The 60,814-nt window shown below is 38.9% G+C and overlaps 2 protein-coding genes across 2 annotated transcripts; one reads left to right on the top strand and one right to left on the bottom strand.

Moving 5' to 3' along the window:
- Window positions 1–6,999: 6,999 nt before the first annotated feature.
- Cenpq (centromere protein Q) lies at window positions 7,000–20,700 on the bottom strand. Its single transcript, XM_051152947.1, has 11 exons — window positions 20,564–20,700; window positions 20,246–20,314; window positions 15,845–15,979; window positions 15,529–15,583; window positions 14,492–14,497; window positions 14,226–14,346; window positions 12,068–12,136; window positions 9,464–9,593; window positions 8,720–8,839; window positions 8,508–8,585; window positions 7,000–7,336 (listed from the first exon to the last, which is right to left on the bottom strand). Exons 3-11 carry the CDS (start codon window positions 15,941–15,943, stop codon window positions 7,205–7,207), a joined length of 810 nt encoding a protein of 269 aa, XP_051008904.1. The 5' UTR covers window positions 15,944–15,979; window positions 20,246–20,314; window positions 20,564–20,700; the 3' UTR covers window positions 7,000–7,204.
- Window positions 20,701–20,927: 227 nt separating this feature from the next.
- Window positions 20,928–51,654, top strand: Mmut (methylmalonyl-CoA mutase). The gene is made up of 13 exons (XM_051152946.1): window positions 20,928–20,967; window positions 24,105–24,523; window positions 26,879–27,246; window positions 31,412–31,569; window positions 33,046–33,217; window positions 36,265–36,513; window positions 39,499–39,610; window positions 40,591–40,706; window positions 42,771–42,886; window positions 44,097–44,228; window positions 45,481–45,628; window positions 46,162–46,329; window positions 50,668–51,654. The coding sequence occupies exons 2-13, from the start codon at window positions 24,145–24,147 to the stop codon at window positions 50,794–50,796; spliced, it is 2,247 nt and encodes a 748-aa protein (XP_051008903.1). The 5' UTR covers window positions 20,928–20,967; window positions 24,105–24,144; the 3' UTR covers window positions 50,797–51,654.
- The last annotated feature ends 9,160 nt before the right edge of the window (window positions 51,655–60,814 follow it).

Raw genomic sequence — 60,814 nt, 5'->3', positions numbered from 1 at the left:
CGGGGGTAGGGGAGGGGAGAGGGAGAGGAATGGAAGGCAGCAGGAGTGAAAGGAAATATAGTTCTTGACGTAAATATATGAAAGTGCAAAGGACAAACATGTAAGGTAAGTATTGTTCAAGGATGAGTTTCTGTGCTACTGACCAGTTCAGTGAGAGCCCATGAATAATACATACTGAATATGAATGTCTTTAAACAAGAACATACTAAGTGATAAAAACCACCTTGTAGGAACCTAACTCAGTATTAATTAAATACATGTTCCACATGACTTACAGACTGACGCCCCCCCCCCCCCCGAGAAGTGGCAGAGAGCTCACATTTGACACTAAACTACGCCATTAGGCACTGCTCCAGCTGCCTGTAAAATTACCCCATGCTCTTTCCTGTCAGTTGTTTGTGTTGTCATGTCTGCCATCGCTGCACCACAGTGCAGTTTCCTATAGTCAAAGCTTAGTGGATCAGGTATCAGTCTACCCTCTAGGCTAAGCTCTTGGAACTGACAAATCACTCAGGTGAAAAGTGAAAACCAGACATTTCCCACGGTCTTAAACACATAATACTAATAACACACAGTATGTGAAAATGCCTGTTCCATAAAGTGATGAATTTCATAGGCAGTCTTCATTAAACGGGAAGATTTGGTTAATGCTACAAAATAGAATATGGAAAATTTTTCCATAGATGAAGAAAACATTTTTACACACACATACTATATATATATACACACACATACATATATGTATGTATATGTCATATGTATATATGTGCATATATATATATATATATTTTTTTTTTGTCACAAAAAAGCATAAAAAACAAAAACAAGAAACTCGAGTTTCTTCAGGGACATTGTGTTTATCAACACAGAGAAGGACTTGGGAAATTTTATTAATTATACAATGAAAGCATGACTTTCTCTTGGAAAATGATTTTTATAAAAAAGATAACTATTATTAGTTTTCATGGTGGTACACTATTTATAACACAATGAACGGCCAGCATTTTTATTTTTTATTTTCAGGAGAGAGCTCATACGAACATAGACTCCCATTACCATAATTTATGCAATCTAGTTTTCTAAATCTTCAGAAACTGCAGAGGTCAATACATCCCAGAAGCACTGGATGGACCTTGCCCTGGGAAGGCTTACCTTCTCTATTACGGTATCTCTGCTGCCATGAAGCTTTTCAGTCTTATTTAAATTGCAATTATACAGTCAAAAACATTCTTTACATTTCTAGGACTACTCTCACAAGTTACTACAACCCGAGTCATAGACCACAACCCAAGTTTCCTCTTGGTAGCCTTTCAGTCTGGCTGAAAGCAGACTCCAGTTTGCAGAACTGTGACCAGCGAGGCTCCTTGCTGAAGAGAACAGCAGTGACAGCCTCCCACGGAACATCATTTTAAGGCTGCTACTTAGGAACTCCTCTAGTTGTTTTCTGGGGCAGAACATGTGCACGTGAGAAAACCATTTTTCTTCAGCTGTGAATCTTTGGATTCAGCTCTGATTTCTGACTGTAATAGGACTACCATATAACAGGAAAATGGCAACAACAAGAAACTAAAAAATAAACCAATCAAAAAAAAAAAAAAAAAAAACCCAACAACAAAACCCTTATCAATTAGATTCACAACTCTTGTGTTTTCCTTCTATGTGACACTTCAGACTTCGGGGGAAAGGAACCATAATTAGGGTTAAAAATATGACTTTTCTGTATTTCTCATTCTTTCCTAATGATAGACGAATGATTTGGAGTGTGTCGTTTTCATCACATACCTTACTGTTGAGAGTTCAGTCGGGAACAGGTTTTCTAGCTGTGTGTCCATGCAGAGTTCCTTCTGCATAAGCAGTGCAATCACAGGTCAGGGCTACCTTTCTTTAAGCCTTAGGGAAAAGGGGGAGGGACAGTGGCCACACCTAGAGAAGGGGAGGGATTTATGCAGGGCCTTAAAAAAACCTCAAATAGAGCACTATTTGCAATTCTTTTCTTTTCAACCCCATCTAGTCTTGTAGAGTGAAATCCAATGAATAAGGAATCTTGAGTACACAGCTATCCAGATACATGTTAGAAGCGCAGCCTACCTATTTAACTACTCTTATGGAGGGAAGGACAGTAGGAACGGAGGCCAGGCACAGGAGGTACAAGAGGGAAGTGATATTTGCACTGACTTCCCAGATGTTTTTAAATTATTTTCAAGAAACTGACTGATTTTGTTGCCCTAAGCTTCCAAGGCTAAAAGTCTCAGAAAAGGATATTAGTGAATCTGAGAGTTGTTTTTCAGAATTTTACTTCCTCCACAATATTCTTTTAAATGAAAAGTCAGCTTCGAATTTCAACCAAGCGGGGCTGAATGAGCGTCTCGCCACATAACATGCTATACTCATCTTTGGAAAACAAACTGCAGAAATGTGTCTGTAGCATTTGGAGAGTGCCTGCTTGAAGAGATCACAGGGGAGGATGCTGTTTACCATCCTAGCTGCTGACTAGGTAAGTTAGGAAGGACGTTTTTACTAAAGACACTGGTCTAAGGAATAAAATGAGTAACAAGCAGTTGAAAACCAGTGAATTCAGAAACTGTTATGTCAACTACATTGTGCTAAAATTAAGGGTGTTAGATACTGGTATATTGATAACCAAGAATTGAAGACATGTAAGAGAAATATATAGCTTTTTTTTGTGGTCTGAAGACTTTTATAAGTAGTTTTTAAAATAAGCACAAAGAAATATAGACTTAAAAAATGAACTGAAACTACTATTGTGGAATTAAATGTGTGTGTAGAGCATCCTAGAGAATTATTTAAAGTTAGACAACAGGCTATTTACAGCCTTTGAGAGATTGGAGTGTCTGCCTCAATGTAGATAATATCCTGTATAAATATATTCAAACAAGCTTCAACTCCCTTTCAAGGCACTTCATTTTGAATGACATTAGAACTACTCTGCAGGGTTGCTACTGGCCTAAGGAAAAATAACAGAGGGAAAAGTGCACACAGAGCCCAGGAAAACTGTCTTGGGTGAAAGTGATTGCAGGATGCTTTTTAGAGTAAGCTGAGCCCTCAACTCCAGACTTAAAGAAGAAAGTGTGTGAGTGAGTGAATGTAAACTCAATTTAAGGTTGTTTTCCTCAGTCGACACAAGCGATAAGTATGTACTTTAATTACTATTTCTAGAGAAAAACATGGATCCATGCCACTGTAAAATGATTCACTGATATTTAGTAGTTCCTAAGTTGTAGTTTAGGAAGTTTCTAAGAAGTCCAGGTCTCAACTAAGTTGAATGTGATCAAATTCTATCACTATTTGTGATTTTAAGACAGTTAACTTACTGGTTCTTCAGCTTATCTGCTGGTGGATAAATAGTATTATGAAATTTAATCTCTTCTGGGTTGTTATGAGATTAAATATTGCTTTAGGACAGGAATGTGATTGCATGCACATGTCCACACCACACTTCACACACACACACACACACACACACACACACACACACTGACATGTCAGCCTTCTAGCACTATCAGAAAAACCCCTTTGTCCTATTTGTCTCACTTGAAAACTTACATGAATTTTAAGAACTTCCTTGGGAATGAAAAATATTGAAATTGGCTGAGACATACTTTTTTTTCTAATAGTCCATAAATATACAATTTCATCTAAAAATGAATTCTAACCAAGGACCACGCATAGACTTGAAATAGGTCCCCTACAGACATAGCTGATGGGCAGCTTGATTTTCACGTGGGTCACCTCGAAAGGGGAGAGGGAGCTGGCTCTGACATGGACTATGTTGCCTGCTTTTCAATCACTTCCCCTTGGCAGGGCTGCTTCACCAGGCCGCAGGGGAAGATGTGCTTAGTCCTGATGTGACTTCATATGCTGGTCTGGACAGGTATGTGTGTGTGGGGGTGGGGGGGCTCCCTTATCTGAGGAATAGGGGAGTAGAGAGGGAAGGAACGTGGGACTGGGAGGGTAGGAGGGAAGGGACTACAATCAGGATGTAAACAAAGAAAGGAAGAAACAAATAAAATGAATTGTAAAATCATTTCATTGAATTTGGAAGCCATCTTTTTGAATGGACTTGAATTGTGACACCTTCATATTACTGCTACAGTAATTCACAGGCCTGCCTGAGGCTATCTCAAAGAGGGAAGCAAACTGGGCATGGTGGTGCAAGCCCAGAATCCCAGCAGGATTGACACAAGTTTCATGCCAGCCTGGGCTGCAAAGTGAGGGCCTTTCTCAACGAACAAATGGGCAAACACTTAAGCCTGGAAAAAGTGGCTGTGTGGTGACTTAGTACTAAAGATGTGTTCGTAAGAAGGGCAGCTTTGTAAGAAAAGTTCCTTTAAACATAAACAGAGCTCACACCAGTAGACATGCTATCACTAAGCTGGAATATTTTAATTTCTCTCTGCTTTGCTCTCCTTCTTTCTTTCCCCTTTCTCTTTCCCAAAGCCTAATATTTCCTGACAATGAATGAAACATGAGAGGCTTTAGACATGTTGAGAAAAAAAAAAAAAGCCAATGTGAATAATCCAAATGCTAATTTTGGCAGGTGCAAACTGCATATTTTTGGTAAACAGAGCATGCAAAGAAATGATATCCAACCAAATAAAGTAAATCCTTTAATCGTAGGTTCGACTGCAGGTGTTCCACATTGAACAGAGCCTAATTGTTGAAGATAATGCAAACAAAGTTGGGAGGTAATAGAGAGGCTTATATAAAGAATCAAGACATGGAGGCTGCAACTTACCCTGTACAGCATGTTTCCCAAAGCAGATATAGCAATTTATTACCCTGTGGCAGGTTCCTGAACACTTAGCTCCCTGTTAATTTAATTCAGCAATTTTCATTCTTTGTTCAAAATAATTAATGAATAAACACTTGCCAACCTCATTGGTGAAAGCACTTAGTTTGTACATCTAAGTGATTATTACAAGGCTAAATAGTATTCAAACACTTCTTAACTTTTAAAGCTTTCCTTGAAGAATTCATCCACTTTCTCTTGGAATTTAACTTATAATACCTATTTTGCAGTTCTTTATTTATGAGGACTTTGTTTAATAAATGTTGCGTTTTCCAGTCTGAGTGTACTCAGTATGTGGCTTGGCTCTTTTTCAACAGAATCAGGGCTTCATACAGCTGTTTTTTATTACAGCATTATCTTTGCTTTCTGGGACATGTGGGCTTTTGCTACACTGCTACCTGCCGTTCCTTCAGACCTTATTTATTTACTTAGCATCTATTTGGCCATAAAGAGTATTAGCCATATATTTACCTCAAATCTTTCACAAAAGTTATGTCAAAATAAAGGATTTAAAGAAACTCTGTAAGCTTTCGTTGGCCTGTTATGTTCTGGACAACAGCACAGATCTAAATTAAAGGCTACACTTCCAAGGCTAGGAGGGCAGCATGCAGTTCAGCCAGAACAGTAAGGTGACTCTCACTCAGTGGTAAGGATAAGCCAATATTCTAGTTGACTTGAAATTGTATATCAAGTAGACATCCTGATGAAAACAGCCTGCTGGCATATATGCCCTAGGTAATGACTTGCGGTTCTATTGGCCTAAAAGCACCACGTTTTCAGTTGTTGAGTGCAAGGCTTTAAGGCATCCTGTGGAACCTAGTATTTTCCTGAAGTCCTCCTGCCCTTCACTTCCTAAGATGACTCTGCTTCTGATTCTTTGAAATTAAGCAGCTCCAGGATCCCTGAGACATGATTTCTCATTATAATACGCATCAATACCAACATATTTAACTGCAGGTCAATTCTTGGGGACAATTAGCAATATTATGGCCTTTCCTAAATAAACTAACACAAATCCTCTAGTATGATAGAAAATTCAATGGCAGTTCCTTGTAGATTAAAAAAAAAAATCCAAGCCAATGTACAACTGTTGTTTAGAGATGATTTTAGACCTGCTTCCCAAATTATTTCTTCCCATGGATAAACTTATTAGCATCAAGAATTATGCAAAAATGCTTTGGTGGGATACAACATGATATAACTAATGCTGTCTTGACAAAAACTGCCACCTCACCTATCAGCTGCCCTGGCTTACTCTGGAGGACAGCTGTGGAGATGTAAGCTCAAGACTGGTGGTGGGCACTAACACCCAGGCTGTCTCATAACTGACCTGGCATGTCAACAGTTCCACAGAAAGCCTCAGTTCCTTTTTGGTTAGCTGTGGGCCACTTCTGTGTAGGTTACCATAGCAACCCTCTGTCTACTGCAGGGTGCCAGGCTCCTCCTGTCTAGCCACCAACTATACTTCTGCCTGCAAGTCTCACACATTACCATTTGTCACTCTAGACTGTAGGCCTCCCCATTTCATCTCTTAGTCCCTTCTACCGTTGGTGGTCAGTTCTCCAATGCTGGGTTTTCCCAAAAAAGTTTTCAGGCTGTTTTGTTCTTGTTTGATTGTTTTGTTCTTCTGAAAGGGAATAATATATGCACTCAGGTTCCCTTTAAACGATCTCAGAGTATGCTTTGATGACAGCAGAAACTATCAGGCATCAAACAATTCACTAACCAAAGGACTAAAATGTTTTTATGTTCAATGCAAAAACATCTGAAACAAAACAAAACAAAACAAAAACAGCAGTAATGCCAGAAAGACCAGGGAGTTAAGAAAACATTTGGGATGTTCCAAGTTCCACATGACCAGGCAGAAAATGCAGGCTATGAGTAAAGAGAGACAGAAACAGTCAGGTTTCTACGAAGTAGGCACTACATGCCAACTCTCCAAATTCACAAAATCACTTGCAAATAAAGCAGCTCCATTCAGACATGCCTTTTTATTTAATTTTAAAAAATCATTCTTAGTACATGGTAACTATACATGTATATTTCCTAGATTTAGCAACGGCTATAAAATGTGTAGGACATTAGACACTAATGATGGATTTAAAGTAGATAACAGGGTTAGTTGTCTGGTGAGCACGTCAGCTCTGTAGTATTATGGAGCTATGCTGTACATCTTTGGACGGGATGTGCGGCTCATCCCTGTAACTCCAGCACCCAGGATGCTAGGCAGGGCTTCTCTGTGCTCAAGGCCAGTATGGGTGACACAGTATGTTCTGAGGCAGCCTAGGCGACAAACAGAGTGAGACTCTGTCTTAAAAAGGAAAAAAGTTGTACAATTCATGAACAATACATTAATATGGAACAATGCTTAGAAACAACACCAAAACCAACTCTTCAGGAGCTGTCAAGTCTCTGATAGGCTTCTTGAATGAATGCTGACATGTTTTTCACTGGGGCTGAACTGTGAAGAACATCCAAGTCCTTCAGAAGAGCATTCTGGTTGGGAATTAGTGCCAAAATTTTTTTCTGTGGGCAAGACAATACAATTAATTTTCACATTTTGTGACAAAAGATGTCAAATGTCTGTTGTTTGGAGATGTATATTATAATCTTAAGTACACACCACCAACTTCACTAATCAGCAGCCAGGGCCAATTTTTTTCAAATAAGCCTCTCCTTCTCCCCCATTCCTTCTCTACAGGAGCACTACAGATAATAAAAAGGGCATTTACAGGACAGTATCAATGAACTCTTTGGAAGAAAGACAAATTACCAGAGTACAGATTAGTGACATACTGCCGAGCTAGTGTATAAAGAGCTGTACGTCACTGTTAAGAGTCAAAACTTAGAAAGGCCCCGCCTCTTGTACACTAGGCAGTGGTACAGACACCCTCCTCCCCTCTCATCCTTTGCCATCTATGCTGTCACGAGACTCGGAGAACTGGCCATGTCCTTCACTGGTTGCAACACTTGGGAGCGTGGACCCTGTACCTAATCTGGGCAGCAGGGCATAGCTGGCCCTCGGTGTAGGGTTGCTCGTGAGTGAGTCAGTGCCAAGGGCAGGAGAGTGGGACAGCTGGCAGCTAACTAAATCATATAACTCTCAGGCCCAGATCCAGGGCTTTGAACTGCCCCACCCCAAGATCTACCCCATCAATGAACTGCTGGAGTACATGAAGAGAGCACTCCTGCAGATCCAAAGCTGCAGGATCTCCATGACACAGGGCAACAACAGGATACCCGAGAGGGCTTCCAGTGAGGTTCCAGTACTGACAGAGTAGCAGAAGCCAGAGGTCTCGTATCAGACCAAACCAACGAGTCATTGCAATGAACATTTGCAAACAAAGAAGTGTGGACAAAATGGTATGCTGTGGGACACACTGTGACACACCACAGCTTCCACAATGAGGTTTTTTTTCCCCCTCTGTTGGAGGAGGCTGCAACAGTGGAGGACAGTACAAGGGGAGGAAGAAATGAGTGGGATTGGGGTGCATGATAGGAAATTCAAAACGAATCAGTAAAAAGTTAAAAAAAAAAGTAAGAAATTTGTCAAAATTTTTATAACAGGATTAGTTTGTTTAAAGAAATGGGATATGGTTTTATGAGAGAGTGTGTGTGTGTGTGTGTGTGTGTGTGTGTGTGTGTGTGTGTGTGAGATATAATTTGGTAATAGTTAGTATGGTAAATAGATACTTACATGAAGTATGGGTGCTTTAAGACTTTTCTCCGAAAGTTCAGGAAGAGTCAGTGCCTTATTATTATCCATGAGAAATACCTAAATAGAAACAGAAAGCTAGGGATTATTTCAGAAAGCTGGCTTTGTTCACCTTGCCATACTCAAGCTATCTTGAAAACATTTAGGATTAAAATTTTTATTTAAATACTAGCAATACGGCTTTAAACCATTACCTCTTTCACCTTCTGTTCCTCTTCTGCTACTTCATTTGTCAGAATTTGAATTTTGTTTTTTAGGCTCTGAATACTTTCAGTCATTGACTCTGTGGTCTCGACGATTTTGTCTATTTCTTCCTAAGGCAAAAAGAAAAGCTAATATTTTATAGTAAATGTATTAAAAATGAAAAATCTAGGAATATACTGACTCCAGGCAAAGTACAGTGGAAAGCAACTCCTGGGTCATTAGAGCTGCACTATTTTAAAGCATATCTTAGACATTGTACCACGCTTCATCTGTAACTATTTCAATGCACGGGTCTAAAAGACTTAACAACAAATATGTAAAATTAATATACCACTTTAGTTAAAGTCCTAATAAAATCCATAATATTGAACATATATTATTCCTATTTTTGATTTTGCTGTACATAGGCTCTCTACAGTTGGACTGGCTTAACAAATTAAAGGCTGAATCAGGACACGTTACACAAGAGTTCTGGACCAATCAGCTATCCTGTCTTTCTTCAAACTGACTAACCATTAAACTTGGTGAGGAAAAGTCTTGACCACAGATAAACCATAAACATTTCAATTTTAGAGGCCTAAAGTTCAAGTGAATGCTTTGATTTTATTAAGAAAACCAACAAAAATCCTAATCCAAAATTTGAATTCATTACTAGTCCAATAATACTATGATGTTTAAATTTGCCCTTGTTCCCATCCCCAGCTCTCAAATGGAGACCTTTCTGAATGTCATACTTGCAGTAAAGCTAGGCTCTCTTCATTTTTTTTTTCCTGTGCCTTTTCCATTTTCAGCAGACTTGACATATCAGTTAAATAGTTCAGCTTTCTGGGAGGGACTTTCAATGTTCCACACTGTTGTAGTAATCTTAAAAACAGAATACAACATGTTTATTTTTGGGAGGATTACTATTTTTATTTTTTGGAAGAGCTTCATTTTTTTCCTATTCCCACACCTGAAAGGTTTGTAACATTCTTTTCTCCCCTCCCCCCAATAGTTAATGGTGCTCCTCCCCAAAACATCCCTGGTCATCTAACTTTTCAAAGTATTAGCAATAATCTCAAATCATGGAATGCTAAGGCTACTTTACTAGAACATTTTTAAGTTAATACATTTTTGTAATATATTTCAAAAATCAGAATTTTCTACTATTGTTTAAATACTTTCTAAATTACTATAGTATGTGAGTCTGTTAGTTTAGTATAGATTGTTGGGCAAGAGAAAGAACTAGTTTTAAGTCTGACCCAAACCACACCTCTCACTTTATAGAATGCAACCAATAAGAGGTTAATCTCAATGTTTTCAAGATCACTGAGTTTTATAGCTTTAGTCAAAGAAGATGATGCTCTCTACATGCTTTGCTGTGGAGTACTGTGACACGGTTCCTATTCTAGATTCTTACTAAATTCTTAACTGATCTGTGTGATTCCCCACTTCCAGCAGACAGTGGAATAAGGTTCTCACCCCTGACTGTTCAGTTTTATTAGAAAGAAATTAAGGAGAATAAAATCAGGGTAGTTGATTCTGTCACAGGAGCTGTTATTTCTTTTTCCCAAAAAGTATACTATAAGTTGAATACTTTCAAAGCTAAAACCTAAAATGTTATAAAAATCTGAACCATTTTTGGTGCCACACTGATACCATTAGTGAAACACTCACTATCAAAACACTGACTCACAAGTGTTAAAAATATTGTATAAGGGCTGGTAAAATGGCTCATCAGGAAAAGACTTTTAGCAAGCATGCCTGATGACCTGAGTTCAATCCCTGGAACACAAAGTAGGAGAGAACCAACTCCTCAAAGTTATGTTGGACCTCCAATGTGTGCTATAGCATATGTGCTCATGTGCACATACACAAATAAACCTAAACTTTTAAAGTAATACTGCATAAAACCAGTTCAAGAGAACTGACAAAAAATGAATAAATTTTATGTTCAGATTTGGCTCCTATCCCTATGACTCATTGTTGTTTATACATAAATATCTCCAAGTCTAAAAATAACCCAACACCTGAAATTACTTCTGGTCCAAAGTATTTCAGAGAATGGATACCTGTATTTAAGATCTAAAAGAAAAAGGGGGAAAAAAAATCTAAAAGTAGCTACATAGAATGGAACCCAGATTTATCTTTTAGGGAGCACGTTCAAAATTTTAGTTTTTCAAAAGAAAAAACATTGGTGGCATACACCTTACAGTTAATCAGTCTTACTAAACTGTTAAGACAAATGTCAGTTAACCACAAAGTCATCCCTAGACTACAATAAACAGCCTTTCTGCAAACTCTAAGCAGCAGCATATTTTTAGTTTTGAATTAACATAAAGACTGTTTCATCATGGGTCACTTTTAGTCATTAAGAATCTTTTAAAATAAGTGTTTCAGCATATTAGAGAAGTGCAGTTAAATTTACTCAGTGGTCCAGTTGGGGTTTGATATTATCCTCTGATTATCAGTAGAAGTAAGATTAATCTGTGTATGATTAGTTTACGAACAACATGTTTGCCAGTTTACATACGTGCAAAAGCCAGAGTTTAAACCTAGGTGTTGCTGCCCAGGAACTATCTATGTTGTTTTGTGAGGCACAGTGTCTCCCTCGCTTGGGGCTTGCTGGTGAGGGTTCCTTCATGGCCTCTGCTCTAATCCCTGCCTCCAGGTTTCTGCTTCCCTCAGTGATCAACTAAGCTGTACGGTGAAATAACCATTTCCTTCCCAGGTTGCTTTTGGTCCTAATGTCTTACAAAACAAAAGAAAACGTAACTAAGTCAGAGACGAAGGAAAAGAATAGGATGTAACAATAAGCAACAGCAATGGAAGACATAAGACAATTCAGAGTTGTGAACTCTTACTTGAAATGTATAATCCACAAAGATCTATTTTTAGAATAGGGTCTGACCATTGGCTAGATCTGGGTAGGGGTTTAAAGTTTACGGCCTGTATTGTCCTTGGCCGGTGCCTTAGTTTGAGCGGGAACCCTGGGCCCAAATCTGCCTATCATAATGTTCTACTTGTAGGTTTCTAGGACCCTCTGGATCCTTCTACTTTGCTATTCTCCCATGCTTCTCTCATCTAGAGTCCCAATAGGATGTCCTCCCATCTGTACCAGTTTCTTGGTAAGTGAAGGCTTTCGTGGGACACGCCCCTTGGGCTAGTATGCATATATAAGTGAGTATATACCATTTGATTCTTTCTGCTTCTGGGTTAACTCACTCATTATGATCATTTCTAGCTCAATCCATTTATCCACAAATTTCGGGAATTCCTTGTTTTTAATAGCTGAGTAGTATTCCACCAAATCACACTTTAAAATAATTATAATCTAATCATTTCCAATTGTGTATTACCTTCTCTTCAAGAGGTTAAGATGATACTGAATTTGTTCCTTTCTTTTACTGTTTTTGTTTAAAATTTCTCTGGGGGAAAAAAGAGATTGACAAAATATTACTTTGAAACAACACAATTTCAAAAATCTTTCAGGTGTTCATCCTCACTAGCTAGGCAGAATCATTCACCTTCTCTTTTGCATTAGATATCTTATTATTTATTTTTACATCCCAACTGTAGTCCCCCTCCCCTCGTCCCAGTCTTTTCCTACCATCTTCCCCCACCATCCACTCCTCTATTTCTCTTCAGAAAAGGGCAGGCCTCCTATGGATATCACCAGCCATGGCATATCAAGTTACAGTAAGACTAGGCACCTCCTTTGCGATTAAGGCTGGGCAAGGCAACCCAGTAGTAGGAAAGGGGCCCCAAAGCAAGCAACAGAGTCAGAGACAGCCCCTGCTCCCACTGTTAGGAGTCCTACATGAAGACCAAGTTACCAATTGTAACATATGTGGTGAGGGCCTAGGTTAGTCCCATGAAGGCTCTCTGGGACTCTGTGAAGTCTCTGTGAGCCCTTACAAGTCCAGGCTAGTTGATTCTGTGGGTTTACGAGATACATTTTAAAGCAACATAACTTACCTATAATTGAAGAAATTCATGATACTAAGAATTTTAGTTTTGTGTATCTATGTTTCTATTGTTATTGGTGTATATTAATACAAAATACTGGTTTCATTTACACACACACACACACACACACACACACACACACACGGTAATTTCATAGTATTTCTCTTCTATTACCCACAAAACACTTTAAGCAGAAAGATCACATTTTCTTTGAATCATATTGTAATAATTCATATGCCCAACTTTTCTGATGAGGTTACATTCTTTCAGGGAGCAGTTTTCTCTCAGTTTATTTGTATTTTATATAACATGGTAGCTTTCACTGAAAGTTTTATCATAAACACAACTTCTGAAAGGTCAATATTGACAATACAATTGAAAAGTTTACAGACTACAAATCAATCCATACAGACTGATTTTTTTTACTTCACTGATAGAATCTCAAGTTTCTACAATTAAGGAAAGCTCTTTTGTTAGGCTAATGGCAATCATAAATCAATGAATATCTTTTTCTGAAATAGAAAAACATGGTTTAAATTTGATATGTCTGCCATGGTCTTCTGTTACAGGATCTTTGATCCCACTGTGATCCTTGAGACTGTGAATGATAAAACTTGTCTTTGATTCCATTGTGATCCCTGAGATGAACTGAAAATCCCTGTTTCTCGGGTTGAGCCCTAAAACACACCTTTAATCCAAGAACTTTCTGTTTATCGTAAACAGGTGATTTGTAAGGTGTACCAGTCCTAGCATACACCTTTAACCTAAGAGCTTTCTGTGCACAGGATTTAATAAAGTTAACTGTAGGTCAAGAGGTGGAGCAAGAATCCAGCTGACAGGGATTGAAGACTAGGAGGAACTTTGAGTTGAGGGGTGTTTAAGGCAGCCTGCAGAAGGGGGCTTGGGTTTTTGGTGGTTCTTTAGCTTGGGATTTTAGCTTGGCTCTCAGCTCTCTAGCTCTTAAGCACCTCAGCTGCTTAGCCTTTGGCTTTTTGGGCTTTGAGCTAACAAGCCTTTGGTCTTGGGTTTTTGACATTTTCCTCCTGGGCTGCCAGTTGATCTTGTGAGCCTTTCTGGGCCTTCTCCATTGGGATGTGAGCTGAGTAGGAACTTTAGTTGGGTGCTTTCTCTGCCTCTCTGAGCTAGCAGGTTTTTTATGAGTCTTTATTGGTAAAATAGAACAATCAGGGATTTTCAATTAATACAACAGTCTTCAACTCATGGAAGTTTTAGTTGGTGGTGACTAGCTGGAGGATATGTAGGGCACTGATTTTATGTGACACCTGGTGCCTTGTGCCAGTCTTGTGCTCTGTTCCCACTGTCATGTTTTGCCTTCCAAAGTCTCAAAATTACCAGAGCTACAGACTGTGCAACAGATTGTCTGAAACTGTGAGCCTATAATCTTTCTGCTATTTACGATGTTTATGTTAGACATTCTGTTACTCCCATGAAAAAAGTAACTAAAATATGTAATAATATTTAGAGAAAATTGTAAATAGTAAATACCTACATGGGAGTCAAAAGTTGAAAAAAAAATTTTAAACTCACAGAATTACTGATTCCATCATACTTCTCAAATATTCTTCAGTATTCTTTGGAAGAGGTTGCCAGTTTATTTTCTTGTTGGATGATATTTTTACCTGTTTCAGATTAATACGTTTTGCTTGTCCTGTTAGTGATAATAAAAGAGAGTATAATCAATTTAGAAGTTTGCAGTTTTACCTAAAAATAATTTTGATATAAAGAACTGTAATAGCACTATGAGACTAAAATGTTTTATTCTTTAACCCACATCTTGTGCAGCTGTGGCACACCAGTTACTGAAGACAAACTTGCCTGTTGTAACGATGCCTGATATACTATCAACTGACACTGCAATACAAACACTTTTAAGTGAAGATAATCAAGTTAATATTATTAAAAATTGCTTCTGAAAAATGACTTGAATTCCTAAACTGGGCATGGTGGTGCACGCCTTTAATCCTAGCACTCGGGAGGCAGAAGCAGGAGGATCTCTGTAAATTTGAGACCAGCCTGGTCTACAAAGGAAGTCCAGGACAGCCAAGATTACACAGAGAAACCCTGTCTCAAAAGACCAAAACAAACAAACAAACAAACAAAACAAAAACAAAAAAAGAACAAAAACCAACCAAACAAACAAAAAACAGTAAAAATACTGGAAGACTATTTCTATCAGACACTGGAAAAGCTAGAACAAGGACTCACTTCCTAGTGCTTATCAAACAGCAGATAAACCTCAACAGTGTTTGCTCAACAGTGTTTGCTCCTTGAATTAAATAAGGAACTTCTACTTACAAAGGATCAGCAACAAGATACAATACTGGATTCACAAAGATTAGGTAAGGAAAAGGAGATATTGTTATGCAAATTACAGGAGTACAGAAATTACAAAAGCAAAAAGCTGGGCACCCTAGAAATAGAAAATCAGAACACTATCTGCACTGTTAAGTAGAGTGTTTTTGCAAAGAAGTGATGTTTAAGAAAACACGAGTATGTCAAACTTACTAACTTTGAAGAGCTCGAGCTAGTGATTATAAATGATCTGCAGGCACCGCGCTGCCAGGACCGAAAGCACAGGTGTGTTGAAGAGAATGAAGTTGTTTGTCTTTATACAGAGGTTAGTAATTCAGAGTGGGGGATAATGATTTGTCTTCTAGTTTCTTTCAATGAGGCAGATGAACCTCTAATATCGTTGCTACAAGATTTAAATACAGGGAACGTGGCTGCCGATAACCACTTTTACTATCGCTGAACTCATAACCAGGATGCTGAAAAGGTTTTCTTGACAATCAGTAGAAGCCACTTTAAACAAGACACATAAGAACAGCACCTTTAGAGGACGGATGTTCTGCATGACTCTTGTTTCTTTTTGCTGTGTTTCCAACCTAGAGATATACAAACAACAGATAGAGATGTCTCTGCAATGCATTTTCCATGTATCCTAAAGAGTAGTACTATCCCTTCCAGGAAAAACAAAAAATGCATAGTGTTGTTTCTATAGATAGCATATATATTATATTACAAAGAATGCACTAATGTATCATATGAATTATAATTTGTAGTAAGACCGACTTTTAGCCTTTTTAAGGGAATAGATGATATTTCTAATCAAAGAGATCTAAATGATATGCTTGATATCTTATTACCTCATGCTCTGGCAAATCCACTTCTTCATCAGCTCTTTGTTTTGCATTTCTTTTTAACTGTTGGGATTTTTTCTTTGAAGCATTTGCTTTACCGGACATTTTGATCTAAACGGTACAATTACAATGATACACAGTCTGCAAAGGTGAAAAAAAAAAAGAGAAAAGTTATAAAGGTTTATACATTAAAAAGCTTTATTTATTCTTTTCTCATACAATACATCCGGACGACAGTTTCTTCTCTCACTCCTCCAAGTTGCCATCTCCATCCTGCCCCCATCTACTGCTCCTGTTTCCCTTCAGAGAAGAGCAGGCCTCCCAGGGATATCACCTGAACATAGTCTAACAAGATGTGATATGACTAGGCACAAACCCTCATATCAAGGCTGCCTGAAGCAACCCAGTAGGAGAAAAAGGTCCCAAGAGCAAGCAAAGGAGCCAGAGATACCCCTACTCCCACTTTTAGGAGTTCCACAAAAACACTAAGCTAAACAAAGATAATACATATGTAGAAAATCTAGACTCCTGAAGGCTCAGGGATTGCTGCTTCAGACTTTGTTAGCCCCTAAGCCCCGCCTTGTTCTTGTGGGGTTCTTGAGGCCTCTGGTTCCTACAACCCTTCTGAGGGTTCCCTAAGCACCACCTAATATCTGGCTGCAGGTCTCTGAATCTGCTCCTATCAGCTTCCAAAGGAAGCCAAGAAGACTACATTTTAATTGTTCTAAATGATGTCTTCAGAATTTTGGAAAAGCATCTTCTGTTTTTAAAATATTCGATTATGTTAAAAAATAACTTTGGGGCTGAAGATGTTAGCTCAATTGGTTGAAGGCTTATCCGAAATGTAAAAAAATCCCCCGTGACAGCATAAAATCTAGTTTGGTGTATGTGTGTGTAATCTCAGCACTCAGGAGTAGAGCCAGAGATTGTAATTTTAAGGCTAGCTTCAGTTACAGAGTGAGTTTGAGGCAGGCCTCTGACAAGATAAATGAAACCCTCTTTCAAAATCAATGACAAAGCAAACAGACAAAAACCTTTGGCTCTCATTAGTAAAATAATACTAATTTAATCTTGCTCCTTAAAATGGCTATAATTTGCATGGTTTCAGAAAAATCGCTTTCAAGATGCTTTTGAATGTTTGTACTCTCACATGCAATATTATCTCTAGTTTTAAATTAAAAAGGGGGACATATAAAATAGATACAGGCAATGTCAGTTCAAAGAGCATTACTGGATTTTAAGTACTAGGTTCACTATAACTCAATTTCTGGCAAAGGTGAAAGGAGATAAACTATAGGCTTGTACTATCAATCCACACTGTAATTAAGCTGCACAAGTACAACACTCAGTGCTCTCATGGGTTACAAATAGATATGGAAGTGGTGATGGAGGGACCAAATGGTGACATTTACACTAACTTCGGTTTCTGGTAGACCTTTGTAAGTAAATTTATTTCTGATAATGAGTGGATAGGTTATAAATTATGCATAATGTAAAAAAGTATATATACAAATATGTTTTAATTCTTAGCATAAATTTGTCACCATTCTCTTTCTAAACTCTACAAATTTATTGCTTATAAATTTTACTTATTTTTATGGCTAAGTGCTTGCACGTACGTCTGTGAACAACAAGCATTCCTGGTGGCCACAGAGGCCAGAGGAGAACATAGATCCTCTGAAACCACTTAGCATTGTGTGTGCTGGGAGTTGAGCCAGGCCATCTGAAGAATAGCCAGGACTAAGCCTCTTAAAAAAGAACTTTATTTTTTAAAAACTAAAGTCTCCTCTCACAGGCTTACGTTTTAGAAATAATTTATTTATTTTTATTTTATGTGCATTGGTGTTTTGACTGTATGTATTTCTGTATAGGGTGTCATATCCTCTGGAACAGGAATTATAAACAGTTGTGAGCTGCCATGTAGGTGCCGGGAATTGAACCTGGGTCCTCTAGAAGAGCAGCCAGTGTTCTTAACTGCTGAGCCATCTCTCCACACCCTCACCTGATTAAAATATGATGGGAAGAAGCTATGGGGAAAAAACAGTTCAAAGATCACAAACGACATTTAGCAAACATATCAAATCAGGCACAAATATTGGTAAAACTCCCAAATCACTTTCCCTGCTATTGAGCAGCGTGGCAGATTATTCAACACCAGACCTATTCCCTTGCTTCAGTTCTAAAGTACCGAATTCCCACAACTCATTGTCGTCTAATAAAACACCAACCCACATTCAGTCAGGTTTACATGTGGGCCTATCCTAGAAGAAAGGCCATTAAAGCAGTTCATGTTCACTAAACATGAGAGGAAAAGAGGGGGCTGAGCTCTTTAGATGAAAATCATATGAATTCCTTCTCACTACCTAAAGGGATGCAGGGGCAATGGCCGCTCTATGTTATATCATAGCAGAATCTGCAGCTGTTTGCTAAGTACAAATGGCAGAAGAGATTCTGTTCTAGTATACTGCCTACACAGGAAGAGATTGGCAGCATCAACTTCCCTGTGCTCGGAAACACCTGCGCTTGGAACCCAGCCAGTCACCAGGTGATGGAAAGGCCACCATGAAGAGGAACTGAAACTCTTGGCAAACGCCTCAGCTAAGCTCCTAGATCCACTTTCACAGTTAGGCGCATATGCCTGAGCCAATCAATATACCTTCAATCATACAGAAAATATACAAGTCAGGCCTACGAAGTCATTCATAATCCTAAACTTCAGAACAAAATATGTGGCGAAATATTCACTTAATCTGTGTAACACCTACACTCTTTACCTTGACATTTCCAGTCCTTAAGACTCTAAACCCTAGCAACTTCTCATCCTTCTCCCCTGTTACTCTCACATTAAGTTTTCCTCTCTAGCCACATTTGCTTTCTTAACCCACTGAGTCTGACTGTCATGCACATGTTGCATATTCTAGCTGTTTTCTAGCCTATCTCTGCTCACTCAGACTAGGAGCCAACATCTTTCCAGATCCTTCCTAATCATTCTTTATTTTTGTATACACGTCTAGGGCCCTTATGATTCTTATCATTTGATGAAGTTTGCTTCTGTCAATCATTTTTTTCTAGATATTGCATATTCCATAAATACTCAATAACATTTAACTCAGCACTACTCCAGATGTGATTTACAAAGCATTTTGTACAACTATATTAAATACAGAAACTGAGAATAAACTTTCTTTGTGTGTGTTTATGTGTATGGTTTTTTTTTGTTTGTTTGTTTTGTTTTTCTTTTTTGAAACAGGGTTTCTCTGTGTTGCTCTGTCTGTCCTAGACTCAACTTTGTAGATCAGGCTGGCCGCAAACAGCGATCTGCCTGCCTCTGCCTCTCTGAGTGCTGGGATTAAAGGTGTCTGCCACCAAACCTGGCTTGAGAATAAAATCTCTATAGAAATTTAACAGAATTTCATGTGTGTCAAGTTCAGTCACAAAATAATCGGTTATGTCTTTAGAATTTCATTCTGTCTAATAGCCAATACTTAAAAAATAGTTTAGTTTTCAGACCACTTTTAGATTCCAATAAACTGTAAAGAAAGTAAAAGGTATTTTCATATGCTACCTAACCATTTCTACTCATTCTTACCTCACCAATCATTAACACCCCACATCAATGTGGTGCAATGGCTCCAAGTTGAGCGCACCCACACTGACACATACGATCCCCAATGCATAAATACAGCAGCGTCACTGCTGGTGTTGAATGGATCATTCACTGATCAGAAGTACAAAAGCAAGACAAAACAAAACTGGTCCTTTGCCAGTGGTGATTTTATGCTCTCTGAGGTAATAGATCGTAATGGCAAGGCTTCTCAACCTCAGCCTCATTAACATTCAGATATTTTGATTTTTTTTGAAAGGCTGACTTGCACACTCTTAAGATGATTAGCAGCATTTTCCTTCCTATTTACATATGCCACAATCACTCCACTCCCAAACAGTGGCAACCCAAACTGGTTCTGGTTCCTATCAAATATCCTGTGAGTCAAAAATGGCTCAGGTTGACAGCCACTGGCATGTGGTTAAGAACAAGCTATAAATGGGGACAAGTAGGGGGGTCAAATGGAAGGGAGAGAGGGAGGGAGGGAGGTAAAGAAGGAAGAGAATTTTTTTTTTTTTTTTTTTACCGTTCCCAGATCCATAGGAAATCATAGCTTAATAGTGGTTGGTAGAAACATGATTATGTATGAGATATACTAAATGCAATCAAATTGATTTGTTGGCAGGTGGGGGGATATTTTTGGAGTATTAGCTAGGAGGAAGCGAAAGTGCTTAAATGAAATCAGCGTAAGCCTGATGGTATGACAGCTCAAAGGTCAATGGTTTGTTTTGCTTCGTGAACCAGCCGGTTTAGACTTGAATGTTCAGGTGAGGAGTGAGAAAAAGGACACCCAGGCACCCTACCTTGGCTTGTTTTCTTTGCCGGTTTGCTGAAACTGGTTTAAACGGACTTATCTCAATCTAGACGTTCATCTGTGAACCACAAACAAGAGTAAGCTTTGGCTAGCCAGTCGGTCGCTCCAGGACGGGGTATACAGAACTTCGAGAACGAGAACTGGGACGGTCAGGGGGAACTAGGACGCGGGGGATGAATGTTTTGACTCTTCCCTGGAGAATCCATTATCTCAAGCCGCTGTCCCGGGTGGAAGAGACCTCTTCGGACACTAGACATTTCCCCTTAAATAAATAAACCAACAAATAAATAAACCTAACGGAGTTTACCACAAACGCGTGAGGCTCAAAATTCATCCCTTTTGGATCGGTCAGCCGCTTAACCGCTTTCTCGGACTCCTCGCTGTTTCTTTAAAAATCGCGCCTAAGTCTTTTGGCGCACGAATAACCGGAAGAGAAAGAAAAAACCAACCCAAACGACCTGGGAAACGGAAGTGCCTATAGAGAAAGTTGATATACTTGTAGTAGAAAGCTGGCTTGCGGGCCACTCCTTTACGTCATCAGAAACGCGCGCGCGACGGCGCGATTTGATTGGCTGGTCCGAGGGCGGTATCGGCTACGCCCCCTGATAGGACAGGCTCGCGCGCTGGGGCTGCCAGCGCCTGTGACCCGCAGGGATCCGGGTTCGGCTCTGGGATCTGGGCTCAGCCCTGTCGCTCCCCACCTCGCGGCCTGTGAGTAGGCCCCTGTGCTGTGGAGCACGTCACGCTTGCAGGGCTCTCTCCCTTATTGGGTCCGTTCATCTACCTGCTCCACCTCTCTGTCCTTTGCTTTCTCCTTCCTCCTTCCTAAGGTGACAGGAAGGCACCTGCTTGCTTCTGAAGCTAAGATGTTCACTTCGGCCCTATTCTCATTTTCGGCTAGGCCATTGGAATTCGGAGGTCAGCGCTGCAAAGTGCTTTTCAACAGCGCTGCAGTCATGTTGCAAAAATCTCTACCCTCCCACGCACGCGCAAGGCGGAGGTCGCTTGTAGTTAGGTAGAGGCGCGCTGGATCCACACTTAGGTGAAGCTCGGGCTGTTTCTAGGGTTATTTTACTAGAGGTAGCGGGACCAGGAAAAAAAAAAAAAAGTAGATGACAGGAGGAAGAGCTGAAAAAAGGAAAGGCAGGTCTAATTTGATACAAAAGTCCAAATTTCTAACTTCTCAGTTTTGCCATTCGGAGCGTGACACATGCGTGTGATTTTCTTCCAAGTTGCTGGTTCTTGTCCAACATAATTTTGTGTTTAATGATTCCTTTAGGGCTTTAGTTCTCAACCTTGCTAGTGCTGCGACTCTTTAATATAGTTCCTTAAGTTGTGGTGACCCTTAACCATAACCTTATTTATTTATTTATTTTTTGCTACTTCATAACAGTAATGTTGCCACTTTCATGAATCATAAAGTGAATACTTTCGGAGATGAAGGGTTGCCAAAGGGTCCCGACCCACAGGTTGAGAACTATTGCTTTAGGCTAATTGGTCCTTTATCTTAATAACTTTCATGCTTTGTGTAGTCACCACATATGCATATTGAACCGTGGGAGCAGCTAGCTCTTCCGGGGGTGTTATGGCGCCACCTGGAAACAGTTACAGTTGAGAGCTATTTTTGTCCTTAAAAAAAAATTTTTTTTTTTTTGAAATAGGGTTTTTGGAAAGGTTTTTCCTGTGTAATTCTGGTTGTCCTGGAACTCTTTCTGAAGAACAGGCTTGGCTAGAACTTTGAGATCATTATGCCTTTGCCTCCCAAGAGCAACGGGGTTTAAGGTTCCCAGGCTTTGTCTAAATTATTATTATTTTTTTTTTCTGGAGGAATGAGGATGACCTTCATTATTTCACTTTAATACAGTCTAATCCCCATTAGCACATTTACATATTGCTTCGTTGAATGCCTGAAGCTTTTTTTTTTAATGACTGTTCAAAGAAAATTTAGAAGTCCTGTTACCTGTACTCTTATATTTGTGTGCGTGTAGGTATGTATATATTTGAGACAGGGTTTTACTCTGTAGCTTCGACTGGCCAGAAACTCCCCATGTAGACCAGGTTGGCATGACCCACCCGTTTCTGCCTCCTACGTGCTTGGATTAAAGGCATTATGTCTGTATAGTAGTGTTATTTCAAAGAACTGTTTTCAACTTTCACTAATATGGCCTTTGATTTTCCAGGAATTGTGTCTTGGATGGGACCCTGTTTTATTATTTGACCAATTTGAAGGAAGGTTCATTAAATTTTTTTGTTAGAAATGGGTATGCTTCTCTCTTCAATCTAGTTTTAGACATTTCCCAAATTCCTTTTAATGTTATGCATCCCAGCAGAAGGAGTAAAGTTGTAAGCTCATTGTGTATGGCTCAGTTTTTAGGCTTGCCAAAATCTAAGTGGCTTGAAATAAAAATGGATGGCAAAACTTTCTTGAGTTTAATAGGTTAAAAATTACAAAAGCTTTTAAAAATTAATATTGTTTTTGTTGTATTTATGTTTATATTCTGGTCTGCTGACTTAAAAACATCTATTTTAATGTATCAAGTTTACAGGGATGTATTCTGATTCTTCCAGCTTTTCTGAGCCTGTTTTCATTAATAGAAACCATGCTCAACATAACTTTTAAAATAATTGAAAATACTTAGAGAAAGCGCACACAATGGTAGTTGCACAGAGAAATATTCTCCACAAACGTAATACATTAATATACCAGATCACACAGTCACCTCAAAGGCTTCCTTTTTTTCTATGTTCACTGTCATAAATGAATACTCCTGTAAATTCTGATATGAAATATAATAGCTCCATTAAATTCTATCATTTGCCCATGTTGTAATGCCCGTAGTCTAACTGTGGATGTTTGTAATGTTTCTGTTTCTCTAGTGTAGATAAAACAGCAGAGAATGTCTGTTTTTATCTTTCATTATAGAAGCTCTCCCGGGATGGATGTTACCCAGCGTAAGGGGGTAGCATTTTTGAGTTTTTATGTATTGGAAGTTTACATTGTAAAGTAATTAAAAACACTAAGTATTAGGCTTATGTTTCTTGTTTTGTAAACCATAATAAGTATTTGACAGTCTTCAAGGCTTTATTAAGTTGCTAGGTCAGAAGTTATATGAAAAATAGAATTTTATTCTCACTTTGCCCAATTAGTGTAAAGCACCTGGTGAGACAACTATGTTAGAAAAATTTGTGTCTGATTTTCTTTTTAAAACTATAGGCTCTTTAAGTTGATTCTGTGTGGTAATTAAGTGTTAAGTAACTGAGGCAGATTGCTACTTTCCTTTGTGGGTAAATATGTGGCAAATGCAGTAAACTATGAGTACTTAAGTATTACTAGTACATAAAACGTATACGTGACAAACACAGAAGTAAGTTTGACAAATACAGAGAGGTCATGGATGCCTTGGGTGCATGCTAGTCCTATGTACTGCACTTTTCTCCACACACCAATGTAAGGTCTGTCATAAACTAAATGATCTGTAATTAGGCTTTGAATGAAAATTAATTGAAATACTACTTTACATCTACCACATGATATAACCTTTGAAAAATTTTGTGGGGAGTATGATATAGTCAGATTAGCATTTTATCAGTACAGAATGAGTTGAGGGGGCTAAGACTAAGACTATTCAGTAAGACTGTTGGGGTAAGAGGACTTTCTCTAGAGCAACCGTAATTATGAAGAACACTTAGTATTAGGCTTATGTTATAGAATATCAAGTACAGGAGCAGAAAAGGGAAGAAAGATGAAACAGGACCAGGACTCCATCTTTTTTTCCCCTACTACTGAAAGCTCCAAATTTGCTTCACAATTCTAAATGTATGTATATTGTCTTTCTAAATTTTCCTAGGTCAGTTCTCATTTTCTTTTGGGAGTATCCATGCTTCACCATGTTGAGAGCTAAGAATCAGCTTTTTTTGTTGTCACCCCATTACCTGAAGCAGCTAAAAGATCCATCAGCCTCCACATGGAAACGGCTCCTGCATCAGCAGAAACCCCTTCACCCAGAATGGGCCGTGCTGGCCAAAAAGCAGTTGAAAGGCAAAGATCCAGAGGACCTCATATGGCGCACCCCAGAAGGGATCTCTATAAAGCCCTTGTATTCCAGGGCAGATACTATTGACTTACCTGAAGAACTTCCGGGAGTGAAGCCATTCACACGTGGACCGTATCCCACCATGTATACCTATAGGCCCTGGACCATCCGTCAGTATGCAGGCTTTAGTACTGTGGAAGAAAGCAATAAATTCTATAAGGACAATATCAAGGGTAAGATTTAAAAAAAAAAAATTAATTACCTTACTTTATATCCCTGCCTCTCTTCACGGTTCCACCTTCTTCCCTCTCGCCCCCTTCTTCCCTCTTCCCCCCATGCCCCTGCTTCTCTACCCCTCAGAAGAGGGGACACCCCTGTCCCCCATTGCAGCACATCAAGTTGCATCTGGACTGAGTGCATCCTAGCATCCTCTTCCACTTCTTCGCAAGGTAGTCCGCCAGGGGAAAGTGATTAAAAAGCATGCAGGAGAGTCCCAGTCAGAGACAGCTCCAGTTCCCCTTACTTGAGGATCCTCATGAAGACCAAGATACCCATCGGGTACATATATGTAGGGGGCCTAGGTCCAGTCGATACACTGTCTTTTGTTGGTGCTTTGGTACCCACCAGCCCCCCTGGGCCCAGGTTAGTTGGAGATGTTGGTCTTGTAGAGCTCCTGTCCCTTCTGGGTCCCCTATCTTTCCTCCAACTCGTCCACAAGGCTCCCTGTGCTCTGCCCAGTGTTAGGCTGTGACTCTCAGCATTTATTTCTAGCCATTGCTGGGCGGAGCCTCTCAGGAGACAACTGTGTTAGGCTCCCATCTGCAAGCATAGCAGAGTGTTGTTAATAGTGTCAGGGGTTGGCTCTCTCTCACAGTGTGGCCAGGGATTGGTCTGGCATTCCGTCAATCTCTGCTCTATCTTTAGCTCTGCACCTCTTGTAGGCGGGGTAGATTTTGGGTCGAAGTTTTTGTGTGTGGGTTGGTATTTCCCTCCCTCTGCTAGGAATCTTGTCTGGTTAGAGGGTGACTCTTTAGTCTCCATGTCCTTGCTACTAGGGATCTGAGCTAGAATCACCCCCATATCCTTTTTGGAGCCTACCCTGTTGTAGGTCTCCAGCTTGTCTCACAGATGCCCAGGCACATAATTTCTTTTCTCTCTGTAAGCCCTCTCTCCTCTCCCACCACGCTCTCCCCACATCTGGTCCCCACTCTCATTTCTCTCAGCTCTCCCTCTCCTATCCTGTTCCCTCTCTCCAAGCATCTCCTCTGTCTGTTGTTTTTCCCCCTTTCAGTGACATTCAATATAGGTAAGATTTTAATGTGAGACGTGATGCTTATGGTGACATGATACACTTAATTCATTTCTGTAAATATGACATTAGCTTTGTGCTTAAATTTACTGTGGAACAGATGGATGCTTTTCAACTTTTGTGGTCAAAGAGATATTAGTCAAAGAGGGTAAAATTCTTGGAGATAAATCACATTTCTACATACATAGGTAGAAAAGAAATGAGATGAAGATGCGTGAAGAAAAGAAAGATGGAGTTTGTCTTTGGAAAGCTTTTACCATAATGAGCTTGGGTGAGATAGGACTTGGGAGTTTAAGTTATGTCAAACTCAGTAGTAGGAAATGAAGGGATAACTATACCTTCAATGAAACCTGCCCTTCATTAGAACACTATATAATTTCCTTTCTAGTGTAGAATACAGTCTGACTGTATGAATGCTAAATTTTAGAATTTCTAGGTTGATGTTGCTAAGGGAGGTGTTGGATTCATATTTAGTGTAGACTATTTTAGTTATTTGAAAAGTTTGCACAGGAACTGAGCAATAATGCACTTGTCTGCTGTACAGAAGGCCGTGGATTTCATTCCTACTTCCATTAAATTCTTATGGAGGATGATGAGAATAATTTCTAAAATTCTATTCCAACAATATTTGATTATGTTACGACCACTGTAAAGAATAAAACAAGCAAAAATATGCATGCTAAGTTTTATTAAGAATATGTGATCAGCTAGATGAGACATGATAGATACTGATTTTCATTCAGAAATTCAGGCCCAACAAGATAGGAAAGATGCTTTCTTCAGGTTTGATAAATACAAATAGCCAAATCACTATGAATGTAACATTTATATAATTCCTGACTGTCTCATGGTTCTTCCTGCTGTATATAGTTTATTTTATTCATATGTAGTAATATAAATATATATGTTAACATTTTAAAAAAGATACGAAAAATATGTGATCAACTAGATGTTTTCATGAATTTTGAAAACATCTGAATAAAAACCTGAAAAACAACCACAAAGATTTTTTGATGCATGAACTCAAGCAACACACCCTTGGTCAGGCATGAGAAAATTGGTACTCTGTTGCTGCTATTTTTTTCTTGTAGATCTAGCAGCTCAGTTTGTGTGACTTAGCCTCCTGGGAGCAGCTGATTCTTAGGAAGTCAAATGTTTTAAACATTTGTTTCACGTGAGCACGGATATGTGCTAACAGTATACTGTGAGGAGACACATCTGCATCCACTTACTTCCATCTGAGACTATAACGTGTCCATGTTTTTCTTCACGTACTTAGCTGGTCAGCAGGGCTTGTCCGTTGCCTTTGACCTGGCAACACATCGAGGCTATGATTCTGACAACCCTCGAGTTCGTGGAGATGTTGGAATGGCCGGAGTTGCTATTGACACTGTGGAAGACACCAAAATCCTCTTTGATGGAATTCCTTTAGAAAAAATGTCTGTTTCCATGACCATGAATGGAGCGGTCATTCCAGTCCTTGCTACGTTTATAGTAACAGGGGAAGAACAAGGCGTGCCGAAGGAGAAGCTCACTGGCACAATTCAGAATGATATCCTAAAGGAGTTCATGGTCAGAAATACGTACATCTTCCCCCCAGAACCATCCATGAAAATTATCGCTGACATTTTCCAATACACAGCACAGGTATGCTTACTTTCTGCACACGTTGCCGTAGTTGTGATTTTCATAAAGTGCCAAAAATTACCTTGAATTTGATAACTGAGTCTGAGTAAGTTATACTGTCAGCCTGTCTTCTTGTTGTCTTTTGTGGTAATTTTTTGCTTTTTTTCCCCCCACTGATACTTATTTGTCTGATAATTGTTAGGGTCAGGGGATCCTCCCTCCTTAGTTCCTATCAGAGTTCAGATGGAGTCATGATGCATACGGGTATCGAGACAGATGGGCATCAGAGTGTCAGGTTTATTTCTGCTACAGACTGGCTTGGAGCAGACCACTCATGTGTCTGCCACCTGGATGACATCCTAATTCACCCTGAGTTAGGCACAGCTGCCCAACCAGATTTGTGGGCGAAGAAGGCTGCCTGGGTGCTGCTGCAGAAGCAGCATTTCCTCCGCAGTTTCCTCTGAGCAGGGAGTAGTGTCCCTGGGGCTCACACCTCACTTCTTGCTAGCAGTGCTTTTCTCCTCGCATTCCTTAAAACTGCTTAGTGCCAAAGAGACAGCCTCTTCCGCACCATACCCTTTTAACCTGGTCACCCTCTGTATCAAGTTATAGCAGAGATCCTGCAAGCATTTTCTGCCTTCTTCGTTTGATATTTGGCCTTTGTACTTTGCAAACTGTTTTCATGTTTTATATCAGTCCAAATGCATTGTATGACATAGAACTGTATATGTGTAATTGTACTGGATGTAGCTGTGTATTTATTTTGAGTTTTCTATGACTTGCAAAGATTCTGATTAGTGACATGTAACAAGCATAAAAAAAGCAGAGGCTTAAGCTAAATAGGAGTCATTTCCATTTCATTTAAGGAAGTTACATGATGGGCTGTGAGGGATTTGTCTGTGCAGTTCTTGTAGTAATCAGGGCTCCAGGTTCCTTTCCCTTGTTTCTGTTTTGGTAACTGCATCAGCTGTGGTTAAGGAAGAAAGAAAGGAAGGCTAGCCAGATCGTGAGAGAGGGAGAGGGATCTTCCAGAGGAATGTAGCAAGGTCTTCTTTGTGTCTCAGTAGGAAGAGAAGACTGGAGTGTAGGGCTTGTACCATGGAACTCTAAACGTAGGACTTGCTGTCAGGGGAGGAAGGGCAAGGCTGGTTCCAGGAGTGCGTGGTGTCATCCAGGAGGGCGGGGGGGGGGGGGGGTGTCGTCCAGTGCTTCTATACCCTGCATATCTCACCTTGTAAAGGATTGTTGTGTTAACCAGATGTTCAGAATTGCTCTACCTAGTCCTTCCTGTAAGTGACAGCATGCCAGTTCAGGTTCTAATCATATGGTGTTTTTTGAAGGATTTTTATAAACTGATAACTTTGTATCTTATGGAAAATATACATATCATGATATCACTGTGTTAACCACTTACAAGTGTACAGTGGCTTTAAGTGTGTTTCCACTGTTCTGTAACTGTCACCTTTACTCTTAATTTTGGAGAACTGAAACTATCTGTTCAACAGACAACCCCATTCTCCCAGCCATTCCTGCTCCAGGGTACCACCATTGTATTGCTGTAAACATTTGCAGGTTTGAGTACTGCCGATAGCTCATATGAGAAGGGCCATTCAGTAGTTCCTTTTTGAGTAGACTGTTTCATTTAATATAATATCCCCAGTGCTTGTCCATTTTATCCCATACCAGAATTTCCTTCCTTTTAAAAGATGGGTAATATTTCTTTGTGCTTATATTTCTATTACTTCAAAAGGCTATCAGTATCCTCCTTTACACAACAAAGCACCTGTTTCCCGGATTTGTGTATGAATTCCAAAATATGGTCATTTTTTTCAATTCCATGTCATTCTGTCCCCTTTCTGATTTTGTCATAGAGCATTTGCAAAGAGTTTTGGGTTATAAATACTTGAGAATATAAAATACAGAACCATGTTTGTATATTATATGAATGTATATATGCATGATATATATAAATGTGGTATATTTATTTTATACCAGCTATAAATAGTGCCAGCTATTGTTTTTTTGTTTTGTTTTGTTTTTTTTTTTTTTGAGTTCTTAACATCTGCTGGGATAATCCCAAGTGACTTATGTCAAACATTTAGTCTTAAATAATTTCCATGGGAACAATACAGTTATTACCTCTGTTTTGTAGGAAACCAAAGACTAACAAAGTTGAAAAATTTAGTAGTAGTTCAAGGTCATGGCTAAAATTTGAGCCCTCTGACAACAGAGCCCATGTTTCTAATTTATTTGTGTTTAGTTGACTCGAGTAGAGTGACAGCTCTTTGACTCTGTAGAATATATTCAATCAGGTACTTGACCCAACATAAAATGTTGGGAAATAATGGTATGTGGTATTCTTAGTGGTCATGGTAGAAGAACCTGAGTTATGCTTAGCATTAACTATCCCAGTAAGTCAAAATAAAATCTTTGATTTTTTAAAAAAAAATTATTTTTATTTATAAGTATACAGTGTTTTGTTTACATGTGCACCTGCATGCCAGAAGAGGGCACCAGATCTCGTTATAGGTGGTTGTGAGCCACCATGAGTTTGCTGGGAATTGAACTCATAAAGCTATTGTACAGCTTGAGATCCGGGATATAGCTTTCTCCAGAGGATCTTTTATTATACAGCACCGTTTTAGCGGTTGTTGGCCTTATACAGAGCGAAAACTAGGGTGGACTCAGGGATGTCTCTCTTGTCCTTTATCTTTCATCTGTAAACAAGGAGATAGGAGCCGAAAAGAAAGAAAGGGGGATGTAGAAATATAGAGGGAGGATAGAACAAAAGATAGATGATTGAACCTACTCCTTAACTCAAGGCTTTAATGTCACTCACAGAAAGTTATCTCTAAGTCATTGGTATAGAATTTTATGTATTGATGCAAATCATGGTCATGTCAGATACTAGTCTCATTTAGCACAAGAATATATATCCTAGGTCTAACAGATAGATATGACTCTATAGATACATAAGGTAAGATAGTTAGATAAGGTCTTCAAACGCCTCAGAGACCCACAGAATATGGCATTCAAAGATGTTTTTATTATTCTAAAGATTCTTTGACAAGAAGACAAGTTAACTCCTGACAACACCCAGCTGACTTCAAAGAAGATGATGAGCATCAAAGAACCTCCTTATGGAGGTTTGCCACTGGGCAAAATGTCCTCGTTTCTGCCACAGACAGAATTCTGCCTAAAAATGGGCAAGCTTAGATGCAGGCAGAGTCGACAGCCGAACTCTGCCAAGACAGGGTAAGCAAGTCCTCAAAAGTTCCTGCCTCATGAATAAGTTAGGCTAGAAGGCCAAAGATGAGGCTCCAACATTATAGACAGTGTTGGGTGACTGTTCAGGTATTAAATTGTCTCAGTCATTTTTTCATTTTGGAAGCTGCTAACCTGCACTGCTGGCTCACCCAGGCATTTAAGTTTTAGTCCTTCTGAAGTCTCTGAGGGGTGTTGAAGACCAGATAGTTTAGTTTTACAGTCAAGTTTAGTTGGTTAGGGGGATAAGATCTTTTTAGATCAAGATAAAGGATTTAAGTTAATAGAGATGAGATATGATAGATATTGTATTTCATTCAGAAATTTAGACCCAACAAAATAGGAAACATGTTTATTTAAAGTTTGACAAATACAAATAGCCAAATGCCTATGAATGTAACATTTATTTAACTCATGATCATCTCATGGTTCTCCCTGCTGTATGTAGTTTGTTTTACTCACAGGTAGTAAAACAAATATATATGTTAATAAAAAGAAATCAAGGCTTTCATTTTATCCTGTTTTGCTTCAGAATATGACACTAATATCAAACCACTATTATTCACTGTATACTTGTTTTATATTTACCTTATTCAAATAAAATAATGTAAATAATGTCAAGTTTATGCATCTTTAACATATCAGACAAAATTATAAAGCCTTTGTGAAGTCTTAGCTAGCCTAAAAGATAACTGGTGTAACTATTTTTTAGTAGAAAACTAAACATAACATCTTAAAGATGCTTTATAGATCAAACATTTAAATTTAATGTAACAAATACTAGTTTTTTTTTTCAGTTAAGATTATAAACTACCAAGTATGTCTGAAATTGAACATCATTTAAAGATAATTTCTTTTATAAAATAAGTTTAAAAGAACCTTTTCATATTTTATTCATTGTTGTTTTTATTATTTTATCTAGCACATGCCAAAGTTTAATTCCATTTCCATTAGTGGGTACCATATGCAGGAAGCAGGAGCTGATGCCCTTCTAGAACTGGCCTATACCATCGCAGATGGCTTGGAGTACTGTAGAACGGGACTTCAGGCTGGACTCACAATTGATGAATTTGCACCAAGGTCAGTAGATTAAACTTAGGTATCTTTTCTCCAATTAAAAACATAGATAGGACCATTTGCTATCTGTTCAGAAAAATATGCTAACAAAATAAACTTGTAGGAATAAATGCCATGCTAATTTAGATTCTTATATTTTTCCAAGTGAGAAGAGAAAATAAGCCAGTATTATTTATAGGGAAAAAAATCAGATTTTAATTTAACTATCCCACTTTTTTAATTGGAGTAATGCCATCTTTACAGAAGATAAACTAAAGCATACATGGAAGGCATGTTAGAATTTAAACATAAAATTAACTTACTTTTAGTTTTTTTCCATTTGAAAACATGGAAATCACCTATTCCTTTTTTTTTTTTCCTGTAATACTGATGTAAATATTTGGGCGTGCACAGTATTATAAACTAAACTATATTATCTCAAAATGAATTGCTAGTAAAGTTGTATGAAAAATATAGAAACATTTAAATGAAGTTTGTGAAATATTTAAATTGGTCAGAAATCAGTCCAGGTTTCATTCAGATCAGCAGTGCCTTGGTGAGCTTGTCGCTGAAGCTATACTCACCTATGTGCTGGCAATTCAAATAGGCAAAAGATGGCTAGTGACGGTTTATTTATTCTAAGATATTGTATGATTATTCCAATGCAGGAGAATATGACTAAACACAATGCTCAGTCATTTTCTTAAAGCACACAAAAAAGCAACCCTGTGTTTGTGTACAAACCAAGCAAACATGTGATCGTATTCTTTCTGTCACAACCCCAAGTTGGTATTCCTGTATTTTGTTTTGTTTTGTTTTTGTTTATTTGTTTTTTTTTTTTTTTAAAGAAATGGACCTTGAACTGGACATGTAGCTGAATGGTGGAAGCATTTGCCTAGCAAGTGTAAGGTCCTACGTTCAATCCCAGCACTGGGAAAATAAAAGTGTTTGTTTCTGTGATGCTGTGTGGAGTTCAGGGTCCAGAACCACAAAGCCACGCCCCCTGGCTTAGAATCTGTCTTTAAGTCAGCACACAAGAGGAAAGCCTTTCCAAAAGGAAATTACTTGTGAAGTGAAATAGTCTTTCCAGAAGTAGAGATCCACAGCCATTTCTGTGTTTAAGCTTACAGTTACTTAGAAACATGTGTGTTGAGTTGGGTGTGGTGGCGCATGCCTTTAATCTCAGCACTCGGGAGGCAGAGTCAGGGATCGCTGTGAGTTCAAGGCCAGCCTGGTCTACAAAGTGAGTCCAGGACAGCCAAGGCTATACAGTGAGACACTGTCTAAAAAAAAAAAAAAACCAAACCCAAAAAACAAACAAACAAACAAACAAACAAACAAAAAAAAAAAACCAAAAACGAAACGTGTGTTGCTTTTAATTCAAATTTCACTGCTTGATATTCAAATCAGGACATAGGTTTTTCTAGTGTGTGGTGCAACTAGTTTATTTTCTGACTTATATTTTTAAATTTCAGTGAGCTCTGGGCTTTGTCGTTTTAGGTTGTCTTTCTTTTGGGGAATTGGGATGAACTTCTACATGGAAATCGCAAAGATGCGAGCTGGGAGAAGACTGTGGGCTCACTTAATAGAAAAAATGTTCCAGCCTAAAAACTCCAAATCGCTTCTCCTGCGAGCACATTGCCAGACGTCAGGCTGGTCGCTTACTGAGCAGGTATGTATCCAGCTGAAGAGAGAGAACTTGGATAAAGAAAACGAACATTTTCTTCTAGGCAAGAGGCACAACCAGGAATCATATTCAGCAGCCTGTTTGTTAAAATCTGAAAGTCAAATATCTTTTTTTTTTTTTTTAATTAATTTATTCAGGAATGCCTTCAAGCAGAATGCATGCCTTGGTTTTGAGTTCACACAGATTGGATAGAGTTAGCTCCCTCTAGTGGCTAACGCTAAAATCATTTCTATGTTGGCCTGTGCACAAGTGCTTTAGGTTAGCATACAGAGTGAAGGGTCTGTTTGGTGGTGCCGTCTTCGTACTTTGTTTCTTCATTCCCCTCCCTATCACCACGCCCTTCTCCCACTGGTTCCCTTTCTTTTCCCTGACAGTCCCCCATTCAACTTTTATATCCCATGTATTCTGTTTTATCCTGTGTATTCTATGCCTTACTCACGTAGCATAAGAGATCTTCCTCTCCTTTCATGCAAGGGCCTCTTTTAGTTCTGTGTCTACAAACATATTTGTAAACACACACACACACACACTTAATTTTAAATCTAGGTTTTGTGGATAAGAGGGAAACACAAGGTGTTCATCGTGAGTCTGGCTTATTTTGCTTATTTTATTACACTCATTTCCTTGCAAGGCATGATTCCGTTTTCTTTATAGCTGTGTAAGATTTCACCGTCCTTATGCATCGCATTCTGTCTTCATCTGTTGATAGAGACCTAGGCTGATTTCATTTTCTAACGCTTGTGACTAGAGAATCAATAAACGTGGATGTGCCAGAGTCTCTGTGCTGTGTTGATTTAGAGTCCTTTGGGTGTGTATACTCAGGAGCCGTACAGCTGGACCATATGGCAGTGCTACTTTCAGGACTCTTAGGAATGTGACACTGATTTCCATAATGGTCACACAACAGTTCACACTTTCATCAGCAGTGACTCGAGCTCCTCTTCACAACTTTGCCAACATTTGTCTTCTTTTCTTGTTTTTGCTCCTTCCTTTTTTTCCCCCCTCTATCTTTTGTTTATTTATATTTTCCTTCTGATCCAAGGACTTACTGTACAGCCCTCGCTGCTCTGGAACTCATTATGCAGACGAGGCTGGCTACTGCTCTCATCTTTCTGCCTCCTGAGTGCTAGGATTAAAGGCATGTACTACCACAGCTTGTATCCTTTATGTTCATGATGGTAGCCATTCTGACTTGGATGAAATGGAATCTGCTTTTTGAAAATTTATTATTCTCTCGTATGTTACATCTGGACTGCAGTTTCCTCCCTTTCCTCTCCTCCCGGTCCATTACCCTCACCTCCTCTACTCTCCAGATCTACCTCCCATCCCCCACCCGTTTCCCTTTAGAAAAGAGCAGGCCTCCCAAGGATATCAACCAAACATGGCATATGAAGCTGCAATAAGACTCAGCACCTACCCTCATATCAAGGCTGGAAAAGGCAACCCAGTATGAGGAAAAGGGTCCCCAAAGCAGGCAGAGCAGTCAGAGGCAGCCCTCATTCCCACTGTTAGGAGTCCCATGAGAACACCAAGCTACACAACCATAACATATATGCACAGGACCTAGGTCAGACCTGCGCAGGCTTCCTGATTGTCACTTTGGTCTCTGGGACCCATATGAGCTTTGGTTAGTTGAGTCTGTGGGTTTTCTTGTGGGGTCCTTGACCCCTGTGTCTCCTACAATCCTTCTTCTCCTTTTCCTGCAGGATCCCCAAGCTCTGCCTAATGTTTGGTTTCATTTTTTATTTTATTGGCTGGTTCAGGCTCCATATGCTAAACAATTTTTAAGTTCTTTTAATATGCACGTCGCTGATGGCTAAAATTGTGACCGCTTTGTGTTTATCTGCTATTTGTATTCCTTCTTTTGAGAACTACGCAGTTCATTAGCCCATTTGTTGATTCAATGGTTTGGGCGTGGGGGCCTAATTTTTCTAATTCTTTATTTCTCTTAGATATTAATCTCCTTTTGGTGTGTAGTTGGCATATTTTTAAATTTACCTATTGTGTAGCCAGCCTCTTTACTCTGGTGAATGTTTCCTTTGTTATACAGAGCTTTTTAATTTCATAAAATCTCATTTGTCAGTACTTGGGATTATTTACTGTTCTAACATAGTATCAAACTATTTTTTGAAAAAGAAATAAAAAGCATATTATAATTAATACTTTTAAATACTTTAAAGAGATACATCTTAGCACAAAACTAACACACACACACACACACACACACACACACACACACACGTTTTAGCAAGAAAACACACAGGTATTTAAAGACTCTTATCATTTGGATAGTGTAATTTGTTTCCACTTAAATTGTGTGGTGGTGGTCTTGTTTCCATACCCATTCATTTTTATAAGTTCACTTGGTGTGATTTTAAGTTGTATGTCTTTTCTACATTTAATATTGAATAGCAATAAGCATGTTTTTGATGATTAAAGAAGTAGAGATTCTCAGGTTAGAAGGAACTTTTATAATTATATTTTAATATTCTGATTTTTACAGTTAAAACTGAAATCTATACAAATTCAGTAAGTGGCCAACTAACAGTTAGGAATATAATAAAGTGGAATTCAGTTTCCTGCCTCTGAGTTTACACTTAACTAGTTTAATTAGTCATTTATTAAGTACACACTTTGTATACATCCATTTCAGGAGATACTCTGTGGTATGCAAAATATAGGAGATGGTAAATTGAGGAAAAATCTTTATGAAAAATTGTACCTGATGATATGCTTATGGAATAGTACTGAAATGGTGTAAATGTGTTTGAAATGTCTATGGAGTATATAAGACAGTGTTTTTATGCCTAACCCTGAACTAGAAGCCTCGGCTCTGAATTCTTTTCTAGCTGGCTAGTTAATTTGTCTGATTTTATTTGCTACTCTGATGTCTAATAGTCAGTGCATTCCCAAACTGCTTTTGACATTGGTGGGGGCTGTACAGTTGTTGCTTAATTATAATGTGTCTTACAGCTCTGTTGTCTGTGAACCTTTTTCTTGTTTTGATTTGGCTTTCTGGTCAAATGTTCTAGGATCCTTACAATAACATTGTCCGCACTGCAATCGAAGCGATGGCAGCTGTGTTTGGAGGAACACAGTCTTTGCACACGAACTCTTTTGATGAAGCTCTAGGCTTGCCCACTGTGAAAAGTGCTCGAATTGCCCGAAACACACAAATCATCATTCAAGAAGAATCTGGGATTCCAAAAGTGGCTGATCCTTGGGGAGGATCGTACATGATGGAGTCTCTCACAAATGATGTGTATGAAGCTGCTCTGAAGGTCAGTGTCTCTTCATTCCAACTTTTTAAAAATATATTTTTATCTATAAATAACTATTTTTACATGCATACTAAAATTATAAAATGTATGTGAGAAAAGGAAAATTTATCTTTGACTTCATAGTTTCACTACTAAAACAAACTTTAAAAATACATTTCTATTTCTATGATTATATTTTATGCACGATTAAAACATAGCTACTATTAAAAAGCACATATGCTTACACAGATGCACAGACATAAACAGACACATACATACAGGCACACGCACTTACATACACACACACACACACATACACACATACACACACACTCAACACTCTTTTGTTTTCCAGTTCTTATTTCTGTTTACTAGAGTAATCTATGCAGTTTTTTAAAAAATCATTTTGTATTTTAAGTTACACATGTCCAGTTTCTTCTGATTTTGTTGGCTTTAGGTATTAGACACAAAGTTTTAGACATTGTCTAAATACCCTTTTCCCCTTTCCTAGCAATATACGCATACCTCAGCTTATTTCTTCCTGGAATATTCTCATGTTCTTGTTTGATTTGAATTGCCTTATCTCTAGGACTGCTGACTTTTGTGGAATAGAAAGCCTGAATCTCATACCTGTTATTTTAAAGCATATCTTTAAAAATTATTTAATATTCATACATGCATGTAATGTGTTTGGGTCAAATCTAACCCCTGTTCTTTCTTCTTGGATTTTTCCCATAGAGGAATTTTAGTTCAGCAACATGGCTACTCTGGCAAGGGATAATATCCAAAGGCCTAGGTCCCTGTTAATCAGCTAGATCACAGACACACGCTTTGTTTACATCGTTAATCCCTCTGGCTGGAATACACATCTTTAATCCATCCAGCTGGAATATGGACATGCCACACCTTTAGTCCCTCTGGCTGGATTTTCGTAAACATCTTTAATCCCAAACAGTGACCTCAAATTGAGAGACAAAGTGAGGAATCAGAGAAAGATTTGACAGAATGAGTCAGAGCTAGGATATGCCCAACTCTCACTGGACAGACAGTACAGTACAGTAACAGACTACAGTACAGGAATACAGTAGAGTTCATGGACACAGTCCAGTCCAGTCTGTGCAGTTCAGTTTGTGGAGTTCAGAGGCAGTTTTTCCAAGCAGAACAATTCAGTGAGAAGTGGAGAGAAGCCAGTTTGAGTCAGTCCTCATGGAGAGGAGTTTTGAGCCAGAACAGCTGAGTTGAACCAGCCAGCTAGAGTTCAGAAAGAACTAGAAAGGGTGAGCTTATACAAAAAAAAAAAAAAAAAAAAACCAAGATCTACACATCCCCTAGCTACTGTCCCTCCTAACTTTATGTGCATTCCCTTAAAAAAAAAACACACACACACACACACTAAGTCCATTTTGTGTTGCCTCTGTATGGCTGTGAGACCATCTGCTCTTAGACCCTTCTTTGCTACAGAAATGGTTTATTCCCCCTAGTAGACATCAGTTGCCAAGAGCTCCTGAGATGGTCATGGAACTTCGTGAACTCCTGCCCTATCCATCCTGAGAGTTTGACTGGCTTAACCTCGTGCAGGCCTTTTGCATGTAGTCCCAGTCAGCTACTGAGAGTCCATGGGTGCAGTTGGACCATCCTGGCCGGCAAAACTGTTTACCCCAAGACATCTGCCTTCTTTAGCTCTTACAGTCTCTCCATCTCCCCTTCCACAATGATCACTTGAACCTGGAGGGGAGGGGTGTGATATAAATACCCCATGTGGTGTGGAGCACTCCAGTCTCTCAACCTCCAAGCGGTTGACCATCTACCTCTGTGTTTGTATATCTCTATGTTAACTTTGAAGCACTTGTCACAGAAGCTTCCTAGGAGATAAATCGTTTATAACTTCACGTGTTTAAAAGTTTTTCCATTCTGTTTTTTATCCTTGACTAGCATGGGGAGCAGAGGAAGCCCAGAGTGAATGTGTAAAGAGTAGATGAAATCCTGATCTCAGCCATGTCAAGGACCTCAGTGCCTCAGACCAGGGAATTAAAAGTCTTCCTTTGGTCCCTGGGCAGATGTTGACAGTGTATGCAAAACAGCATCCTCCTCCTGGATGACTGCAGCCTGAGGCTGCTGCCTTATACAGGCCTCTCATGGAGACTAGCTAACCCCTCCTTCTGTGCTGCTCATAAGGAAAGTCCCAAGTTTCTTGGCCATTGCTCATAGCTGGTGCATCTGTCCAGCAGAGAGCTGAGGGTCTGTCCTATCCTAGCTTATGTTCTCTTTCTGTCTGTCGTTCTTAATCTCCTGTCATCATTCCTTACCCCTCACTCCAGTCAAGTTTACAAACCCGTGCACATGAGCTGCAGCGGGCTTCATTTGAAATTATTTCTATTCATAATTCTGTGAATAACTTTCTTAATATTAGTCTGCTTCTCATTCTGAGTTCTCACTCTTGCCTCTAATATTTGTGATCAGAAACTTAATGCTCTTTTATTCCAGATCATTTTTTCTGAAAGCATCAAGATCTCTTTTGAGTTTTGTGTTGACACATATCTTGTATGCCCATTTATTCTGTTATACTGGGTTTTTGAGCACTCTCTTCCATCTCATATACACACTTGTGTGATAGTCTTATTTTTTAACTGAAATTAGAATTGCATTTTGACATAAATTTTTCTCAAAGAGTCATAGAACCTTGAAAACCTTATTTCTATAACTAAAAATAAAGGCTAGAGAATTGGAAGTATTATTGTCTTTTTCCTACAAAATTTGACTGAGAACTTTCAGGTTTTCAAGAATATGCTTTAAAGTTTTTCCTTTGTTTTTTAGATAGTTTTAAGCACATAAATTCTAAATATTTCTCTTGAATTAATTTATTATAAAATATTAATGTTTAGCTTGTAATTTCAGTGCTATTAGGGGATATATAACATACAGGGCTAGTTTGAATGCTTTTATATCTTTGTTTTACTAACCTTTTCTTTTTGTCCTTTTTTTCCCTTTTGTTCACTTTTTTTGTAGCTGATACATGAGGTTGAAGAAATGGGTGGAATGGCCAAAGCTGTAGCTGAAGGAATACCCAAACTTCGCATCGAAGAATGTGCTGCCCGAAGACAAGCTAGAATAGACTCTGGTAGGAGAGAATGGAAAAGTTTATATATGACATTCAATAATTAAGGAGTACTGCTAGTTTCTGCCTATGGATACCATGCATAATTTATACAAATACATTTTAAAATACAATAATAGTGGGAAAATAGAGCTTCCGTAAAATGTCTCTCATATGTGTATATCCAAATACATCTTTATGCCTGTATCTTATGGCTTTGCATTTTTGCAAGCACACAGGCAAGCCTACATGTGTTTATAACACATACGTGCATATATGAATGGATGTTGCCAGTGACCATATTAAGGATGGCGTGCTTGACAGTCCTTATGCTCAGCATTGGGGAATTCACGCATTCACTCCGGGGATACTCTTTGGTATGCTCTGCTTGACGTGCTTGCTGTGGCTGGGCAGGCAGCTGTTACTAGGACACACATGAACTCTTGGGAGTATAGAGGTTTCATTGCAGTCAAAGAGGAAATGAACAAGTAAGGAAACCAAGTAATTACTGATGAAGGTAAGTGCTGAGAAGGAAGCAGGGAGTACAACCTGGGCTGCAAGTGCTGAGTTACCTTTAGATGAAGGAAGTGTGTCGTAATGCTGATTTATTATTGACAGATTTTAAAAGTATTTGTCTTCTCATAGAACAACTGGCTGTAAAAGAATTGTAGAAAATACTAGAAAGACAGTGGGCTCTGCTGCCTGCCTTGCTCTCTAAATCAGCCCCGATAGCTGACTGTCCTTGGTTTCTTGTGTTAGGAACTGAGAAAGTGGGTAGCTCAGGAGAACAGCAAAGCAGAGGACCTGTCATGTAACTGTGTAACTCTTCTTCCCTGCCTACCTGTATCACAGAATGGAGTTTCTGAGTTATTCTCAAATTCATTATGAGTTAAGAATGCTACTTAAAAATATTAAAGTTACAGACAGTGTGATGATCAGAGCGCTCTTAATACGGAACTGTTCATGAGGAAGTCCACATGTTATGTTCTTTGGGAAATCAATAGGTTCTGAAGTGATTGTTGGTGTAAATAAATATCAGTTGGAAAAAGAAGACTCTGTGGAAGTTCTGGCCATCGACAATACTTCCGTGCGCAAGAAGCAGATTGAGAAACTTAAGAAGGTATTACTGGCTATTGTTCCTCAAGGATGTCCTGGGCTCTGTGTTCTGAACTTATTCTGTGTCATGTCTGTAACATCCACATGGGGTCAGTATTACTGCTCATGATAGTCTTCTTGAGATTAATTGGGAAACTTGTTCTGAATAAGTAACTGGACATCCATAACTCAGTCTAGGTCTCTTAAGACGTTAGAGCTGAAGTCACAAAGAAAGAGACAGTGTGGCTTAGGGTCAGTGTGTGCGTCAGGGCTCTCATTGTTATGTTTTCTCCACGGGACCATGGTTCGTTTGCTGTTTGATTCTTCAGGTTATCTGTCTTTGTTAGCACCTTTGTACGTTTCAGTGTCTAGGGAGCTTTCTACATTTGCTGGAGTGTGCTCTGTATGTTCATCTCGGTGAGCACTGTGCTTCTGCTTCATTTCAATTTCTTTCTGAAATGTTATAATTATATGAAAGCATACAAACATTTACTTTTACTGTTTTTAGATCATAAAATACATGTTAAGCATCGAATCGTTAAGCACCGATCATACTTGCAGAAGTTCTTATTTCCTACAAGAATGGCTCTTTCTTGTTATTACAGCTACTTGTTTGATACTAAAAGTTACTGAGCATCTGTTAGGTCAGCAACATACACTTTTCTCATTTAATTCTGAGTTACTAATATGACTCTTAATTTAAAGTTATTAATATAAAAGGACAATTTCTTTCTTTTAGTCAATCCAACCATACAGGAAGTTGATTTGGAGAGATGTCTGTATTTTCTTAAGATCTGTCACATAGTGAATATCAGGTGGAAGTTTTAAGTTGAACCCAGTATGAGTAGATTTTGTGCCTATTCTCTTCATTTGAATACTAGTCTATTTCCAACTTTATTTAGCCATAACTCTAAGTAAAAGGTGCACTTTTCCTACATGCCTAGCTATGTGTTATGTATGAGTGCACCTGCTACAAAGAGAAGGTTCAACAAGCAATGCTTTTGTAAACTATACTGCATGCTTCTATGTGTTTTCTCTTTAAATTTTATAAGTTGTTCAAAATTATTAATTCTTCACCATCACACTACAGTCATTAGAAATCATAATTGAGAGGCACCATACTCTAACATATTCTCCTTAACATTCGGAGTTAAAACATGAAGCCATAAAATAAAGAAAAAAAAAATAGGCCTTTTCTCTTTTTTTTTGTGAGGAGTTTGAATTGAGCTTTTCCTTACTGTAATATACTTCCTCCATTCTATCTGCGATAACAGATGCTGTCATCTATGTGGCATCTTGGGAAGTGTAATAGATTGGACTTTTGGCAGGGGTGCAGCTTGTGAACTTTGCTCTTGAGTAACAATTGTACAAGCTGTTGACAGCATACAGTAAAACTAGGACATGAGGGGACATGGTTTGAGCCATGCTTTCTATTCTCTCTCTCTCTCTCTCTCTCTCTCTCTCTCAACAGGGTTTCTCTGTGGACCCTTGGCTGTCCTTCCTGAACTTACTTTGTAGACCTGGCAGGTCTTGAACTCACAGAGATCCTCCTGCCTCTGTCTCACAGAGTGCTGGGATTACAGTAGTGTGCACCTGTACAGTAGTGTACAGTACAGTAGCACCTGGCTTTGGACTTATTTTTAAATAAAAAGAATAGCAATATATATTATGGCCAGCATGTTGTCAGTCATCTAAAGCACACTTCTGCATAGTTAAACTCTCCTGTAAGCCCTGCTCTGGTCTTCCCAGTCTTCCCACTGTTAATTGTGAGTGTTCCTTGGCATTCTCCTGCACAAGGCCCATCTATTTTCATTGTTTTGTCACTACAGAAAAACCTGGGTAACTATGGAAGTTACCACTCTGCTTGCTTCTGATTTGTTGGCTTTGCACTGAATCAGAATCATTTTACTGATTGAGCTGAACAAATGCACATACTTCTTAGGTTAATGTTATCGTTTTCCACCCCTCCTCCCCGCTCCCCTTTTTTAGATTATGGAACATGGTCCATAGAGCATGTGTCATAGTTTAACCTCTGGGTTCCTGTTTTATTTTCCTTTCACATAAAACTGTCCCTTCTCTTCTTTCTAAGGTCAAATCCAGCAGGGATCAAGCTCTCGCTGAGCGGTCTCTCGAGGCACTTACCCAGTGTGCTGCCAGCGGAGACGGCAATATTTTGGCTCTCGCAGTGGATGCAGCTCGTGCAAGGTGAGGGGTTTGGAGATTTCCAAATAATGAAAATTTGACCAGTTTAGCTGTTCAGAGTGTACTCAGATAAGACATCATTTTATATATTCTGTGAGCCCCAAAGAAAGTAATAGAAACTTTATATTAGTTTTTCTCAAGTTTCTGTACTTTTAAAATATTAATATACTTTGAGAGGTATTAGCAATTGTGCAATTCACTCTAGCTCAGGGCATGCAGCGCTATTATAATGCACCAATTTCTTTGATTTGTAGGTTGATATCTGATGAACTCTCAATTATATAATCAAGGTTGTGTGTTCAACCTCAACATCAATAGTGTTTGTAGGAGAGAGGAAACTCTTATCTGATAACTGTTAGGAAAAAGTTATAGTCATGTCATGGCTTTGGAGTCAGTAGTTAGGAAGCAGCCGGAAGAATACACAACCCAATCCTAATCCTTTCCCCTCTGTTGCTAAAAATGTCTAATGTTATAAGATGAAAATAGCAGGGAGGGTGAAAAGGCAGAGGGATGGAATGGCAAGAGAACACTTGTGAAAGTGGGTGTAATTCTCTTGTTTTCTGTTGATGTTTTGACCTATTTCACATTGTTCTCCTGTGTAACCTACTGTTCTTCTTAAATTCACCACTCTCCTTGGGAGAAACACGCTGAAAGGTTTATTTCTCATCAGGAAATGCCAATGATCCTTTTGCTCGCCTGTTTGTATTGTTGAATGGGATGTTGATGACTTGCCCTTAGATACTTACCTACTTGAAACTTTCAGGTCATTTACTCTTTATTTTAGTTGATATATTATAAAGGCACTACAGTGCAGAATGGCACCAAGACTTACTTTTATATAAGTATTCTCAGGAAATAAGCTTTCATAGTATCTTAAAACATCCTTGAGCTTTTACAGCCTATTTTTTTTGACATTTTATTTTTTTTATTTATTAATTTATTCTTGTTACATCTCAATGTTTATCCCATCCCTTGTATTCTCCCATTCCTCCCCCCCCCATTTTTCCATTATTCCCCTCCCCTATGACTGTTCCTGAGGGGGATTACGTCCCCCTGTATATTCTCATAGGGTATCAAGTCTCTTCTTGGCAACCTGTTACAGTCTATTTTTACTTATTAACAAAATCTTCTAATTGTATTGATGATTGAAGTAAACATGCATCTATTTGTTATAATTTAATGCTCTTACTGGTACCTCCTATGTATTCTGCAGGTGTACAGTTGGGGAAATCACAGATGCTTTGAAAAAGGTATTTGGTGAGCACAAAGCTAGTGATCGCATGGTGAGTGGAGCATATCGACAGGAGTTTGGAGAAAGTAAAGAGATAACATCTGCCATCAAGAGGTACTTTGTAAGCTTTAATGAGTTCAGGTTTTGAGCCTGCTGATGGATTAATGTCCTTGTTACTTGGGAAATACATTAATTGACTTTTCTACTAGTCTGTTATTCTTATAAAACTAATAAATTTTAAATTAAATATGTGTTATACAACTAATATATAATATATGATTAACCTTTAACTTTTAAATTTTATTGCATAATTTGTTATTTATAACTAAATTATAAATACACAGTCCCGTGCAGGTGTGTGAAACTTTGATATTTTGACCAACAATGGATTGCATGCACACTGGAGATCCCATGAGATTATAATGGTGCTAATTCCTGTCTCCAGTGGAATTGCACCTAGTGCTGCTGTAGCTATGGTCAGCCATGTGTTTATGATGCTGCAAGACCCCTGTGCTCTGCCGGTTATTCAGAGGCGTCCACTCCATAGGAAGTACCGATAACAAACAGTGCTGTTACTTGTTTGCTGTACTTTAATTTTTATTTCACAGTGTATCTTCCTACTGGTAAAAAGGTGTACTGCAAAATAGTGTGAGGACGGTAAGCAGCTTCACATGCTTTCTGCTTAGCTGCATCTCATTTGCACCATGTTCTCCTGAATTTGATGTGGTTTTGTGGTATTATTTTTCAACACTTGTAGGAGCAAAAAGTTATATCATACATACACACACACACACACACACACACACACACACACACGCACGCACACACCCATGCACTTAGGCTCTACTACACACATCACAGAGTGCAAATGTGTAGCAGGTTGTACCACTAAGCTTATGTATATTGTATTCTTGCAAATTGACAAAACAGCCTCATGCTGTGAAGATATCTTGGTCATTTAATAATTTATGACTGTAATGAATTATATATAATTATATGAAATATAGTATATACTGACTAATGAGAATTAAATATTAAGTGAGTATTTATAATTATTAAGTAAAATACTAACTAAACTTAAATAAAACAAAATAATAAATGATTATTAAGTAAAAATGAAATTAAATACTAAAACTAACGTTCATTTGGCAGTTTGAGGAACATTGATGCTAACTTTTTTTTGAAAGTCTGGTAGAACTTGATGATGAACTCCCTGGTCCACAGCTTTTCCTTTTTGGGAGACTTTCTCTTTGAGATGCATATAAGTAGATGTTCTTTAGGGATTTATGTGGATAAATTGCAGTTTTTATATCTTACATTAGGACGGTTAATATTTAACTGTTATTGCCTTTTAAACTGTTCCCAGAGTTAATAAATTCATGGAACGTGAAGGTCGCAGACCTCGTCTTCTTGTGGCAAAAATGGGACAAGATGGCCATGACAGAGGAGCCAAAGTCATTGCTACAGGCTTTGCTGACCTTGGTTTCGATGTGGACATAGGCCCTCTTTTTCAGGTATGTGCCACATTTAGAAAAGGTAAATGATAATAACCAAGATGACGTTTTTAAAGTTATTTTTAAAAAGTCCAACAAATTCTGCATTTTCTAATATGTATAACCCATTTAATTTATGATAAAAAATAAAACAAAATTCATGTTAACTCAGTTTTTAGTAAAAATAAATGCAAGTTCAGAATGAAGTTTTCATGAGGCTTTGCAAAGTCATGATTGCTTTAAGAGGTTTTCTTATTGCATTCTTTGAGAATTGATTAGTATTTTGTGGTCTGTGAAAATTACCTTGAAGATTCCTTGGGGAAATTTTTTTGTTCTAACTTAAACCTAATTGGTAAATTCCAGTCCCAGAAGCAAATACAGGCTTGGCATTCATTTTATCAGTAGCATCACTATTATTCAAAATCTGAAGGTGAGGAAACAGGAAGTGACAGAAAAAAATCCTGGCATGTTGACAGAAGTAGCCCCTGCTTTGCAGCAGCTCTTACATTACTCTTACCTGGGAGTAACCAGTGATCCGTTTTCTGTGTGCTCAGACTCCCCGCGAAGTGGCGCAGCAGGCTGTGGATGCAGATGTGCATGCGGTGGGCGTCAGCACACTTGCTGCTGGTCACAAAACGCTTGTTCCTGAGCTTATCAAAGAACTTACTGCCCTGGGACGGCCAGATATCCTTGTCATGTGTGGGGGCGTGATTCCACCACAGGTAGTTTCTTCTCCATACTTTTCTGTACATACATGTGTATGTGTACATGTGCACACACATACATGTGAATTTTTATTGGGGTTACTTACAGGAGCATAGATGAGAGCTTACATATAGGAGCAGGGATGACTCAAAAGCAGCTGCATTACCCAGAAGCCCCACCTATGCTGGGGAAGACTGCTCTCTACAGGACTCAGGCAGCGCAGTAGGTCAGAAAATCCCCCTTCACAGCTCTGTTGGTCAGGCTACAGCAGCCTTGCACTGCTTCTGTAACCTTGGGTGGGTTCATGTGAATCTTGCAAGCTTCAACTATCTCAGATGTGTGAATTTTGTTTTCTTCTTCAGTCTTAGGAATCTTCCTCCCTCTTCTTTGAAGGAAAGTTTCAGTAGTTCAGAGGAAATTGCTGTGTAAAAACTACACAAACCCCACCATGAACCCCATATATATGTATCAGGTTATGAAATTGTATATAATATGGGACCAACAATGCACATAGAGAGATAGGGGATAGATAGATAGATAGATAGATAGATAGATAGATAGATAGATATGTAGATGTATAGATAGATAGACAGACAGACAGACAAATGTGTTGCTTAGGATGAATTTCTTTTAGATGCATAGGCAAATTATAGCCCAGTGATCTCACTAGGTAAATTCTGCAGCCAGTGGGCACTATTATTCTGTTTTAAGGTTATATTTTAATTCACTATATAATATTTAACTCTTTACAAAAGTTTTATGAGTTTTGTGAGAAAACTTTATTATAGCTGTCTACCATGTTCATATTCAGTGACTAGGATAAGAACATTAGCTTTATAAATAAAGGAAGGTGGTACAAACACAGCGCACCCTGGATAGCGATATAGTGGCTTTAGAATGGGTCTTTAGGTAGCTTGCATCTGTGAGAACGTCACACATACATTTCCTCCATAACCCTGTCCTTGAGGGTTGCTCTACCTCAAAAAGTTATGTCAGTTACATAGCTTGGCAAAACTCTTTCACTATTGAAGCTACTGTTATTGGAATACAGTTTTTCTCTAGTGAAACATACCCTACTGCTAGCACATGGAATCAGCTTGTCCTCAATATTTCAGGGTCTAGGGAGAGGAAGTAGATATTTTAACAAAAATGTGAGTTTGCTTAGGAAAGGAGAAATGGATGGTAAGTAGCAACAATGATGTCAATCAACTATTAATAAGATGAAGGAACACCATCCTGTGTTATACTACAGTTGCTTTAGAACAGCTCCTCAAGATGCAAAAAAGGCCTGCCCCTGCCTGGCTTCCAATGGTAACCACTTTTTCTTTTTAATTAAGATTAGGGAAAAATTAGTTATGCGTATATAGACAGCTATTGAAAGTAAATGTTTACAAAGTGAGTCTAGGACAGCCAAGACTACACAGAGAAATCCTGTCTTGAAAAAACAAACAAATACACAAACAAACAAATAAAATAAAAAAAAGAGAAGAAGGAAGAAAGCAAATGTCTGTAGGTGCTGCAAAGACCACACCAAACATCCATCAGTAAACTACAATTTTTCATCTAGAAGTACAATTTTTGTTCCTGGTACCACTCAGAAAATAGAATAGTGAGTTTATGTATTATTAGGAAATAAGAACATATGTATGAGGCTGACAGATTGGTGATGATATACTGAGTGTCTTCACTTTTATTTTCTTCCTACATCAGGAAGGCTTTAATGTTATATAATCAACATTATTAAAATTTTCCTGTTTTCATAAGTGTAGTTTATGTTTGGGAAAAGAAAGGCCAATCTATCTGTTTTTTTTTTTTTGTTTGTTTTGTTTTTTGTTTTTTGTTTTTTTTTATTGAGAGATTGTCACAAACTCCTCAGCTCAAGCAATCCTCTATGTCCTCCCAGGCACATGCCACCACACTTTGCTAATAAGTGCTGTTATTCATTAAGACTGTCTATCTGTGGAATAACGTATCTATTTGCAGCTATGGACATTATAATACCTAAGCTCTAAGGCATGATATGAAAAGGAAGCAATTAAACTAATTCAGTACTGGGAAATAGTTGGATTAACAAAAGAGTTGAGAAAAAATTAAATATGCCATTGAGTAAGCTGATATTTTCAAGAAATATATTTAAAGTACATTACCTTTCTTGGTAGAGTCACTGAGAACATCTCCACCTGTAAGGTTAAAGGCTGAGCATGGCTGCTCTCTGACACATGTCTGCTTAGTATGGGGAGCCTTTACTAGGCACAGGAAACCGTCAAAGCCCATATACTCATTAGTTCTGCTACTGTAGCACGTAACTACGATAACCAACTTTCAAAGTGAAAAAAGTTATTTTAGCTCAAAGATTTGGAGATTTTAGTCCATTTTTTAGTGTTCCTTTTGCTTTTGGAAGTCTACATTGTAACAAGCAAAACGTGGAGAAAGAAAATTATTACCTCAGGGTCTAATTAATATGAACTATGAAGAAGGAATTCTCAGGCTTGTGACCTAAGCCTCTTACCAGATTCCCATCTGTGCAGGCTTCAGCTCTTGTAACAGTGCAAAGCACTGGGCCTTTAGGGAACATTAATTAAACTGTAGTACAGAGTATATGTGAAATGCTGCTGTTACTCAGCTTATAGCCCTTTAGCTATTGAATTAGAAAATATTACCACAGAGTCTTGAATCGAGCAGATAGCCTTTCCTGATGAAGCATGTACAGTTTCTACGGTTTGACTAAACGTGCACCGTCTTCACTACTGTGCAATCAGCCAGGACTCTAAGCTCTCTGCATCATTGTCCTTGAGTGCCTTAGGCTGGCCGAGTGAAAACATGATCCTGGTTACATTTTAAAGCATGATTCTCCTAGCCTGGTATGTGGAAAGCACTTTAAAGTACCTTCTATAGTTCCAAATTAATACCTAAGGTGAAAAAATAAAAAACAGCATAAACAACATCCGTGTGCCCTTTGCCCATATTCAGGTATTGCTAACTTTTAACCCACCCACAAAGGTACATTTTACAAAACATGTGTATGATTTCGGCATGTCAGAGCTTTTGGGTTACCGAGGTTCAGAGTACCCCACAACGCTGCCATACCCCAAAGCTAAAAGGTTAGGATAATGCCATGGAATACTGCATTATTAGGAAAGGAAAACAAGAGAGCCTGTTCTCACCTTGGAGATGATTGTTACCAGATGCTTCATTCTTTTTCTTCTTTTTTTTTTTGCGGGGTAAGGCTTTGAGGGACAGAGTTTCTCTGTGTAGCCTTGGCTATACTGGACTCCCTTTGGAGATCATGTTGACCTCGAACTCACCATGATCTGCCTGCCTCTGCCTCCCTGAATGCTGGGATTGCAGGTGTGAGCCACCATGCCCAACTTCAGTCATTCTTTTAAGAGCTCTTAAAATATGTAGCACCTGTTTTCTCAGACAGTGATGTGTTGTCAGTGCCTACATGTCCAGTGCTGGGGTTATAAAGATGTTTAGACAAGATAGCTCCTCTCAGAATGTCAGACAAGAAGGTGCAAGCTCAGGAATATATGTTACATGCTATTGCAAAAATCTTAGTATTGTAAGGCCAGAGCAAAGATAGGAAGGGGTACTTGGTGGATAATTAGTGTGATTTATAATTTATTGTCTAATTTTGATCATGTGAAAATGAGGGAAAGACTTGTGTTGCAACAGTTAAACACAGACCTGACCACTTGTCCTGTAAGGTACAGGTCAAGCCTCATAGCCCATCCTAGATTCAGTGTTAGAGATAAAGATGTGCTGATGCTAAAATAGCCTACAGCCTGCAGCACGGCTCATGCCCAGGGAGTGTCTACACTAAAACACTAGCTGCCATGAACATAAGCTCAGGACTGTGGCAGCAGAACAGAAAAACGACCCATCTTCATGAACAGAGCTGATTTATCATGAGGCCAGATTCAAAATATCACTCTTCACTGGTGTCAGACACATGCCTAGCAGGAAAGAAATAGATGTTTAAACTCACACAGAAAGACAAGCAGTAAAGATTTAGAGAGAAAATTGTGTTCTCAAGTGCAATTCCTTCTTCATTAGGGCCACAGAGCTTCAAAACACAAACAACACAGGGCAGAGTTCCGGTTTAGACTTGAGGTCTGAGCTCAGTGCTGTCAGTTCTTAGCTGCTTCAGTCAAGGAAGGTGTTCATTTCAGCTCCACATGCAAACTGTTCCAGCTAGGAAGTTCTGAGTGTTGGTGAAGAAGAAAAGGTGTACACACACACACACACACACACACACACACACACACACAGCCACACATGCATGCACACATGTATAAGATATATTTCTTTGAAGTTGAAATAATGTCCATTAATCAAGCTAATTTGTTCAACAGGATTATGAGTTTCTGTATGAAGTTGGTGTTTCCAATGTATTTGGTCCTGGAACCCGGATTCCCAGGGCTGCTGTTCAAGTGCTTGATGAAATTGAGAAGTGTCTGGCAGAGAAGCTGCGATCTGTGTAACACCTGGATCTTTAGTTACGTCCAAAGGAGATAGCAGTAAAGCTATGTCTTCAGGTAATTCCAGCACCTGCTAATGTGCTCGCCTTGGAAGCCTCACATTACAAGGCCCTGATTATAAATGTGTGGTCATGCTTATACACATATTTAAAGAGTCTGAGTTAAAACATAAAATCTGAAAATCTACACCAAGTGTTTCTCCAGTACATTACTTCAGAAAATTAAAATGCTGTACTGCTTAGAAATAATTAACAATACAATTACTTATAAATAACTCTTTGTGTTGTTTTTTTAAGACAAGGTCTCACTTTGTAGCCCTGGCTGTCCTGGAACTCACAATATAGACCTGGCTGGTCTCAATTCACAGAGATCCACCTGCCTTTGCCTCCCAAGTGCTGAGATTAAAGGCATATGCCACCACGTCTAGCAAATAATTAAACTTTACATTTAAAAATTTGACTGATTCTTTAATTTGGTGTTTATTTGAGTACTGGAAACTCAAGTTCCTGTGTTAATATGTTAATAAAATAATGACATTTATATTAGAAGAAATTGTGGGGGGTATTTATGGATGGAAATGGATTGAAGTTATGGTCCTCAGCCAGATCTACCATTGCTTCAATTAAAAAAAAAAAAAAAGCACCATCCCCTGCACAGTGGAATAGGGAACACAAGCAGATATGCCTTCCAGGATTGCTTCAATTCTTTGTCAGCATGGAATGATATTGTTAATGTCAGGCCTGACTCAAAGCTCCAGAAAAGATGTTTGTGACCCTTCTTTAAATGATGTGCTGATGATTCTGTGAATTCTTCTAAAATGGCAATCTAAATCTATTTTGTTGTTGTTGTTGTTGGTGGTTTTTGTTTTTGTTTTTCAAGACAGGGTTCCCTTGTGTAGCCTTGACTGTCCTAGATTTGCTTTGTAGACCAGGCTGGCCTTGAACTCACAGTGATCTGCCTGCCTCTGCCTCCCAAGTGCTGTGATTAAAGGCATATGCCACCACTGCCCAGCCTAAAATCTATTACATAAAATAAGTGAGTTTTCAGATCTAGAAACATGCTGATTTGTATACATTTTCTTGCTAAATATAAGTCACAAAAATAAAAATAGTCCAAAGAACCTTTGTAGTATGATGCTAACTAAATTCACTTACCCAAGGAAGAGAATCATTCTTTGTTATCAGAAGGCAATCAGTGAAGGTGAAATGAGAAACAAGATTTCTTTTGTAAACCTCTGTATTATGCATAGTGTTGAGGGCACACTCATATATTGCTGTCAAATTGATAAACTATACTATAATACAGTTTAATTTTCGTAACTTGACTTTTGGGAAAACATCGTGATTATTGTTCCCACTTTAAAATGAGCAGAGTGACTTGAAGGTCAGCAATATATTCACTGTTTCATTTTATGTACTTTTTCATAAAGAAATACATATTCAATAAATATTTGTTCCTGTGATGTTTTCCATTGTGTGCTGGGTGACATGGTATGCACTATGTTTTGTATATTTACAATTTCTGACATTTATCTTTGAATACCACTTTGAGAAGAATAGTAATCAGAAGATTCTAGATTTTATGTTTATAATTTTTTATGTTTTATAATTTTTGAACCCCAAAGTAGTAGTCAATAATCTCACCATTTGAAAATGTATTTCCTGAAGTACCCAGAAGCATGATTCGTACATGCTAAATTTGGCCTTACTCTAGATTGTGTTTCTCATTATTATATGTAGAAAATGCTGACAATGAAACATTTTACTATTTGTTTATTTCAGAAAGTTCCAAAGGAAATACCATTCTGTCTAAGTTTTCTGTTTTTGGATCAAATCCTCTGTGTTTACCAATAAGAACTGTTCGAATTAGACAATGAAAAAGTATGAAAAGAGAGTGACTGTTCCACAGTCACCACATATTACAAAATAGGAAAAGGCTAGGAAGACATCTTGTGGTTTAAGAAGTGTGGCCCCCATATATTTTGTGTGTTTGAATGCTTGGCTCATAGGGAGTGGCAATATTAGGAGCTGTGTACATAGAATTGTTAAGTCCTGCTGCAGCCCTCTACCTAGGGGCGGGGCTTCCCCTCTCACACAGTCTCACTATACAAACTAGGCTTTGTTTTCACATTTTCTCCCCCTTTCCCACCTCTCTGCCTTCTCTCTTTCCTTTCCCCCACCCCCTGTGTGTGGTCCCCTTGTCCTCCTCCACCCATGCTGCTTCCAATAAACCTGCATTTATACATTATAGCTTTGTCACCATTAGCTTATTCCAGTGATTTAATCAATCAAAAATAAGTGAGTTTTCAGATCTGGAAACATGCTAGTTTATAGATTTTCTTATTAAAGTTAAGTTACAAAAATAAAAATAGTTCAAAGAATAGTACAAAGGTATGGCCTTGCTGGAGGATCTATATAACTTGGAAGTGGGCTTTGAGGTCACATTTGTCAACGCTATGCCCAGAGTGCCACACAGTCTTGCTACATTCAGATCAAGATGTAGAACTTGCAGTTCTTTCTCCAGCACCATGTCTGCCTGCACGCTGCCATGCTCCCTACCATGTCGATAATGGGCTTAACCTCTGAACTGTAAGCCAGTCCCAGTTACATGCTTTTCTTTATAACAGTTGCTGAGGTCATGGTGTCCCTTCACAGCATGGGAACCCTCACTAAGACACATCTGCTGCCCTTAACTTTCCGGTCGGGAGCCGGAACCAGAAGAGAAGGTTTAGTGATAATCATAGAGCACATCCAAACAAACAGCTCAGCGAGAAGCAGTGGAGCTCTGCGCACACAGCGCGGAGCTGAAGAGAGGAGTAGCCCTCTGTGTCAGTAAGGCTTTCCTGAGGAGAAGCACCAGGGAGAGTTTTGTGTGCTTTATGACTTAGTATGAAGAACTAGCTTACACAACTGAACTGATACCTAGAAAAAAACCCACAAGGTGGCAGCTGCTCCCAGCACAGGCTCAGGCATGCTCTCTGCACGTGGGCAGTGCAGAGGACGATTACAGGGTTCAGGGAGAGCAACTGCAGGCACGGCACCTTTGTAGTCTGCAGAAGTAGTTTTCGGCCAATGCATCAAATGGTCAGTTCAGGATAACATCTCATTTGATTAAAGCTGACTGAATAAGAACTTTAGTTATAACATAAAACCCTTCTCAATATCATCTAAAGATTCAGGAATGATCGGCTTATAGGGTGTGTGTGTGTGTGTGTGTACAGAACTGACTGTGTGTGTGTGTGTGTGTGTACAGAACTGACTGTGTGTGTGTGTGTGTACAGAACTGACTGTGTGTGTGTGTGTGTGTGTGTGTACAGAACTGACTGTGTGTGTGTGTGTGTGTGTGTACAGAATTGACTGTGTGTGTGTGTGTGTACAGAACTGACTGACTGTGTGTGTGTGTGTGTGTGTGTGTGTGTGTGTGTGTGTGTGTGTACAGAACTGACTGCTTTTACCTTTCTACCATAATCTCAAGTGAGTAACCCTGGTGGCCACCTAACTGGAGATACACAATGTTAGCAGTTAGAGGATGTTTGTATATTCCTAGATGGAGAAAGGCACACAACTCATACCTGTCCATGTTTTCTATCCAACATGGCAGCCCTAAACATAGAAACAAGCAATAAATATATATATTTGCTGATAGAGAATTTGAGAAAGAACAACATTGATACTGATTCAAACAAGTTTCCTCCAAGGTATTTGGACTGTATTTCTCAAAACCAGTCATTAAAAAAGTACTCTTGTTCTCAGAGTTCCTCCAATGAACCTGCCACAACTGCGATTTGTAAGGTGATGTTAGAATCCAGCTTCAGCCCTCCCTCCATAGATGGCCTATATATCGAGGTCCCCTATTGAGACCTAGCTAACAGGTAAGTCATGCCAGGATTTCTCACCAGGGAAACTAGTGAGAGCCTGGTTGTCTGGCTGTGCAACTCCCCATGTCAGAAACGGTGAGAAGAGGCCTCCACCTCTATCACCATGGTATCTGTGTCTATTGATGGCTCTGAATTCCCCTCAAAGCCTCGCCATGTTCTTGCCTCTGTCTGTCCGTAGCATTAATACTTTCTAGTAAACTCTTTATTCCTCAATGGTCCATCTAGATAGTCTTTAGAGAACTTGGCCCCATCTAAAACCTAACAGGTTTGCATGGTGATAACAGTCTGCATTACACAGAATATGTGCAACTGTGCCTTTCCTCCCCAGGACTAGCTAAAGAACATACAAGCAGCTGAGTTCAATTCTTTCTTTTTTTTACTTTCAAATTTTGCTAGGAAGAGACAAGAATAGCTTTTTACATATTAATGGTGTATGGTATGTTTTGCTAAATGCATAATTGTTTCATGAATCTAACAATGTAATTAGCATATTCTTCACCTAAAATTTCCATCATTCCTTTATGAATAAGACATAAAAGTTCTCTTTTAGGGGTAGTTTTAAAAAGTTAATTTCGTAGAAGCTAAAAGAAGAGGGACTGTGCTGATGCTGAGGAGAGCCAGGGGCAAAAGGTGGAAAGTTATATAATCAGGATAACACTAAGGTGAGATATGACAAATAATTTGTAGGATTTTGTTTGTTTTGCTATCCATTGAAATCTTATTTATAACACACTCATTGTAAAATGATGCATTTGAAAATAGCATTCAAATCCTTTAATCATTTTTTTTAATTTATTCACTTTACATCCTGATTGTAGCTCCCTTCCCCCCTCCCCTCCCTGTTCCACTCTCTCTCTCTTCCCCTTCCCTCCTCCCCTTCTCCTCAGAAAAGGGGAGCCTCCAACCCCAACCCACTCCATTACATCAAGTTGCATCAGGACTGAGCACATCCTTTTCCACAGTGGCTTGGCAAGGCAGCCCTGCCAGGGGGCAGTGATTGAAAAGCAGGCCACAGAGTCCATGTCAGAGACAGCCTCTGCTCCTCTTACTTGGGGACCCACATGAAGACTAAGCTACCTACTGGGTACATATGTGTAGTGGGCATAGATCCAGTCCATGCATAGCCCCTGGTTAGTGCTTCAGACTCTACAGGCCCATCTGGGCCGTGAATAGTTGGCTCTTTTGGTCTTCTTGTGGAGTTCTTGTCCCCTCTGGGTCCCTTTATCCTTCTCCCCGCTTTTTCACAAGGTTCCCCATGCTCCAACCTAATGGTTGGCTACTAGTCTCAGCATCTGTTTGGATCCACTGCTGGGTGCAGCCTCTCCGAGGACAACTATAGCAACTTTGATTTAATAGCCAGAAACTGGAAACAACCCAATTACCCCTCAGCAGAAGAATGGATAAAGGAAATGTGGTACATATACACAATGAAATACTCCTCGGTAATTAAAAACAACATCATGAAATTTGTAGGCAAACGGATAGAACTAGAAAAGATCATCCAGAGCCAGAAAGACACACATGGTATATGCTCACTTATAAATGGATATTTGCCATATAATACAGGATACCCAGACTACAAATCACAGACCCAAAGAAGCTAAGTAAGGTGTAGGGTTTTATGGCTTCATTTTCAAATGGTATCCTGATGTTTTGACTGTACTGGATTTATTAACACTGGCTGTGAGGAGCTCATGCTGTTTCCAGCCCTGTGCAAATATCCTGTTTCATGGTTTTTCCTTGACTGGAATTCCACAGCCTCCATGGGCAGAGAGGTCTTCCTTGGCATTTTTCTCTGAGAAGTAAATCCATATCTAATGTTCTGCTCCCCAAGTCTTAGTTACCTGGACCATTTGAACTCTGCTCTTATCTCCTTGGCTCAGTGATACTGACACACTCTACTTGTGTTTAATTTCCTATTCAGTATGAGTAGAAGACTGCCTCTAAGCAGTAGGCCCAAACAAAAATATAGTGGCAATGGCAAACTAAACAGCACATAGAAATGAACTTGTGGTATTTGTAAGACTTAACTCAAATTGGACCAAATATAAAAATAAAAGCTAACAAGGGATGACTGAACTTGACAGTAATTTGTGGGGTGTGATATCAAAAGTACAGTCAACATTTTTTAAAAACTACAAAAAATTGACATAAAAATAAAAAAAAAATGTGTGCTTCAAAGAACACTGCCTACACAAGAAAAGTGTAGTTGCATAACAGAAGAATATTTATAGTAGTGTGTTTTTATAAATCATTGCTCTCCAACACACACACACACACATATATAAATATATACATACATATAAATATATAATTTCAAATTCAACCACAAAGCAAATGAATGAATATCTCATTTAAAAAGTAGGCAAAGGGGGGTGGCTATATGACTCAGGGACTAATATTACCTGTTTCTCTTCCAAAGGATCTGAATTCTGTTCCCACCATCCACATGGCAGCTCACAATCCTAAGTACAGTTCCAGGAGATCGGATACTCTCCTCAGGCCTCTGCAGGCACCAAGCATGGACATGGCACATATACATGCATGCAGGCAACACACACACACATAGAATAAGAACAAATCTAAATCAATAAACACAAAAATGGACAAAATTTGAGGAGTGGAGATGGGGTGTGACCTAGGAGGGGGCAGGAGGAATAGGGGTGAATATCAAAATACATTGTATGCACCTATGAAATTCTCAAGAAATTAATAAAGATTATTTTAAAGTGGGCTAAGGACTTAGTAAGATTTATCCAAAGAAATCCTGTAGATGTCAAAAAGCACACAATAAGATATTCACCACCATTGTTTCTCAGTTTTTAAATAAATGCAAATAGATACCAAGTAGTATTGCATTTCACTCCTATAAGAATGTCCTTTACGTAGTTTTAAAGGAAGGAAATCAACAAATGCCTAGGATGGGGAGAAAGTAGCATCTTGTGCGTTTTCTGTAGGAATTTACTGTGCTTCATTCATTGTGGAAAACAGTGTAAGTCCTGCAGAAAACTAAACATGATTACCATATGGTCTAGCAGTTCTACTTCTAGGTATATAGGTTTGTTTTTTATTTTTAATCTTTTAAAAAGGTGAGTTCAAGGATTCAAACACGTTTGTCCAGCAATTGTCATTTACTAACTGTGCGCCCCCAGCCTACACTTTGAGTACTGACAGTATGATGGTATTTGGAGGTTAGATAAGGGAATCGCTGCCCAGTATTCATGATGGAATGCATGTCTTGATAAGAAATGACCATGACTTCTGGTCCCTGTCTCCACTACAGTCAGAAGGCAGGAGCTGTCTTCAACACACTCCTCAATGGAGACGGACATGTTGATCTTTGACTTTACCAACTCTAAAACTGAAAAGTAAACATTTCATTTTAGTAGCCCAACAGATTGACACTGATCTTCATAGTGACATTATTCACAAAAGTCAAAAGGCAGAAGCAATCCAAGTATTTGTCTACTGACAGAATGTGGCATATATTTACAATGAAATATTCCTCCTAAAATAAGGAAGCAGTATTAATACATGCTACAAAATGGGTGGAACTAGAAGGCATGTGCTAAGGGAAAGAAGTCACAAACGACAAATGCTGTACGCTTCTACTTGTATGAGATTCTTAAGAGTACCTACATGCATAGAGCTGGAGATTGCTGTAGAGGTACTGGTTACCAGAGGCTGGGCAGAGGGGAGCATCGAATAAGACTGTCCCTGTACACAAAGTTCCAACTGAGAAGGATGCAAATGTTCGTGTGGGTGAATGAGAGTGTTGATTGAGCAAGAATATGAATGCATAAAATGCCACGTAACTGTACATCCCAACATAATTGATACAATCAATGTAACGTTTTTTCATGCTTTACTATAGTTATGTATTAAAGATAATCCCTGACATTTGGTACTGTCTATAATCTAAGTATAGATAGTTAATATTTTTTTCTTTTGAATTCTTTTTATTTTTATGTGCGTGGGTATTTTGATTACATCTACATCTGTATACCACTTGTGTGGTTGGTGCCTGCAGAGGTCAGAAGAGGGTGTCAGATCCCCTGGTACTGGATGATTGTAAGCTGCCATGTAGGTTCTGTGAATCAAACCCAGGTCCTCTGGAAGAGTTGCAGTGCTATTAACTCCTGAGCCATCTACGCAGCCCCTATTGTATGAAGCTTGTTGTACCTCCTACTGCTGCTATTTTGAATAAATGAATAAAATGTAAGGCATGAATCACAGAAGAAAGGCATGGTTAGTACGCTTGGAGGGCTATACAGTTAGGAAATTTGAATTTTTATTCTAAAGCCCACAAAGAGTCACATGAGAATTTTTACTAGGTAAATATTGAGACAACTCCTGCTAGATGACACAGAAGCAGCAACAGCATGTAAGCTGCTTTTTATGGACACAGTGGAGACAAAAGATGAGAGCTTTTCGTGGGAGCTATGTTAGGGAGATTCTAATCATGTCAGCTAAGCTGCTTAGGTACTGCTCAGAGATGCCAGGGATGCAGAGGGAGTGATCATATTTGAAAGACTCATTGTAGAAAGGAAATTTTATCTTCAAAGAGATTATCTACCTGTATACTGTATTTGCTGTGTGAAATCTGTTGTCTTCCACCACCCAATTTGTTGTTCTGAACATTTTTTAAACACAGAGTATCTTTTGTTTTCCTTTGGCAGTTTCATACGTGCATCGTATCAGCCCCAGCTTCCCCTCTCAGCCTCCAGGAACCTCAACACCCCCTTTCCCTTCAGATCTCAATCTTTTATTACTATTATTAAACATTTTTTTATTTTTTTACATATACATTTATATTACTACACACATATACAGTAAACTACCTATATTGATCCTCAGTGGTGTCATGGCTGAAGACACAGATATAATGTCAAAATGAAGGAAATTTAAGTTCTAGAATTTTTATGAATCAGTACTAGAACTTTGTACTCTGCCTTGAGCACATGAGAATAATATCTTTTAAAACATAACCAGTAGTCTATCATGGTTGTCAACTAGACATGGCTGGGAAGAGGGAACCTTAACTAGGAGGGTGTGTGTGTGTGTGTGTGTGTGTGTGTGTGTGTGTGTGTGTGTGTGTGTGTGTGTGTGTCTGTGTGTGCGCCTCGATCAGTTTGGCCTGTGGCCACTCCTGTGAGGCATCTTCTTAACTCCTACTGACGTAGGAGCGCCCACCCACTGTAGGCAGTGCCATCCGTCAGGTGATGAGCTTGGGATGCATAGGGAATGTCATTGAGCATACCTGAGGAAGCAAGCCATTGAACAACCTTGCTCCATACTTGCTTTGTTTCAGTTTTTGCTATAAGCTTCTTCATTGGTTCCACTTGTTGATAATAAGCTGGATGAACTCCCCTTTCCAGCATAGTGTTAACACAGCAGAACATAGCAACAAGAAGCAAACTTGCACAATAGGGTGAGTGTGTGTCGGGGTGTGTCGGGGTGCGTGCACGCACACACACATATGTGTTGGCATGTGCATGTGCTACAGGGCACATGTAGAGGCCAGAGAGCTACTCTTAGGGTCTCTCAGTTTTTAGAAATCTTTTTAAAACTAGAATTCCTCTCCCACACCCACCCCCTTTGTTTTTCTGAGATAAGGTTTCTGTGTGTTGTCTTGGCTGTCCTGGAACTCTCTTTGTTTAATTAAGAATAGTACTTTGTTGATCTTAGAACCTGAGTTGTTGGTGTTCTGATCAGGAAGTGGCCTCCTACACCAATGAGCTCGAGGATCTTCCTCACTTTTTCTTCTAACAGATTCAGTGTGTCTAGTTCTATGTTGAGGGCTTTATTCAACTTGGACTTTAGTTTTGTTCAGGGTGATAGATAAAGCTCTACTGGCATTTTTTTTACGTGTAGACATCCAGTTAGACTAGCACCATTTGTTGATGATGCTATGTGTCCTTCCATGGCATGCTTTTGGCTTCTTAGTAAAAAATCAGTGTCCATAAGTGTGTGGGGTTATTATCCAGTCTTCAATTCAATTCCACTGATCCACCTGTTTGTTTCTGTGCTAGTATCATGACATTTTATTTACTGTTGTTCTATAGTACAGCTTGAGATCAGGGATGGAGATACCTCCAGAAGATCTTTTATTGTATAGGACTGTCTTAGCTATTCATTTTTTGT

Source organism: Acomys russatus, chromosome 11 (assembly GCF_903995435.1).
Source record: "Acomys russatus chromosome 11, mAcoRus1.1, whole genome shotgun sequence".
Classification (NCBI taxonomy): Eukaryota; Metazoa; Chordata; class Mammalia; order Rodentia; family Muridae; genus Acomys; species Acomys russatus.
Note: the sequence above shows the minus strand (reverse complement) of the source record. Positions and strands in the feature narration are given on the sequence as shown.

Bases quoted from the DNA above. Each gene is read 5' to 3' on its own strand.
- Cenpq (XM_051152947.1), bottom strand. From the start codon at position 15,943: ATGTCCGGTAAAGCAAATGCTTCAAAGAAAAAATCCCAACAGTTAAAA. The intron at 9,594-12,067 runs GTAATACACAAT...TCTGTTTTTAAG, and splicing joins CTTAACCTCTTGAAGAGAAG to ATTACTACAACAGTGTGGAA. The intron at 8,840-9,463 runs GTATGACATTCA...TTTTTGCCTTAG, and splicing joins AGAGCCTAGCTTTACTGCAA to GAAGAAATAGACAAAATCGT.
- Mmut (XM_051152946.1), top strand. From the start codon at position 24,145: ATGTTGAGAGCTAAGAATCAGCTTTTTTTGTTGTCACCCCATTACCTG. The intron at 33,218-36,264 runs GTATGTATCCAG...CAAATGTTCTAG, and splicing joins GCTGGTCGCTTACTGAGCAG to GATCCTTACAATAACATTGT. The intron at 45,629-46,161 runs GTATGTGCCACA...CTGTGTGCTCAG, and splicing joins ACATAGGCCCTCTTTTTCAG to ACTCCCCGCGAAGTGGCGCA.